Source organism: Bactrocera neohumeralis, chromosome 2, assembly GCF_024586455.1.
Source record: "Bactrocera neohumeralis isolate Rockhampton chromosome 2, APGP_CSIRO_Bneo_wtdbg2-racon-allhic-juicebox.fasta_v2, whole genome shotgun sequence".
NCBI lineage: Eukaryota > Metazoa > Arthropoda > Insecta > Diptera > Tephritidae > Bactrocera > Bactrocera neohumeralis.
Window position 1 is genome coordinate 38676928 of NC_065919.1, and position 72089 is coordinate 38749016.

Below are 72089 nucleotides of genomic sequence, written 5' to 3' on the forward strand. Positions count from 1 at the left end.
CTCTTCCTTATTTGTTTTTAATATAAAGTTTTGCCAACTCTTGCAGGTATTCCCTTGGATTTGATCGTAGCAATTTGCGAGAGTATAAATTATATAAAGTTAGCTCTTGCTTACTCATTTTTCTTTTGCATTGTACTGTAATGTGCAAAAGCACAGATCAATTTTGATTTTTCTTCTAGTCACCCGCAGCTTCCTACCTACCTGCCATTAAGTCGTTGCTCTTCACTTCTGTGGCATTGGCATTTCTCACTACACTCACGCCAGGCACTAGTTTCAGCTCATCCCTTTCCATCAAACGCTCCATAATTTTCACAAATTCAATTTTCAAGCACATCCAGCTCAGCTGTGTTTTACACTCTTCAAATGCGCGTTTCATTACGTCACGTTTGTTATTGCTGTTGCTCGTACCTGTGGTCTCGGTGGGGCTGGAATGTGAGGCGGGTGGCGCCTTTAGACTATTCTCACTGGCAGGCTCTTCGAAAGCGCGTACAGTAGCGGCATCTGCATCGGCAAATCTCAACAGCAGAATAAAGAATCCCAAATAAAATAAGTATTCCATAGTTCTTTGTGGCAGCATGACGACGGTGTTGGTATGTACGTACTGATTTATATCCTTTTGAATTGACTAAGCAGGACTAAAGCTATGAATGCCGCTGTGAGTTGTGTGCTACACTATCACTTAGTACCGACTGTTGATCGACATTAGAGTGATCTGAATTTTATACTATAATAAAAGCAATGCAGAAAAGCGGCGAAAAGTTGTTAACGAAATTGGACAGAAAAAATGCTGCGGTAAAACAACAACTGTGGCGGTAATAAAGTTTAAGATATCAGCAGTCGCAGCGGCGGTCGGCTGGCGTTGTTTCCCTTTCACTGTGGCAGCATAGCGGAACTGCAGCAAAAGAAAGGAACTTCGAGAGACCAAGACGTGGGCCAGTGGAAAGCTTAACAACCTAGCATTAAGAGAGAAAGAGAGAGGTAGAGGGGGATTCAAACGGAAGCAGTTCGTTATACCAACCTAATTATGTTCAAATAAAATTTTTATTTTCTTCATATGGTGTTCTCTTCGCATACAAATTTGCAGAATAATTCAAACTCAATCAGCAGTGTGTGAAAGAAAATGGAAAACTCTCAATTGCAATTAAAAATCATTAACCAAAGAAGTGACAGTAGCACTAGTAGAAATTCAGAAAGGCAGTGAAGTGTGTACACACTGTTGGGTGGTCAACTTAAACCACAAAACCCCCTTCAACTCATCAATACAGAGTTGGACTTATTCATATACTACTGATGTTTTGAAAATGAAAGTTTTACTGCATTGCCGCCAGTCAAGAAGAGGGAACGGGAGATAGGCATAAAACGCCCCGTTAGCTTTTTCCTTTATAACATTCCCTTTCGGTATGTGAGAAATTGCCAAAAATGGAGACTACGGTCAAATTATATGTGATGAATATGAGAAAGACCAAATTATGCTTAGCGACGAGAGAACAGTAAAACTGAAAAGAAAGTGATCAAAACAACAGTGGTAAAACAGTTGAACGAAAATGGGAAATATTTTTAAAGTAAATGAAAAATCTGTTTATATTACATGAGGAAGACCTCCCGACCACTCAGATGTGTTCATTAATTGACATACTAAAAATGTAGTGATATATCTCCCTCTTACAGAAAAACTCCTAAACAAGAAAATACCACAAGCAGCATTGTGTATAATATATTATGTATGTATGTATGTATAGTAAGTATAGCGTTGGGTGGACAGTGCGGGGGTGTCTAAACTGTTATGTATACATCTGTAATTAATGTAGAGCAGCAATTGTCGCGTGCTTCGTTGATTAATAGTTGGACGTCGTAGTTGTCAACGATGTCATCGAAGTCGTTGCACAGTGGTTAGTTTGTATACAAGTATTGTTACTGAATATAATTTCATGGGCAACTACTATCTGCAGTCCAATAAGTAATACTTGTAGGTTCAAACATACTAAATTTACATTATAAATATTTTATGCAAGTAGTTGTTATTGCCTGCTCATTCGCCATTCTCGTCAAATATTAATACTGAAATCAACTTAATCACTATAAATTTATCTATATTTTTATACGGTCCAAGGGTCCAATATCATTAAGCCTTATACTAAACGATATTTCCCTTATTGTTATTGATATATCCCGATAACCGCTAATCGATTGGTAATAATAAAGCCAACCAGAAGACCCAAAACAATCGTAATGAGTATATAATGACTAAGCTAATGTTTACACTGGGAAGTCGAAAAACATTTATTATAAGTAATAGAGTAAGTTCTTCACCGAATTCATTAAGCACCAATACCATACATTGTTTTTACAAGAAGATATCAACTTTTTTATTAAGGAATTTCACAAATTGACCGATTTTTTTGGTATAAAGTTAGTCATAAGTACATGCATAAGTTTTCATAAGTGGTATGATGAGGTTATAAAAGATATGTTGTGATTTTAGGGACCCTAACACTCTCTATTACCCGATATAAAAAATTGTTACATTTCACCAAGCGTTGGAGAAGAGCGAACCAAATAAACTATACCAGATCTTCAAAAACCCGACAGCACTAGTGTTGCAAGCTTAAGCTAACATGTCTTCTGACCCATGCGACAAAACCTTAAATTTTAAAATCTTAAAAACAAAGAACAAAATTAATTTGTGATTTCATTTGTTACTTGATCAATTCACAATAATAACACCAATCTTAAATATGCTAAACTAAAAACAAAATTGAGTAGTATTGGAGATAATGGTTATATGTACCTCTTTATCAGGTATTCCCATAGTATCTTGTATATCTGATCGAGACCATGATTTATTAACAGTTATTAATTTATCCTGAAGTAATCGTTTTCACGATATATGATGCGAACTGCGGACATAAGAGTAGGCAGAAAGATATACGGCAATTTAAAATCTAGCCATCTAGCTCTTTTGTACCAGTTAAAATGCCAAACCTATCTCTGGTTGGGTCCATACCTTGTTGTTACTTTATTTTGCTGAGGAATTTTTATTGTAAAAATGTTAAGAATTTTTACCTGTTTTTAATTAATTTGCCTTAGAGAAACTTAGAGAAGAGAAGAACCAAGAAGAACACAATTAAATATTTGAAAACGATCAATTATTAGAAAACTAGTGAAAGCAATTAGTTATATAATCACTCCAGTTTACAGAGGGCATAGCTATGAGTGAAGAGAAATTTGTTTTAAGACGGCGCTGAAAGCAAATTATAACGGATTTTATGTATATTTTAATTGAGAATAAACACTTTTCTTTACATCTTTTCATTCGATTCGCTAAATTATGCAATAATTGGAAGTGAAAGTTGTTTTATTTGAGAGTTTAAAAACTACGACTTGTATTTATGGATATAGCATTTCAATAATGGAAATTATTGACGTATGTGCTGTCAAGCTGTGTTATCATTCAACTGCGTTCATTTCATATTTTCTCTTCGTAAAGGCACTTTTTAGCTCTTCTTTTTTCGTTAGTACGCAAGGTCAACGCCAAAGCTAAAGCCCACAAACTTTTGTCTTAAATGCAGAAAGCACTCAACTAGCTTCCCTTCACAAATCGTTAGTGTCAAGTTTTAATTATTTTAACCAAGGCGAAATACTAGTAGTTGGTATACATGGGCACATTACATTTCAAAGAGAAAAGGACGGTCACTTTATCAACAGTGAAATAAATATAATCCCAGGCACGGGCTCTTTCGTATTAGCTATAGCTCGCATTTTTGTATTTTCGCTACAGTTGCACATGAAACAAGCTTTTTTAAAAATTATATGGTTTACCCCTGAATATTACAAATATTTGTGTAGACTTTGGTCCAAACCTTGTATACCTTATGCAATAAACTGCGATCCTCTGGTTAATGTTTTTACATTAACTCATTATATTAAACTTAGCTTCTTCTGTTGAGTTTATTTCACATATTTTTCATTTAAGGATGATTTTAATATTTTTATTATTCGACGCGAAGTAAAATATATATTAATAAAAAAGAGTGAGTAGATAACCTTTAATATAAGTAAATAATATACCAAAATCGATTGCCTTCCATACACGATTTCATCGAATAATGAATGTTGAACTCTGTCGCAACATTTAAATAATAAAGTCTTACCAAAACTCCACCACCCAGCTTTCCCTTCCTTACTTGTTTAAATATATAACTTAAACACTGAACGACATACTTATTCACCAAAAGATTTGCTAGAAAAATTATTTATTTATTTATTTATTTATAATAATTCATATAACAAAAAGAGTTTTATTATATAAATACATAAACGCAGCACTGGCTACGAGGCCTTCAGCCATCTTGTAAATATAACTAGGTGAAAAATTCTATTTGCTAAGGTTAGTAAAGATGTAAGTTGCTTAAATATATTTTAACAAATCGTTGGTTTTTAAGAATCTATATACAATCATGACGTTTTTTTCTGAAGGTTCACTTAGTAGTTTTATGAGATCAATGTTGCCAGAGTTGTGGGCTGTTGGGTGAAGCATCGGACAGAGTGTGAGTAAGTGTGTGATAGAGGCGGTGTCCTCGCAAAGGGGGCAAATGGATGGGCTTTTACCCGATAGTAAGTGGGCGTGTGTTATGATAGTGTGTCCAATCCTTAATCGAGTATATGTCTTCATTGCGCTAGTTGGATATATGAGTCACAAAAAATATTTTCCAGAATTCACTTCACGCAACACAAAAAACCACTTGCAAAGTGGAAAGAAGAAAAATGCTCCTATGTGCGACGGTTGAATTGACGACGGCTGCTCTTTTCTCTCTCTCGATTTTATTAACATAACTCACATACATATGTATATGCTGATATATTCGGTATAAAGTCAACCGGAAGTTCGGAAATCTTTCTATTAGGTAAATGGGGGCTAAGGGTATTATTTAAACGATTCAACCCATTTATGACATACATGATTACTATTATTAGAAGAAGATTCTCTCCGAATTTATATAATACAGGGTTCGTCCGGAAAGTATTAGGACTGATTTTCTTCCACCGCGACTGTACTTCGGAGCGTGCTGGCACCGACTGGATTCGGTAGAGGGCGTTCCCAGCTAATGAACGAGCGGCTGGTCAGTTGTCTCCGAGCACCTGGAGAGTCAGGACAAACATTTTCGCGCGACGTGTTTCTGTGAGTGGTTAAAGTGGAAAATACAGCGTTCGTTAGAGCAGAGGTACGCCATTAAATTCTGTATGAAACTTGGCAAATCTGCGACAGACACGTTTGATATGATCAAGCAGGCTTACCCAGATGTTAGTTTAGCAAGAAGTGGTATGTTTCGGTGCCACCAAGCTGGTTTGGAGGGCCGGGAAGAGGTCACTGATGAATGAGCAAATCCATAGGAAAACGATGCTCATTGTCTTTTTTGACATCAAAGGCATCGTCCACCATGAATTTGTTCATTCTGGACAAACCGTTAACGACAGAGAGGATTCAAGCAGCATGCATCTCGGCTTTCAAGGCTATTCTACAGAATGCCTTCCGTGACGTCTTCAATGCTTTGAAGTCTCGCTGGCAGCTTTGAATCGACGTAGAAGGAGCCAATTTTGAAAGTATTTAAAGAATTGTCGACTCAGTCCTATTACTTTCCGGACAAACTCTGTTTATCTCCCAGATTAACCAATATTTTCGATAACAAGTTCACAATTCGAACTTTGATCCACATATTCGTTATCTTGAGGCTTGAATAGGTGTACACTTTAATGTATCTGACTGCAATTAGTTGTTGAATTATCGAACTTTTAGTACTTTTTAACATAACCGTTATATGAGGATTGAGTGGTTATGTATGTTTAAAGTGTCGGTAGTTACTTAAGGGATTTATTCTGAAAGAATTAAAATATTATATCTTAAGTGGTTTAGGAGATATGTACACGAAATCTCTTAAAGAACGGAGACACACTCATTTTGTCATATTTTTATCTCCCAAGTGTGTAACAGAGGATCGCAGTATCCCCTGAGCCAAATTACCCTTTAAAATTTTAATTTAGTGCATAGTTAAGGTTCTTTATAGATTTATGTTTAATTGCGTTTTGTGGGCGTGGCAGTGCACCGATGCTTCCATAAACGAACTCGTCCTCTCTTTAATCTCTTCATCTTGATTATTTGTATATATAAATAAATAATCGAGACTGTCTACCCTTCCGGCTGTCCGTTTGTGCAAGTGAAAACTTATATATATATCTAACTCGATTACTTTTAGGTGAACACAACTGTAACACTCTGTAGCAACATGTTGCTAGAGTTTAAATATCGCTCAAACTCGGCGATATTAAGTATTTATTCAATGAACTTTATTTATGCGGTCGCAATACAAACAGAAGTGCTTAAGAGTTAAACTAATGGTTAATTTAAGCTTATTACATGAATCTGCAAATAATAGTGATTTAATGACATTCTCTTGGCTGTAATTGTGTTAAGGCGAATTTGCACGACCAAATTGACCTGTTGCAAATATTTCACAACGAAAACTCGAACAACAAAGCCACAAAAGTTTTATTCTGAAATGACTAACGGAACCTGAGCTCAACTTAATTATGCATGGCAGTCATTAAACTGTAAGTTGCATACCATATAATATAAATATAAATTAATTACCGCCTAATGGGTTAGTAATAACAATAATCGACTTTTCAGCGGTGACTACAATGTTGCTGATTGATTGACAAGTGCAAGTGGAGACCGTGGCCCCTGGCCGTCTCCATTTTGTTTTGCAAAGAAGTAAAATAAATAAAATTATTTGTATATGTATTTTTATGAAATAAATATTATTCGATTTTCTTTATTATTTTTTTGTGATTTTTTCAATTTTGCATTTTTGCATTTGCTTTTGCTTTTCATTTGTTTTGTTTTTGGTATCGCATAGTTTTCACTAACTAAAAACTAAGTACTCGACTACAAATAAATATTTATAAATATAGAGTTTTATAAATTAACTAAAATTTAGTCATTCTTATGTTGATCAATAGAAAAATATGGAAATATGAAAAATGATCAACTTTCATAGCATTCAATAATAGGATAAGGATAGGAAGAGGAGGATAAGGAGGAGATGTGTAAATCTAGTTAAAAGTAGTCTAGCGGCGGGTTGTGCCGTTGTCGATTCGCTTGTATTGTTGTAGACATTTAGAAGGGTTGAGCCAAGCCATATTGGTTGTAGGCCAAGTCAGAGGCAGCAGCCTGGCCATTGCGGTTCCAGTCGGAGTGCACGATCTCAGCGTTCAATGGGCTGCCAGTGATGTAAGCGGTGGTGATGTGTTCCTTCTTCTTGCCTAACAAGTCCTTGAAGAAAGTGGCGCCTATATTATAAAAACAAGTATAAAAGTTTAGTGGGGAATGGCAAGCTCAGTCGTTCGAATTTCAAAACGCTACGCACCAGCAAGGATCAGAGCCAAAATGGAGATGGCCAAACTCTTGAGGGAGATGAATTTGACGATGCTGAAAGCAATCTTGCAGAGAACAGCCTTCTTCAGCTTCAAGATCAGGAGCAGAGGCAGGAGCATCTTCTTCATTTTCTTGCTGCGGGATTCTGCAATGAAAAGTTTCGGTTAGCTAATGTTGCGGCTAGTTTAAACTTAGTCACATTAATTTAGATAAATAGAATGCTAATATGTTTATAACAAAAAGCAATAGGAACTTTGAAGTTTTTTTTGGTTAATAAAGTGGTAATATGCCTTTCATAAACACTAATTGTGGCAAATCAAAAACATTTGGAGAGTGCCATCTTGCGATCGCCTGAAGCTATGCTATACTACTAAGCTTTTGCTACAAAACTTGGCGATAATGATGTGCTACAAACAAGGCTGCCAATTCATACACGAGCACATGCGCTGGATGCCCATAAATGTGAGAGCAACAATTCTCCGCTTATCGTGTCATATTATGTCATGTGGAAAGTCAGTTAATGGCATTGAAGTTGAATTTGGGTTACACTTTAGGAAGTATTCTGCGAAACTAACGAAAAGTATGGCAGTAATAGTTGCAAAAGCTGTGTGCGGATTAAAGCGAGTGCTTGCTGAAAATGCGGTTCCCAAGAGAATCCTAAAAGTATGCAAACAGCTAATGCACCGGAGCACACACAACCGCGACCCACTCAACTCTGGTAATAAGAAAACTGCGAAAGTCTGAACTCTGATAATAAGAAAACTGCGAAAGTTTCTGAGCGTGACGACACAGTGGTGGCTTTTTGTTGGCGGTGTAAAAAGAGGCAATGACTTTCTACATTGTTAGCACCTAATTTCGAAGCAACTTTTTTGCTGCTTTACCGACTGCTGCGTGTTCGAGAGGTGCGCTATGAGTTGTTAAGAAAGTGTTGGAAGGTGGAGTGCGCGGCGTAAGATAAGGAAATGGTAAAAAGTTTTCGAAATTTTCAACTGTTTAAGTTGGTTAAGCCCGAATTTGAAGCTTACGCTGGATTTACTTTGCTATTTTGCTTTGGTATAATGTTGGTTGAAAGGAGATAAAATTAGCGGAAATTCAAAGTTAAACCATATTTCCTTTGCCATACATAGTACTTATAACTACAGCAGGCATGTTCTGCTTTCATCTGATAATAATAGCACAGTTCGGAAGACGCCTGATTGAGTTACGCGTTGCTTTCATTGTAATGGTATAAAGCCTTGGTCAATTCTCGAAAACAATAGTTTTAATGACACTATCGCGCTTTTGGTGCGAATCTGATGTGCAACTTTATTGCTGCAAACTGTTGCAAGTCAACACAGAACAAAGCTTAGATTTTATATGAAGCATGTACAACGCCGTTGGTTCATTTTGTTGCATGCTTTATGGCTTCAGTTTCACCTTTGCTCTTGTTGTTAAGCAGGAGCGATGTTTTCCTTGGAAATTTAAAGTGGTGAAGACTTTGACGATTTTTCGCATCGCTTTAGAAATTGATGAATGTATTAAATATCACGGAATACATTTCGTCCATTGTTAGATGTGGTAACTGATATTGTACACTCGTTGGATTATATATGTGATCGAGCTACAGCGGTAACTGTTTATATAAGTCCTAAAGCTCCCAATAAATCAAATATTTCCTTTAAGGATTTCGCGTTGATAGCTTGAAGTGTATGCGCCACAAAGCACACTACAGCGCCGACTTATTAACGAAGCATCGCTTTGCTTGACAAAACAAAAGGATTACAAGCCACAAACCGCCAAAGTTGTGCATGTTGCGCCAAAGACGCCTGCTCCTTTGGGGCCAACTAGTTATTTGGTGTGAGGAAGGATTTGAGTTTGTCTGCAGAACTGGGGAAGGGAATGTTTAGTTAAGCTAGGAAAAGTATTCGGGAAAACGACCCAAATGAAATATTTGTATGTACTATGCGTTGGATTTAGGACTCGCTGTTGAAGAGTTGAAAGCAGGCGTGTCTTAATAGCACATTAAATAAATGTACGGAACTTTTTGTGATATGCCACAAAGGCGCACACACGTTCACATCCAAACATTGCTGGCGAAAGTTTCATAAGTATTAATAGGCATAAGTGAAAATTTGACGGCTTGTCAGCATAATAAAAAGGTTTCTAGGACGTTTCTAGCGAAGGCTTCTTCTGAGTAGTGCTATAAATATTGCTCACAAATATTGTGATATTATTCCCAGCAGTGCTAAGGTCTAGCTCAACACATGCCTTATAATACCTCCTGTATTTAGTTGGTTTAATAAATGACGGATTCCCCAGCTAATTGTTACCGAGAAGCTATGCTCAGAGAATCCACATAAAAAAGTAGAGGAGAACGTGCGTTTCTGTGCAGAAATTGATTTGCTTAGCGACGCTGCCTTGGAATAGTAGGGAGAGAATAATAAATGAGCAATGTGCACTGCATAACGGTATTTCATTTTATCATTACTTGCTCAGCTCGAAGATTACAAAGGTCTTTGTGCTTTTTAGATTGCCAATGCAAGCCACACACACACGCATGTGTTTGGAAATGTACGAGTATATGCGTGCAGGTTAATGCCATTTGTGCAGCAACAATTGCATTTTGATCACACTAACTTCAACTGCCAAGCGCAGACAGTAGAGTCTTTGACCAGAAACTGCTTGTGCTGTTGTTGTTGTCTGCTGAGGTATTGCATACGCTCCATTTTCTAGCTGCCTGTCGCTGTGCATGTAGAACAGCATTGGCACTCGGGACTGCGGTAACGTCAAGCCGTACATGCCGGCTGTAATTACCGTTACGATTATTACTCAATTAAGGTGATGTCGAAGTTCAGCGTATAAAAGTTATTGTGAAAAGTTTTTTATTGGAAATGGTGCCACAGTGGTGAATGAACCTGTTGTGCCACGGCTAGTAGGCGACATTTATAGCGGTTTGCGAATTGCTTCTTGCTGCCATTGATTTATGTCACTGCAGTGGCAACGTGCAACCGAGTTCGACTTCGAATTTATATTCGTTCGAGTATATATTTATGTTGCCATTAGTTTCGGCCAGCGATATAATTCACGCAGAAGGTATGAGTGCAAAAAAGTAATGGTTGTAATTACTTGAAAAAGTAGTGTTGTTGTAAAGTATGCATGAAAAGTGAAATATGCACAGAATTAAAATGTGAAATAATTGAAAATAAAAGAAGCAATCAAATAGCTGAATATTTGAAAAAATAATTTGAAATTTGTAAATTTCAATTAATAAGTAGAACATAATTATCCTGACAATATACAGCACGGCACTTTTCATTAATTTTTTAAAATGAATTTCATTCTAAAAATAAGCTTTCGGGCAATTATCACATTTGATTGCGTTTAAGCTGGGGATTAATAATTGTTATGAATTATTATATTTTAATGAGCAGTAAACTCTTTTTCATTTAGTTCGAATAAATCACGTATTAACTGCCCAACTGCAAAACTGTTTTATGATACGAAATTTCGCCACAAAATTAGCCTTGTAATTTCACTTTTTGTTCTATTTTGCACACCACAACTTTTTAATTTTCTGTTTTTTCTTCTTACCCTCCATGGCACGGCCGGCGTATTCGTTTTCGGCTTCCTCATCCTCATCGCCGGGCAGACCGAAGTTCAATTCGTGTGTAGCTAGATAACGTTCGACGCGCTCATCAACCGATTCAATACCCTTGGCGGAGGCACCGAATGAGCGACCAGTTTCCGAGCGTTCTACACGCAGACCACCGAAGAGTGGGAGCGAGTCGGCACTGTCGATTCTATTGATCAAACCAATGACGTCCTTTTCGCTGTTATCCAGCTGTTGCAGTGAGGGTAGAGCGGCAGCGCTGCAGGCGAAGGACGCGATAAGTACGGCACAGACGAATTTCGAACACATTTTGTTTTGATTATTAGATTTCTTGTTAATTAATTTAACTAATTAATCCGTTTTTATTGTGGGTTGATCACACAGTACACACCGTTTGAAGGTTGAAATTGTTTTGTGATTGATTAAGTGCCAAGCACGAGTATTTATACGAGGTGAATCTATAAAATCGGAATGCAGTTAATCGTATTGCGGTGTATTGAGTTGTCGCGTAATGAAATGTCGCAGCTTAACGCGCTTAGGCAATTCGTAGCCGAAAAAGTTCCAACTCTTTCCAATTCCTATTTTGTCGACTAGAAATCGGAAAGAAAGAAAATATCCAAACGCCAAAATACGCAACCAATAATATCACGTACACACGTACGAACACACGCATATTGGCGCAGGCTAAGTGAATTAGAGGCAGCCAGCAACCGGCGGACGGTGTGGGGTGTCAGAGTCAAGCGTCAGGTACGCGACGTTGCATTTCAAATAAGCAAAATACAAATTGCCATTAGTACTATGCCTCGTTGCTGCTATCACTATAGTGACTACTACGCAATGCTGATTGCCTTAACCGCTGACCGCTGCCCACAGCCCGTCCGCTAAGCGTTCGATTTTTGATTTTTGGACGCACTGTCCGTTGCTTGCCTTCGATTTTTCGACATACATTTGCAAAGCGAACAAATTTCTTGCCCATAATTTCATGGTTGCCAGTAACAGCAACAACCACAGCAATATCAACACTTCGAGTATTAGACTCGCTGCCTTCGAGCACCAAAATCGACGTCTTGGTTGCCTTATTTTCCTTTCTTTCGACACTTCGGCAACTTCTCTCGGTTGTTTGTCACGTTTCTGGTGGTTGATTGTTGCTACACCTGCCACCCAAACGAAAGGGAAGTCGCCAACACTTAGCCATGACAGTGGCAAGTTAGCATCAAAATGTTAGAAAATAAAGGTGTACAAAAACAAAAACCAAAAAGAAGAAAAAATACGAATATAAGTAATTTGTAAAACTATATTTCGATAGCAATTGTCCTATTTGAGCGAAATTGTTGTTGCGTTTATATTATCATTAATATGCGTCACGCATGTCTGGACGTATGTGTGTCACACGCATACACACGCTCACGCGCATGTTCCGCTGCAAGCGCACGTACGTGATTTTATTCAATTATGACTGCTGGCCACTGGCCGCAGCCGCTAGCCACAAATATGAACTCGTGCACATACAGAGCTCCAGCGTAGTGGATTATCTGTTCCAAATTCTTTTCATAAATTTATGCGTCGCCTATCACCCACAAACGTAAACGCACACCCAAGCCCCGCATACGAAGCACACAGTCATACGAGTAACTGAATTAATTCCATCATTGGTTTCTATGAAAGTCAGCAGTTTATTAACATTTCGTTGGTGTTCCGTAATGGCAATTGTAAATACAAGCGCAAATGTGTGTCGGTGTGTGTGCTACGTGTAGTTACGCACAAATTATTCTATTAATCGTTGTTAAACGGTACTTGTGAACCACTTGGTCCACCACCAACACACGTTCGATTTACCACTACTTTGCTCAGCCCGTTCACTAGTTCGGCACTCAGCTTACGCCGGCCCCACCCACTCGTCTTTTGGGGTAATTGACATTCTATTGCAATCGGCTTTATGTGATTTTATGGCCGTTCATTTGGTCTCAATGGCCCAGATTCTTTTCTTTCCTCGCATTCGTTTGCTTTCGATTTCAATAAAATTTCTTTTTCGTTTCGTGTCGCTCGTTTCTTCTTCTTCTTGAAATTTTTGGTCAAATCATTGTTGACACTCGTGGCTCCGAATGAAGGGCACTCGAATGCTCGTGTCGGTTATTCTGCGCCATGGCTAGGGCACATTTGTTTGTACATATACATACATACATATATATGAATGTAAGTGCCCTCACCTGAGTTGTGGTTATGGGATAACAGTTTAAGCACTTAATTCTCAAGACTTTGTTGCAATTGGTAGAATCAAAAACCACTACTTGGCTTACTTACGACGTCAGCAGTCAGAAGTCAGCAGTTTTGCTATTGAACAGGACATTAAATTGCGGTAATATTACATTGTCAGCAATTCTTTAATCAACAGCAGCAATTTAATGAAATTGTATGCCGAATAATCTTTTTTTCACCTCAAGTACAAATTGTATGCGTATTTTATTTCAGTGGCGTAGCTGTTTTGGGAACATCATATCAGGTATCCCTCGAATAGCACGGTACTTGAGTTGCACGAAATCTCGAATAGCACGGTTAAAAATTGCGACAACCCTCGAATAACACGGAGTTCGAACGACTGTTTGTAGTTTGACGCAATAATGCATTTGAATCAGTGGTTGAACATATGTAATTTAAAAATTATTGCGTTTATAAAATTTTACCTTTTAAATTTTTAAGTTTCACTTTTCTAAATTGAAAGAATTTTGTTATTTTTGTATAACTGAAATTTTATAACTAAAAATAAAAAAAAAAATTTGTTCTTATTTTTAATGTTTTCTTAATTAATCTTTGGAACCAAATGTACAAATTTGTATGGATCTCGAGTTTCGAGTTGCACGGTTTTAAATAGCACGGAACGGTATCTCCAAAATTGTATGATTTATTAGTATCAAATAACACGATTTCGATTAACACGGAACCAATTAACCGTGTTATTCGAGGGATACATACATTTTCTTTCCCATAACTAGGGATGTTTATCGCGTTGCTACAATAAAATACTGACCGTAACTGATCCTGAGTAATAATAATGAAAATTCAAAACAAAGTGTAGCAGTCAACATGGTATTAATCTAAGCCTGAGTGCTTTATAATATCACCTCTATTTTGTGCACTTGATACATTAATTTTAGATTCATAATTACTCAAGATTTTTCATCATGTAAGAAGCTTTATGTTATTTCTTTCTTAATGCAATCTTGATATAATACTTAAAATGTGATATGAATATCATCATATTTTACATATAATACTAAAAAAATAATACAACTATTCACAAAAATTAAAATGGTTTTCATTTGTAAAAAGCTCTGTCAAGATTATGTGACGTTTGAAACTTAATCAGAAGAAGAACCTTTTAATTATGACACAGAGCAAAAAACCCCGATTACATTAGTAAGGGATTGATTTTGTCAAGGGAAAATATATATTTAAGGTGTAGGCTTATTTATGAACCACTTCACCATTCGCACTCCAGTAAAATTTGATACAAAATATTCTCCTTTTATTACAATCACATTTTAGTTGACCTCACTATAAATAATCCAAACAATTAAATCTTTTCAAATTGTTTCGACAAAAGTTTCTTGAAGAGAAAAGGACGAGAGCGAAATTTCCGATTGATATCTCAACATTTAGAGGCTAGTTCGCGTGTATATACACAGATAAGCGGACAGACAGATAGACGGATATGGCTAAATTGTCTCAACTCATCTCGATGCTAATTTATATATACAACTATATATGTATACGTACATTTATAGATATATATGTATTATTATAGGGTCTCCGACGTTTGCATCTAGGTGTTACAAACTTCGTGGCCTCTGTTCAGGGTATAGCAACATCATTTTGAGCCAGATGGACATTACTAAATGACTTTTCCCTCTGGTTGTTACAGACTTCTTAATGAACCCGATAACGATAATTAGGGAAAACAATGGCAACCACTTTGATTTTTGATCGACTTTGTCGTAATTTTTTGGGTTCGCTTCGGTTTCGCCAGATTTGTTTCGACGTCGTAATCATAAACTCACCTTATCGCACCAGTAAGCTTGATAAATATAGCTTTTCAGTTACGTTGTCAAACGACGTTAACCGAAATGGTTTAGTCAATCCATAAGAGATGTTGCGATCCAACACACCGCTTTTCAAGCCCTGTTTCTTTAACTTTTTCTATGATATCATTTTTAACAAGGAACGATTCAGATATGGCAAGTTTTCCATTGGAAACAAAAATTTTGAAGAAATCTCGTTGTTACAATTTTTGTTTTGTTAAAAATCGATAGACAGTAGTTTGTAATACTGCGATTTAAGCACACTTAAAATTTAATTCTTTTCCTTAAAATGTTCAGATAAATATGCTTATCCATTTTTTACTAAACTATACCCCCCAACCATAACATTGCTCTCACCGTGCTTTACCGTTGGCAATACATTTTTCCTTGCGACTCTTAGTTGATCATTCTCCACACTTTTCGTGATCTATTCGAACCAAATATATTAAATATTGATTCGTCGGTGAACACAATGTTTTCCCAAAACCAATACGGTTTGCATAAATATTGTCTAGCAACCGCCGACCTCTTCTTTTTATTAACCTTACTTATGTATGGCTTACGACGTGCGATTCGCCTATGAAAACCAGCACACAACATTCAACACATTCCCTACTCTTTGGGGATTTAGTTTTTTTGGGTAGATTTCAAAAATGGATAAGCATATGTATTTGAACATTTGAAGAAAAAAATTTTAATTTTAAGTGTGCTTAAATCGGCTGTTAATAGCAGCTAAATCAATTTACAACAGGATTCGGGCCCAAAATACACATTGTATCTTGTACGTGCAGGGTTGTTATGGAAATAAAAGTAACTCCATAGGTCCCGCAATCACTAGACATTAATCCTATTCAAAATATCTGGAACTTTTTGGAAAATCGTATTCGAAAACATCAAATTTCTTCAAAATAAGGCCAAAAAACGGGATCATCGACTTAGTGGGTCAAAATATCCGGAAATAATACAAGAAATCGAAATCGCTAAAACTTTTGTAATTAGGTACTTTTGATTTATTTAAATAATCATTAGTGTACGTAAACTTTTTTGATATGAATTAGGCGCATTTTAAGGTTTAGCATTATTTTTTTTATTTGTGTAAAAATATAATAAAAAATATTTTGAAGTGCTAAATTTAATGTTAAATATACATATCTTGAAATGGATAGGAAAAAACCACAAAATTTATTAATTTTAAAACAAATAAACGTGTCGTAATTTAATAGAACTAGGTGTATGTAAACTTTATTGGTCCACTGTATGTAAGATCCACAAAATATTTGGCATTCCACAATTTTGGATAATATGCGATTCGTTGTGCCCACACTGTTCTCATTTCGGAACTCTGTTTGTTTTACGTCTTCGGCAAATACTCTACACTCTTTCAGGTGGTTTTCCATTAACTTTAGCAACAACGAATACTTTCTTTTCTTCAACGCATATATGTAAGCAGATATATTATGTTCATACTCGTACATTGTACAAATTGAAAAAAATTATTTGCACGTAGGTACAAATATATGTATGCACCACGTATTTTGTGTGTTATACATTGGGATAAAATAGCGCCCTTAAATTGTAATTAAATTCCTTGGGTAAATGATACTTCTTCTTCTTCTTTGTTGGCGTGTAGACACCGCTTACGCGATTACAGCCGAGTTAACAGCAGCGCGCCAGCCGTTTTTTGCTTTTCGCTACGTGGCGCCATTTGCCAATTCCAAGCGAAGCCAGGTCCTTCTCCACCTGGCCCTTCCAACGGAGTGGAGGTCTTCCTCTTCCTCTGCTTCCTCCGGCGGGTACTGCATCGAATACTTTCAGAGCTGGAATGTTTTCGTCCATTCGGACAACATGATCTAGCCAGCGTAGCCGCTGTCTTTTAATTCGCTGAACTGTCAATGTCGTCATATATCTCATACAGCTCATCGTTCCATCGAATGCGATATTCGCCGTGGCCAACGAGCAAAGGACCATAAATCTTTCGCAGAACTTTTCTTTCGAAAACTCGCAACAACGACTCATCAGTTGTTGTCATCGTCCAAGCCTCTGCACCATATAGCAGGACGGGAATTATGAGTGACTTATAGAGTTTGGTTTTTGTTCGTCGAGAGAGGACTTTACTTCTCAATTGCCTACTCAGTCCGAAGTAGGACCTGATTGCAAGAGTACTCCTGCGTTGGATTTCCAGGCTGACATTGTTGGTGGTGTTTACACTGGTTCCAAGATAGACGAAATTATCTACAACTTCAAAGTTATGACGTAAGAGCCAAGTCGAGTGTGACGACTGTTTGTTTGAGGACAGGAGATATTTCGTCTTGCCCTCGTTCACTGCCAGACCCATTTGCTTTGCTTCCTTGTCCAGTCTGGAGAAAGCAGAACTAATAGCGCGGGTGTTGAGGTCGATGATATCAATATCATCGGCATACGCCAGCAGCTGCACACTCTTATAAAACATTGTACCTGCTCAAATAAGTTCTGCAGCTCGAATTATTTTCTCCAGCAGCAGGTTGAAGAAGTCGCACGATAGAGAGTCGCGGCATAAAGGCAGCTCCTTTTCGGGCTATCGAAATCAGCTTTGAAAGCGACGAAGAGGTGGTGTGTGTCGAATCCTCTTTCACGGGTCTTTTCCAAAATTTGGCGCATGATGAATATATGGTCGGCTGTTGATTTGACAGGTCTAAAGCCACACTGATGAGGTCCAATCAGTTTGTGGACGGTGGGCTTTAATCTTTCTCACAATACGCTCGATAGAACCTTATACGCGATGTTGAGGAGGCTAATCCCACGGTAGTTGGCGCAGATTGTGGGATCTCTCTTTCTGTGGATTGGGCAGAGCACTCTTAAGTTCCAATCGTTTGGTATGCTTTCATCCGACCATATTTTGCAAAGAAGCTGATGCATGCTCCTTATCAGTTCTTCGTCACCGTGTTTGAATAGCTCGGCCGGCAATCCATTGACCCCCGCTACTTTGTTGTTCGTCGGACGGGTAATTGCTATTCAAACTTCTTCATGGTCGGGCAATGGAACGTCTGCTCCATCGTCATCGATTGGGGGATCTGGTTCGCCTTCTCCTGGCGTTGTACTGTCACTGCCATTCAGCAGACTGGAGAAGTGGGGGTTCTACAAGAGTATGCTCCGGTCTTGAAACCTTCGGTTAGCCGCCGCATCTTTTCGTAGAATTTTCGAGCATTACCGGTGTCGGCCAGCTTGTCAAACTCTTCATATTCACGCATTTCGGACTCTTTCTTTTTCTGTCTGCAAATGCGTCTCGCTTCCCTCTTCAACTCTCGGTATCTATCCCATCCCGCATGTGTTGTGGTCGATCGTAACGTTGCGAGGTAGGCAGTCTGTTTTCTCTCCGCTGCGACACGGCACTCCTTGTCGTACCAGCTGTTCTTTTGAATTTTCCGGAAACCAATGGTTTCAGTTGCAGCTGTACGTAAGGAGTTTAAAATGCCGTTCCACAGTTCCCTTATACCGAGTTGTTGACAAGTGCTCTCAGAGAACAGGAGTGCAAGCCGAGTAGAAGATGGGCATTGGTTATTCGTGATGATTTTGCTACATTTTCAACTCACCGCATTCGCCTGATTTACCTTCGTGTAACTTTTGGCTGTTCAACAAAATCACATGACCACTACGAAGACACCGTTTTGACTCAAATGAGGATATAAAAGCTGAATCGAAGAAGGCTCTGATGGTCATCACGACGGAGGATTTTTCCAAGTGCTAGGATGACTGGAAAATTCGTTGGCATAACTGTATTGCAGCGGGAAAGGATTACTTTGAAGGAAATTAAATTGACAAAATTCACCTTTCAATTTGATCACAGTAGTATTTCAGGAAAATCTATTTTGCTAAATTGGTAAGAATGTCTTTAATTCTACGCCAAACATGAACGCGATCTTTGAACTAGTTCGCTCTCAGCAGCTATTTATGTCGGTACACCTCAGTAGAGTGTTGCGATTTTTACACTGGATAAAATTATCGTACAAAGAATTGTCTCCAATTTTGTATTTCTAACCAAACTTCGAGTGCGGAATCATTGCGAGTGCTCCAAAAGGCTTGCGACGACTAACAAAACACAAGCCTTAAAATGAAACAAAGCCTTCAAAGACGGTCGATATATCGTTCGGCCTCTTCAAATGATAAAAAATAATTAAAAAGTGAAGGATATGGTGCCTGGAAATTGCCAAGCAAGTGTTGGAGAGAGAATCCCATATTCATGGAGAGGATTGTAACTGCTGATGAGACATGGGTTTCTGAGTTTGAGATGCAAACACCTCAACAATCATGGGAATCGAGGGAAGAAAATGAGCTGAAGTAAAAAAAAACCATGCCAAAGCGCTCAAAAATCAAAGTGATGCCCATTGATATTTGTGGTTTGGTGCATTGTGAATTTCTTCCGAAGGGACAGACGGTCAATAAAGAGTTCTAGTTGGCCGTGTTGAGGCGTTTGCGTGAGAACATCCGTCGGAAACGGGCGGAATTGTGGAACAACAATTTACACTATAATAATGATACAACAATATTCGCTGAAAGAGCTGATGGCCAACCCAAAAAGTGCTTATGAAAAGTGTTTTGAGGATTGAGAAAATCGTTAGGGACTATTTTCTAGGAAACAAAATAGATACTGATGAATAATTAAATACTATATGTTTCAGATGTGGTATACGCACTGAAGCCCAACTAACGTTTTAGGAAACTCGTAACGTCGACTCATCAGATGTTGTCATCGTCCATGCCTCTGCACCGTATAGCAGGGCGGGAATACTGAGTGATAAAAAGGACTTTACTTCTCAATTGCCTACTTAGTTCGAAGTAGCACCTGTTGGCAAGATTTATTCTGCGTTGGGTTCCGAGGCTAACGTTGTTGTTGGAGATAAACGAAATGATCTACATCTTCGAAGTTATGGCTGTTAACATTGACGTGAGAGTCAAGTCGCGAGTGCGATGACTGTTTGTTTGATGACAGGAGATATTTCGTCTTGCCCTCGTTCACCACTTCCCTGCCTTATCTATTCTGGAAGAAGCAGAACTAACGGCGCGGGTGTTAAAGCCAATGATATCAATATCATAGGCGTACGCCAGTAGCTGTACACTCTTATAAAAGATTGTACCTGCTCGATTAAGCTCTGCAGCTCGAATTATTTTCACCAGCAGTGGATTAAAGAAGTGGCACAATAGGGATAAGGGATACCAAATTCAGACATAGCGGCATAAATGCAGCTCTTGTGTGACGTGTCATTACCTCTGTCGGCCGGCTGATCAAGCTCTTCGTGCTCACACATTTATGTTTCATGAGTTAAAAATTCTATTTACATATTATTTACCATATTATAATATGGTTTCATTCGCTCAAGCCTTGTTATTGCTTAAAAAACAAAAGAGACAGAAATATATAAAAGCTTAAGAATTAGTTCAAAAGTTCTAGAAATGAATATCATATATTATATACTGAAATTATTTCTTGAGTGATTGTTATATTGTTTCCTTTTCATTGGTAGGATGTTTTACGTTCCGGGTCCCAAACCCAACGCAAACCTTGGGGAGGGATGTTTCGCCTTCTCACTTTAGCTCGCCTTCAAACGGATGGTTTTGGGCTACCCAGAGGATACTTGGTCTAAGACCGGAAGTCGTGAGCAGCTTGAACCACTCATTATTCCCGTCCTGCTATATGGTGCAGAGGCGTAGACGATGACAACATCTGATGAGTCGGCCTTAGGAGTTTTCGAGAGAAAGATTCTGCGAAAGATGTTTGGTCCTTTGCGCATTGGTCACGGCGAATACCGCATTCGATGGAATGATCAGCAAAGTAAGAGACAGTGGCTACGCTGGCTAGGTCATGTCATCTGTATGGATGAAAACACTCCAGCTTTGAAAATGTTCGACGCAGTACCCGGCTTAATTATTGAACTAATATATGAAAGTGACTTTTTGAGGATGTAACAGAGTTTTAATTATGGCTTGTGTCCATTCAACCAAAAGTGAGCCTTATGGTTGAACAAAATTTGTTGCGAAATAACCGAAAGTGCGCTTGATAGTCATTCAGCTTCAATTTTTGCACGTGTTCGATTTTGTAATTCCATACACCAAGATTCTTCCGCAAAATCGTCCATAAAGTGGATGGGTACAGATCCCGAAAGCGAATGGTGCGATGGTCTTCTTCGATACTCTACTCTATACAAGTAATGACGTCTTCAATGCACACTACACGGTATCTCTAAGAAAGCGCATTATCAACTAGAGTATTGATTGATTAATACGAGGAATGCACCGCGACCTTTGGTCTATTGTGCCCTCTCCTAACCTACATAGACTCACCTAGCCCCAGCGCATCGATGAAGTTCAATAGACTTCAGGGCGCTAGTGAGGCTATGCGATCCCTATCCGGAAGCATTGATCCGAGGGCCTTAGTCCTGCGTCTACAGACTGCTGTGCAGTCAATCAGCAGGTGCTCCGGGATTTCAGGCTCCAAGTCGCAGAAACGGCAGTTAATGCAAGAGGATAGGCCCATGTTGTACAGGTGCCTATTCAGCTTGCAGTGGCCGGTATACCATGCGACCAGTAGCCTGAGTTTGTTCCTGGGAAGGCCCATTATAACCTTGAACCTGCTTAGATTGTTTCCTCCCATTAGTAACTTGGCATGTCTCATACCACGCGTTTGCCGCCAATGCTCCTCTCTGCCCACTCCTTCTTCCCTGCGAAGTAGCTCCTTTATGGTATGTGGACCTACCCCAATAAAGGGTTCCGGTCCCACCATCTTGGTGGAGGCTGCGGAGCGGGCTAGCTCATCCGCCAGTTCATTACCGGCTATACCTCTGTGCCCAGGCACCCAGATTAGGTGTACCTGGTTACGTTCTGCAAGGCTGTTCAGCCTCTCCCTGCACTCCTGCACTAATAGCGATTTGACTTCGTAAGAAAAGATCGCTTTTAGCGCCGCTTGGCTATCGCTGAGAATGGCTATTCTCTCATTGCGATAGTTGCGATGGAGGTTTATTTCTATACACCGACTTATGGCAAAAACTTCTGCCTGAAAAATGCTTTGGAACTCTCCCATGGGTATGGAGAGCTTAGTGCGTGAGGCCGCGATCCCTGCACCGATTCCCTCAGACATTTTCGAGCCATCGGCGTACCACCTCAGCGTGCTATTCCTCAACATCAGCTCGAGATTGGAGTCATTCCACTCGTCTTTGCTGCCGCCAGGTTTAGACCTCTTCGTATTAGGTCACAGAGAGTGTCTTCGTATTTACCTTTTGCTATAATTACAATGTCGTCCGCATACCCTTGGCAGCGGATCCCATTGTTCGTTAGCGGTACTAACAGGTCGTCTACGACCAGACTCCATAGCAGGGGTGATAACACACCTCCCTGTGGGCAGCCTCTTGTTGTGCCAAGACGAATCCTTTTATCACCTACTGTGCTCTCAGCAACTCTGGTGCGCAGTACGGCTTCAATCCACCTACGCACCGGTGCTGCCACATTCCTTTTCTCCAGTGCCTTGGCTACTCTCTTATGAGACGTGTTATCAAAGGCAGCTTCGATGTCCAAGAAAGCGCAAAGTATCACCTCTCCATGCTCCAGTGAACTCTCTATCTCAGAGGTTAGCTGGTACAGAGCAGTACTGGTAGATCTGCCCGCTCTGTAGGCATCCTGAGCCGCATGCAGGGGTGCTCTCTTCAGCGCTATCGTCTTTATTCCATGGTCCACGATCTTCTCCATGGTTTTTAGAAGGAAAGACGTTAGACTGATTGGCCTGAAGGATTTCGCCAATGAGTAGTCTTTCCTACCTACCTTGGGTATGAAGATCACCTTCGATGTCCTCCAATCTTCGGGGATGTACGCCATTGCGAAACTTTCCCTCAGCAGCCGAACCAGGTGAGGCAGTAAATAGTGTTTCCCCTGTTGTAACTGCGCTGGAAAGATGCCATCCGCTCCTGGAGACTTTAATCTCTCAAATGAGGTCATTGCCCATCGGATCGAGTCCGCCGTAAATAGCTGTTTGGCGATGCTCCAATCCTCACGGGATGGCCTGTGTTCGATACGGGTAGACATTGGTCTTCCCGAACCGTCTCCGGGAAGTGCGCCCGCAGAAGCTCCGTCGCTCTGTCTTCTGCGCTGGTCGCAAATGTCCCATTTCCTCTTTTGATTGCTACTACTGCGTCATTTGTGTCTCTGGTCAGAGCTTTGTGCAGCCGGACCGGCTCTGGTGTTGAGGTGACATTCCTTAACCACCATGGACAGTTTCGTCTGTCTGTGGTCCCTTGTAGGGGGTAACTGCCATGATAAGCGTCAATAACAGACTCGTTCAGCTCAGATAGCCTAATCTCCAAACCTGGGCCTGAAACGCTTTTAGGCCTAACTATAATGTGCATAATCTAGCTTAAGCCAGCGTAAGCAACTGTCCGAATACACACAAATTGTATGTTGCAACTATAATGTACTTTACATCAAGTTTCGTTAAGTTTTTCCAAATGTCATTTGCATAAGCAAAGTGCGTATATTTGAATATGGAGGACGACGAGTGTTTTATACAAAATTTAATAGAGAGTGTGGAAAAATATAAATGTTTGTACGAGAAAAAAATGCCTTTTATTTCAATCGCGTAAATAAAGACAAAGCAATCGCAGAACTATGCGGTAAAAGTGGTATGTATTAACACTGTTATAGAAATATATATTTTTGTGTTAAATATTTTTTATGTTTGTTTCAATTAAAAGATCTAGAATGCAAACATAGATGGAAGCTACTCCGGGAGCGCTTCTGTAAAGAAATAAAAAGGTTAGAAGCTCCATCAGGTAGCGGAATGAGCTACTTAGAGGAATGGCGTTTTTTAAATCCCATGATGTTTCTAAAAGACTCCGTCACACCGCGTCGGTAGGTACTTTGTATAAATTTTAATGTTTTTAAATATAACTTTTTCATTGTACAGCACTCGTGATAATGCAGAAGCAAATGCAGACTCTATCTTGGATTCATCTACGTGTGATAGTGTAAATGAAATTTCATCGCCACCTCCGAAGAAACAAAAAAGTCTCTCCCATGAAAGTCTCTACCAGAAACTTGGCGCAACAATGGAGAACATAGAAAAGCAGATAGCGGCGCCGGCTGAAAGAGTGAAACTGATGAGGCCTTTATGACGACGGTTTTGTGTCTGATGCAAGACCTGCCAGTGTCGGTCAAAGACAGTTTCCAAGAAAAAATGATATCAGAATTATATCGCTTACGTCGCGAAAAAGGCAAAAATGAAATTGAAAAGAATTCAACATGATTTCCTTATTTTTTAAAACGCTTGGAGCACTGATTTTTTTAGTATATTTTATATTTATAATAACCAAAATATTTATTATAAAAAGATGCATAAAATGCATGTACCTGAACTCTTTTGAGTAATTGTTCCTGAAGTATTTTTCTTTTAATTTATAATAAAAACAATTGAATGAATTTAATTAAACTCCATTTAGTTTTATTAAAAAAGAAATAAACAAGTTCGAAATGATGTTAGATATGTGATTTTAGAATATGTTTCATAAAGAGTTTTAAAAAACTGCATAAGTTATTTCTAATTTCCAAAGAACTTCTTCCACCGTAATGATGCAAATTGGAAGATTGCATAATCGATGGGATATTACTTTCAACTTCTCTACGCCATAAACCGTCATGAAAATCACCATTAGAGTCCTCCCAATCAGCATAGTTGCTTGCAATATACGAAGATGCATTAACGTTGTTAAACATAATAAAATTATGTAAGGCAACGCACGCTAAAACAATTTTTTCTGCAATTTCAGGAAATAAATGTAATGTTGTTAGTAAAACTCGCCAACGCGCTACTAGTATTCCAAAAGAGTTTTCAATTGTGCGACGAGCTCTTGATAACCTTTTATTAAACACCTCTTTTTCATTTGGTAGCATTCCCCCAGGGTATGGGCGCATTAAATTTGTCCCTAAAGGAAAGGCAGCATCACCAACGAAGAAGTGTGGAATTTTTAGTTGCGTATTTGGTAAGTTTTTCGCTGGAGGGATGGGAAGTTTATGATCTAATAACCTCTTTCCCAATCGACTCACTTGAAAAATACCTTTACATGTAAAGAGAAACAATAATATTAATAAAAAAAAACAAATGCACAATTATAAAAGTCCTCACCACCATCACTCTGACTTCCATATGCACCAATATCTATACAGGTAAACCGATATCGGGCATCACACACTGCTAACAATACAATAGAAAAAAATTTTTTGTAGCAGAAAAATTGACTACCGCTTCGAATAGCGATATGCTTCCCATCAATAGATCCAACACAGTTGGGCATATTCCACAGCTCCCAGAAGTCTTGAGAAATTTGCTTGAAATCTTCTTCATTAGGCTCAGATACATAACAGCGCTAACTTTGTCCAAAGGACTTCAGCTGTCTCCAGAATAATGCGCCTAACCGTTTCCTTCCCCAGTTGAAATGACCATGCCAACGATTGAAACGAAGTTCCTTGTGACAAATATCTTTAAGAAAAAGAAAAAAGAATAACACATAATAAAAATATATTAAAATGAACAAACTTACTGTAATGTCAAAGCTAATCGACATTCCGGTTGCACAGGCTCCCTCAACGAATTCTTTTTTAAAAAGGGCTCAACAAGAGTAAGCAAAAGCCCATATACTTGTGGCGTCATTCGCGTGTATATAAAAAAATCAGCGTGGTCAATCCTCTTCATTTCCAGGAATCGTACAAAGAAACCATCCTTCCTAGTTTCCTGACCTCTACCTTAAGCGTGAACCTTAAAATCCGTTGGTCTGTCCTTGTCAGACTCCATCGAGACTCTCCATTGCGAGACCAATCCGTTTGCAGGCTCATTGCTGAAAGTGACGTCCAGCACCTCCCTCCTGTTTATGGTTATGAATGTGGGTTCACACCCTACATTCTCTATCACTAAGTTACTTCTATTCTCTCTCTAAAATTCCAAATGGTGGGCGAAGCCTATGCCTTCTGCAATGCTCCACCAGCCTTTCCACCACCTCTGGGGGTGCCGTGGATACCTCCCCTGGGAAGTAGGCTGAAGCCAGGACGAAGTCCTTACTTCGAAGTCCCTGGCTTGCACCGCCACCAGATCCTGCGGCAGGAACTCTGAAATGCAGAAGAATTTAATGTTATACCTGACAACTATGCAAGTTCTAGGTCTCTCGCTAGAGAGATCCCAGATTACCTTATTTGACTCCGTTTTGAGGCCATAAACCTCTCCTCCTAAGGCTCTTGGATCAGCAGTATGCCCAGTTTCTCCGCTGTGAACCTGTTCGCTATGACAGCCGAATCTGCCGCCGCGTGATGCTGGTTCACCTGGGCAATTTCCGTATTGACGGCCATTATAATAATGGTTCGAGGAAGGATATCCTCTTCCCCGCCGTCAATCACGCTGCCGTCCAGTGGGTCTCCTAGCCCCTCGAGGAGTTCCTGCGTGGAGGGTAGCTCTGCTCCCTGACCGCAGGAACTAACATCAGGGACGTCGATGGTCGCCGCTGGCATTGCCTGTCCAGTCCTGCTTTCGCTGGGCTTATTCGCCACCTCGTCCACCTGCATTGCTACTGCCTCCGGGGCTGCCACAGTCTCTGCCTGTTTTTCGACATCCCCGCTTTGTTCAGTCGCAGCCTTTCCTGCTCCTTTGCTTCCAGTGGCTGCAGGCTTGTGGGGCCGCATGACCACCGTGCTGAACCTGTAGAACAGTGGGAAGCTCGCTGCCCGGACGTACTTGTACGATTCGTCGTCAATGTACAAGTACAATCTCCAACCTATCATGTCGCCTATTTTCTCCGCCTTGCTGCTGACGATGGGCCAGGACGAGATGCTGAGGCCCAGGTTCTGATTTTTCACCAGACCTAAGGCAAAGTCGTAGGGTTTGTCCCCGCATCGAGTGTTATCCCACAGTGTTAGTGGATCTACCCGCTCTGTAGGCGTGCTGAGCCGCATGCAGGGGTGCTCTCTTCAGCACTGTTGACCTTATTTCATGGTCCACGATCTTCTCCATGGTTTTTAGTAGGAAAGATGAAGATTGGTCTGAAAGATTTCACCAATGAGTAGTCTTTCCTATCCACCTTGGGTATGAAGATCACCTTCAATGTCCTCCATACTTCAGGGATGAACGCCAATGCGAGGCTTTCCCTCAGCAGCCGAATCAGGTGAGGCAGTAAATGCTGCTTCCCCTGCTGTAATAGCGCTGGAAAAATACCATCCACTCCTGGAGACTTGAATCACTCAAACGAGGCCATTGCCCACCGGATCGAGTCCGCCGTAAAAAGCCGTTTGGCGGTACTCCAATCCTCGCGGGATGGCCTGTGTTCGATCATAGGTAGACACTGGTCTTCCCGAACCGTCTCCGGGAAGTGCGCCCGCAGAAGCTCCGTCACTCTGTCCTCTGCGCTGGTCGTGAATGTCCCATCTCCTCTTTTGATTGCTAATACTGCGTCGTTGGTGCCTCTGGCCAGAGCTTTATGCAGCCGGGCCGCCTCTGGCGTTGAGGTAACGTTCTCGCAGAATCTCCTGAAGCTAGCCTGCTTTGCAGACCTGATCTCCTTATTGTATAAAGTGAGATAGCTCCTATATTCCTCCCAGACCCCCGTACGCTTCGCTTTGTTGAATAGTCTGCGTACTTTTTTCCGGAGGTCTGATAGTTTCCTGGACCACCAGGGACTGCTTCGCCTGTCTGTGGTCATTTGTAGGGGGCAGCTGCCATGATAAGCGTTAATGACAGACTCGTTTAGCTTAGATAGCCTACTCTCCAAGCCTGGGCCTGACACGCTGTTATCGGTCTGCTCCCCCCTGCCCAATTCCTCACCTAGTATAATCCTGAAGGCATCCCAGTCCGCCTTCCGAGGGTTGCGCCTGTGGGGGAGTTTCCTGACCTCTGCCCTTAGCGTGAACCTTAAAATCCTGTGGTCTGACAAAGAGGGCTCCGTAGAGACTCTGCATTGCGAGACCAATCCATTTGCAGGCTCATTGCTCAAGGTGAGGTCCAGCACCTCCCTCCTGTTAATAGTTACGAAAGTGGGTTCACACCCTACATTTTCAATCGCTAAATTACTGCCTAAAACATATTCTAATAGGGACTCACCTCTCGCGTTGCAGTCGGTGCTGCCCCATTCTGTGTGGTGAGCGTTAGCATCGCAGCCGATGATGAGGGGGAGCTTGTGTCGTTTGCAGTGCTCTACCAGCCTTTCCACCGCCTCCGGGGGCGCCGTCGCTGTATCTCCCGGAAAGTATGCTGAGGCCAGGACGAGGTCTTTGCCCTCAGTATCCCTGGCCTGTACCGCCACCACTTCACTTGGGCAACTTCCATGACGTCGGCCATCATAGAATGGGCTCGAGGAGGGAGAGATCCTCTAACCCGCCATCAACCGCACTGCTGCCCATTGGGCCTCCTAGTCCATCTAGGAGCTCCTGCGTTGAGGGTAGCTCCGTGCTCCGGTCATCTGCGGGGACGTCAGTGGTCGTTGCTGGCCCTGCCTGTCCGGACTTGCTCCCGCAGGGCTGCTCCGACAACTCGTCCACCACCATTTTTGTTTCCCTCGGGGCGGACACCGGCACTGCCTGGTTGTCGACGCCCTTGTCCTGTAGAGTCTCAGTCGTTTTAGCTTCATTGCTCGCGGTGTCAGCAGGCTTGTAGGGCCGCATGACGACCGTGCTATACCTGTAAAACAGGCGGAAGCTCGCGGCCCGGACATACTTATATGACTCATCGTTGATGTAAAGGTGTAACCTCCATCCCTCAATGTCACCTAGTTTCTCCTTCTTGCTTCCTGCAACACACCAGGGCGAGATACTGAGTCCCCGGTTCTGGTTCCTCACCAGGTTCAGGGCGTGCTCGTATGTCCTGTCCCCGCTCCGAGGGAGAAACATCGTCATGCTGTGCATGATTGGCACATCCTCCACCCTCTTCACGCAGAGGACAGGGCCCATCCAGCCTTCCAGCTTTGGAGCGTGTTCCCTCAGCCAGTCGGCGGACGACTCGTCCTGCATCATGCCTCCCCTGGAATCGATGCCCAGAAAGGACGCCGTATAGTCCTCTCCTTTGGACGCCTCGTCTATCAGGATGTCCTAAAGCACGGTGAGCTCATCCGGTTTCAGCGACTCCGCCGGGTATTTGAAAGGCAGGACAGCCGTGCGGACGCCTCTGACAGCATCCGCATATCCGCGCCGCCCTTCCTCCACCCGGTGAGGAGCCGGTCCAGATGGTTGGCCCCCGGCTGCCTTTGTATCCGTGCCTCGCAAATTTGGCCGCTCTTCCTTTTTCCGGCTTGGGCGTACGTGCCCGCGGGCATTGCCCTGCTGTCGCCAGGCGTTGCCACCAGGTGCGCTCCTCGAATAGCGAACGCTCCTCTGGCGTAAGAGCGTCGAGAAAGCTAAACTTCCGCCTAGCCCCTCGACCCCCCTTACCTTCCACTGCCTCGATCTCCTTCTTATTATCCGCTATCGTTGTCCTTTGTCGTTGCCCTTGTCCGTCATCAAGTCCAATGTTTATGTTTGTTTTGTTGTTGTTGTTTTTCATCCTGTTTCTTCGACCCTTGGCTCAAACAGGGTGAGCTGTCGGGTCTATGTTCTTTATGGGGAACTGAGAGGTCCGCCACGCCAGAGCCCCTTGACGCGGTAAGGCCACCGTTACTTCCCAATTCGGCCCGGTGTTGGGAAGGCTCCGTTAGAATACAGCCACATTAACCTCCTGGCTGCAAAGTTCCAATGGGCACGGGAGTCGCATAACACCCTGGATTAGGAGGTGGTAGCTCTTGGTTAGCGCACGCATGCGGCATCCGACATCCCGCGTGGTCCGTGCTTAACAGCACCAACCGCACAAGATTGGGGGGCGCCGAGTATGCCTTGCGCCTAAGCCCTTGCACCGCGGCAAGGTGCCTACAATTCGCAGAGGTTCAACTAGAGTAAACGAGGTGCGAAACCGATCCGTGGTTGCTCGAATTACTGTTATCAAATGGCAAGCCCAACTGAGTATAAATCAATTAACAGCTATCAAAAAGACCTATTCCTTTTTGAAAACCACATGTCTAAACAAACACCCTCTAGAATTGCTCTTACTCTATCATACATTTTTCATAAACTAAGTATTTCAACCTTAGTTTATCAACAGATTTTAGCAAAGACTAAATTACTTAGTTTTTGTTTCATTTAGACACAAGTTAACTCTCAGCTATAATTTAAGTTCATTTTAAGTTCATGGGAGCATAGGCCTAATATATACCTAGCCATTGGGTAATTGGGGTTAGAATAAAACCATCTCTAAATTCTTAAGTTATAAGTTCAAACTTTATTCGCTAATCTTTGTACATTTTGAACAACTGAATACTAACAAATATTAATACATATAGTTTAGTTATTAGAAGAATACTTATACATAAGCGATGAATTGAGTTTCGTATCCTTTCGTATTTTGTTTTTCTATTCGGTTTTTTCGCACTTGTACTCATTAGCAAACAGTTTTCAAGTCGTTTAAGTAAGGTATTTAAATACAAATTTTCTTTTTTAATAAATTACTACGAACTACCAAGTATACATTGAAACAATTAGCATAATGTAAACTTTAATGAAGGCACATTTTTGGCATTTCCACTGTGATGGTGAACACCTGTTGAGCTCAACATTTAGAGCTGTAGCTCTTCAGCTTCTTCGTCGTTGATTGCGGGCGCTTGTTCACTGTAAGCCAATTGTTGGGCATCCAAGCTGCGGGCATATGGATAAGATGACGCAGCGCCCGAAGACCAACCAGCAGAGTTGCCACCTGACCAACCAGCCGCATTATAGCCACTACCAAGAGCACCACCGAATTTATTGCCCAGACCACCGAAGAAGCGTGAGCCACTGACAATCAGAGCCAACAACAAAGCGATTTTGGCAACAATCACAGCTTTGGTGGTAAGCAGAGCCAAAGCTCCGAGCACAATGGGTATGACAGCAAAGAGTTTGGCACCAACAGCGATAGCAATCGGACCCAACATCTTCTTCAATTTACCACGGCCTAAAAAGGGGTTGACAAATATTGTTTCAAAAAAAGTAAAAAGTAAAGGACAAAGTAATATTAGACGAATGAACTCATTCGTAGATGTAAGGGTTTTGAGTTTTACCTTCATCGAGTGCGCGTGCCATATCTTGAGTAGCTTCAGCGGGAATTTTCACTTCCAAACTGTGGGAGCCCAAGAAATCAGCAGCGTTCTGCATAGCAATGTCGACTAAGCGTCCGCTGCGTTCTTCAGCATTTTCCGGTAATTGCGCATATATTTCATTTTCGCTCAAAGCTTTACTGCTGCGTGCCACGGTAGAAGTGGAATCCCTGCAAAAATATAAAATATTGAAGTCTAATTTAAAGTCAATACGAAAAAAGGAGAATCTAAGAAACAATTTTTAAACAGCGAATGAAAAAAATTGTGAAAGTGTGATATTGGTTCCGTATTGAGGTGAATCGCTGCTTAGTATGATTGCTAATCTCCAAAGGTATCCAATTTACTAAATAAGAGAAATTTTATCTCTTTAATAGGAAGATATAGATAGCCTCAAGTGAAATCGATTGGATAACTGTATTGTTATTTTCAGTAAGCTTGAGCATCATTAATACCGAGACGTCGATATAGAAAGCAGCGTTTGATCTTTCTTTAAAGAAACGAGTTCAAACCAAGATTATTTTAAGCCATAGGCTCTATTTTTTCAAGTAATCATATTGCAAACTCTCCCTTACTGTCTCGAAAGTAAAATTTTTCACATGCTTTGCCCTCGATATGAAGCTTTGCTTCAGGACTTTATAAACTTTTATGATAAGATAAGCATCAATTGAGCTTTGCCACTAAACTGAGGTTATATCATGGTAGCCAAGTCGGCATTACGTCTGGATTACATCAGTGAAGTAAAAGTAGAGCATATTCTATCAGTTCGTTCAGCATTTTTTCTTATCTTTTTTGTTTTAATTTTAAACTTTGAGAATGCGCACTAATTTGCAATTGGTTTGTTCAAATTTAAATTTTCACTCAATTGTTAGCACATCCTTTCGAGGTTATGTAATCACATTTAATGGACTGTCTTTTAACTTGCGTAATTGGAATGTACAAATACATAACATTTGTATTTCTTTGCATGACTTTAAGTTGGTTATTACAATGATTCCAATCTTCTTTTTTTAAGTTACACACAATCACACACACCTTTTGAACGAAATGCCATTGACGAGTTCGATGTTATTGCTCCTAGCCGCGCGGTTCAATGCCGTAATACCCTTGACGGCAAAACAAGTGGTCATATCCTCAGCTTCGAAGCAACTGCCAAGGTAGCGGGCGGCAAGCGCCAATGAGCCGCCATTTTCACCTTCGACACGATTATCTTGTACACTTGGCGCGGCCCAAGCGCAGCTCACGAAGAGCAAGGAAGTGGTGGCTAAGATGGCGAACACTTTCATTTTCACGAAAATTTTTTATTTAGATAACACACCGAAGAGAACGTTTCGAATTCGTTAACGCGTCAATTTTAGTTGAATAATTCGTTGCGGTTGCGCGTACGTGCAATGCTCGAGAGCGTTAAGATGAGTTTGATGTACTTGTCTCCAGAAAGACACCCTTTTATACTGGTTCCCAAAAAATTACGGAAATTGTGAGTTTGCCGCTGTCGCTTTCAACGCTACAGCTCTGCGGCACTGTAATGCCGAAAAAGCAATTACAAAACATTTTTGCCGAAAAATTAAATAAAACCAGCAGCAGTCGCTGCAGCAGCAGCTGAAGCAGCAACCGTGTAGCAACGCGCAAGAAAAATGTAGTGAATGAAGCGGCCAAGACGCGCGATGCCGCGAACACAGTAACGCCGAAAAATGTTGAACACGCGCACGCACGCTCATAAAGTGGCGCGAAAACACAACACAAACCAGACAAAAAAAATCTGAAAATAACGCGAAAAATAAATAAACTGTAGGGACATTAAAACTTCATGTACGCGTCTATAACGGAGAAAAGGCCGAAAACAACGAGAAAAGCGAAACATTGAAAAAATGGCCCATAAAAGCAAAAAGACGCAATGGAGCGCAGCCGCAGTTGTCATAAAGCGGTTGCTGTCAGCGGCGTTCGAGTTAAGCAGCAACATTTTGAGGCAATTATGATGGCAGTCAATGCTACTTGTTTTCCCTGTTTCTTTGGTTGACGCCATCACGCGCTTCACATAAAAAGTAAAAACTTAAGTTAAATGTTGGTCACTTCAATAGCAAATAATTGTCGAAAAAGACAACGCGCATGCGCCGCGTATGCAGCACATAATATATGTGTATCCAAGTAAGTCTGTGCAGGTATGCTTGCGCGCCAATTGGCATTAACGCAAAAGACGTATAAATTTCGCTTTTACGCCCTCAACAAGCCGCCTTGGCGACGTCGGTTGCGGCCGCACAGGGTGCAGCATCTGTCACCTGTACAGTCAACTGCGGTCTGCGCGGCGCAGCTTCCTCTCCGCTCAGTTTCTGAAAACTTCCTCAGTTTTTGTTGTACATATGTATATCGAGCGTCTGTAATGCATAAGGAAAGAGCACACGACTTTCGACGAGGCCTAAGCAAATTTCGCATATTCGTTTGTGTGTTGTTGTTTGTTGTGTGTCGTTGCTATTACGACTCATTTGGAGATAAGCTCTATTGTTAATGGTGTATCCATAACTTGGTAAATATATTGCGTTGGGTGTGAAATTTCTCAACTGATTTTACATAATTTTTTTTTGTTGTTATTTCTGCGGAACCACCCATTTTAATGTTGAAGTGTGACCTAGATTCACAAACAAATTGATTAATCACACATTTGATTTTTCGGTGCGTTTGCAACATTTGCAAAGTGAAATAAGAGAAATTGAGCATTTCAACAAATGACAGATCTGAGCTTTCAGTCAACTCGGCAATTTATTGCTCAATTTTTCAATGAAGCATTGCTGTTAATTTGTGGATTTTATTTATTATATCATAATCGATTTCAGTTTGGACTTAAACGATTTGTATTTGGCAAGCTTCTTATTAAAAACAAGTAATATTAATACCCAATCTACATTTGTTATTTTAATAATATCACACTTTCGTCCCCAAGAGGAGTGAAATATGTAAATATATGAGAGGATTGATTACATTAGGGATAAGGGGTTTGATCACAAAGGATCCAAAGTTTAAATTTCGACGAAATCGAATGAGTTACATCAAATTAGTCTATTATATATATATAATACTACACTATATGAGGGAACCATCAACCCGAAATACATTAGAGCTAACTGATTTAGACCAAACTCTAAACTAATTCTATTCATGTTAATTTGGTGAATATAGGTGTTGATAGATGGTATTCATTGCGTTTTTATACTCTTAAAACCAGTTGTTACAGAGTATTATAGTTCTTTTTCACCTAACGGTTGTACGTATCACCTAAAACTAATCGAGATAAATATAGGGTTATAGTTTGCGGAGAAAAGTTTAAATCCTGTTGACTGTCTGTCTGTCCGTCCATCCGTCCATGCAAGCTGTAACACTGGTTCCTTAGTACAAAAAAACACCCCACTTTTTGGTGAAATCCCATATCTCGGGACCCGACTGACCGATTTCGACAAAATTTGGTACGTAGTATTTTTTTCATATTCGTATGTCACGTTGTGAAAATGAGCGAAAGATAATAGCGACGCCTACTTCCAATATAGCACAATTTTAAATTCCACTTGATTCGTTCAGTTTCCAGTATACCAATCAAGAAGTATTTAATATAACGGGATTAAACTTTGCACGAATAATGCTCTTAGTGTATGCCACCTTATGACCAAAAATTGTTCAAATCCAACAAAAACTGTTCACGCCCCTGGGTACCGAATATTTAGACGCAGGTACCTATAGTTGACTTTGATATTGATCAATGTCTGAGATATATAATTGAAATTCAGAGATAATACGTCTCCGACAATGCTATGTCTATGTGGTATGTATGAGTTATATATAGTATATATATATATAAAATTGCTGTGATTTCGATCCTTATGTTGACGTTTTACATCTTAAGGTATTTTCCTTCCTTTGATTCCTGCAAGTTGCAAGAGTATAAAATGTTCGGTTGCACCCGAACTTAACCCTTTTTTACTTGTTATCTTTAAATTCGGTCATACAATGGCTTTGGTTTTTTTTCCTCCATTCCGATGACTGTTCACTTGTTTGCATGTCAAACTCATAAACCCATGTCTCATCGCACAATACGGACGTTGCTCGACTCGAACGCGTTTCATCCACCAAAACTATTCGAACGAAACCGCGAGAGTATAGAGAGTTTAGTAAAGTAATGACCTAATCAACTCCGTTTTGACATATAGTTCTCACACATTGACCGCTATTTAGTATTTTGCAGCAAAACCATTATATCGAGAGTGAGTTATTATCCTATTTCGTAAGAATTGTCGAAAGGACTTAAGGGCAATAGGATATTTTGAAAAAAAAAAACAAATGTTTTGCATCTTCATTTCACACTTAGTTATTGCCCTTCATACGGTTACGGCGTAACAGTGGGCCGAATACGCTCATCTCCAATACAGAACTTTTTATGGTGCCAAAGAACATATGTACGGCGTTTCATCAAGATATTTGAGTTTTACTCAAGTTACAGCTGCCACGGACAGATAATGACTGGACAAACAGTTAGGGATTTCAAATCATCACGTCATCTTGATCATTTAAATATTGATAACTCTTTATCTACTTATCTCTTTTAGTTTTGGTTGAGCCCACGCCCCGACGGAAGAGAAGGAAGATGTGACCAAAGATGCCTTCTATGAGCGGTTATAGCGCACTTATGAGAACTCGTCGCGATCCAAAAATCGTGCTTGACGACCCGTCACGATGTCAAATATCAAATGGGTTGCTTGACGACATGGTTATCTATAGTACTAACAGCATAGCCATGTTGTGCTAGACGGAAGACAGGTCCAGCAAGGTAAGGTATCTTTGGCTAAGCCAAATAACTCGGCTTTCACTCCTGCTCTCAGAGAGCACTTGTCAACAATTCTGCCCAACCAAAACCATTGGTTTACGGAAAATGCCCAAATGGGACAGAAAAGAGAGAGGCCGAAATGCGTGAGTATGAGGGGCTTGATAAGCTGGCCGACAGGGGTAATTGCTCGAAAATTCTACAAAAAAATGCGGCTGTTAACAGAAGGTTTCAAGACCGGAGCATACTCTTGTAGAACCCCCCAAAAGGTGATGTAGTGACCAATGCCCAGAGCATACTAAAATTATGGAGGGAACACTTCTCCAGCCTGCTGAATGGCAGTGAAAGTACAACGCCAGGAGAAGGCGAACCAGATTCCCCAATCGATGACGATGGAGCAGACGTTCCATTGCCCGACCATGAAGAAGTTCGAATAGCAATTACCCGTCTGACGAACAATAAAGTAGCGGGGGCCAATGAATTGCCGGCCGAGCTATTCAAACACGGTGACGAAGAACTAATAAGGAGCATGCATCAGCTTCTTTATTAAATATGGTCGGATGAAAGCATGCCCAACGATTAGAACTTAAGTGTGCTCTGCCCAATCCACAGAAAGGGAGACCCCACAATCTGCGCCAACTACCGTGGGATTAGCCTCCTCAACAACGCGTATAAGGTTCTATCGAGCGTATTGTGTGAAAGATTAAAGCCCACCGTCAACAAACTGATTGGACCTTATCAGTGTGACTTTAGACCTGTCAAATCAACAACCGACCAGATATTCACCATGCGCCAAATTTTGGAAAAGACCCCTGAAAGGGCACATACCGCCTCTTCGTTGATTTCAAAGCTGCTTTCGATAGCACGAAAAGGAGCTGCCTTTATGCCGCGACTCTCTAACGTGCGACTTTTTCAACCTGCTGCTGGAGAAAATAATTCGAGCTGCAGAGCTTAATCGAGCAGTTGCAATCTTTTATAAGAGTGTATAGCTGCTGGCGTATGCCGATAATATTGATATCATCGGCCTCAACACCCGCGCTGTTAGTTCTGCTTTCTCCAGACTGGACAAGGAAGCAAAGCAAATGGGTCTGGCAGTGAACGAGGGCAAGACGAAATATCTCCTGTCATCAAACAAACTGTCGTCACACTCGACTTGGCTCTTACGTCATAACTTTGAAGTTGTAGATAATTTCGTCTATCTTGGAACCAGTGTAAACACCACCAACAATGTCTGCCTGGAAATCCAACGCAGGAGTACTCTTGCAATCAGGTCCTACTTCGGACTGAGTAGGCAATTGAGAAGTAAAGTCCTCTCTCGACAAACACAAACCAAACTCTATAAGTCACTCATAATTCCCGTCCTGCTATATGGTGCAGAGGCTTGGACGATGACAACAACTGATGAGTCGACGTTGCGAGTTTTCGAGAGAAAAGTTCTGCGAAAGATTTATGGTCCTTTGCGCGTTGGCCACGGCGAATATCGCATTCGATGGAACGATGAGCTGTATGAGATATACGACGACATTGACATAGTTCAGCGAATTAAAAGACAGCGGCTACGCTGGATAGGTCATGTCGTTCGAATGGACGAAAACACTCCAGCTCTGAAAGTATTCGACGCAGTACCCGCCGGGGGAAGCAGAGGAAGAGGAATACCTCCACTCCGTTGGAAGGACCAGGTGGAGAAGGACCTGGCTTCGCTTGGAATATCCGATTGGTGTCTACGCCAATAAAGAAAAAGAAGAAGTAAAACGAAATTTTCGAAATGCTCTACACTTTCAATACAATAAATTTTTTTTTATCTCTTCATACTATTATATTTATTCTTTGATCAGTTGAGCAAAATTTTCACTTTCGATTTCTTGGCAAGCGCATCTGAACTTTCTCAAAGATTACACAATGAAATGAACAATTATGCTTTGGCTTACATGTAGTTACACAGACTAGCGCATATTTAAGTACCAACATATGTGCACATTGTGTGAATGTGTTTGTTTGCATATACTTAAAGTACATTTTCTCTTCTGTTTGCACTCGTAAATTGTACCACTGACTTCGCGGCAGCATCTAAGAAGTTAGTGACAACAAAAGTCAAACGTGTTCGTCACATAAATGTGCTAACTTCAGACACCTGCTAAGAGCGTCTACAATATGATTGGCGCTTAGCTTTAGCGGTTCGGCGCAGTTATAGTTATAACATTTCCAGTTTCATTGTTATTTCCGCCACCGTCAAAGTCGGTACTAAGTTTCCAGTTCTAATTCTTTTTTATACTCTTTCAACATGTTGAATTAGAGTATAACAGTTTTGTTCACCTAACCTTTGTTTGTATCACCAAAAAATAATCGAGTTAGATATAGGGTTATATGTATGTATATAGTATAAAAAAGATCAGAACGATGAGATGAGTTGAAATCCAGGTGACTGTTCGTATGTCTCTCCGTCGGTCCGTACAAGACGTAACTTGAGTAAAAATTGAGATAGCTTAATGAAACTTGATACACGTGTTCGCAGATGTGCGTAATCAAACCATTGCCACGCCCGCAAAAGGCCATCAATCGAAAGCCTAAAAAACACCGCAACTAAGCACTTAATTAAAATATAAAACTGGCACAGGGGATCACAGTAAAAAGGAGCGTGGCCCCTCTAAGAAGTTTAATGTACTTTCTCCTAAATTGCTTAAGATAAAATATTCAAGTTCTCTCACGACAACTCACTTTATTACTCCAACCGACATCATAAAAATCCATGAAATCGAATGACAGCCCTGCCCACATCCCATATAACGGTTTCGTTAAAAGTGACTAATAGTGCGATAAATCAATAAATAAAAACGCCAGAGACATTATCCTTAGCACCAGGAAAGATGAAACGAATTTTATAGGAATCCTGGACAAAATTGGACGCCCATATTTCTTTGAAAAGCTATATTTCGGAACCTACTCCATTGATATCGATCAAATTGAGTATATAATGTAACCTTGACATTAATGTTTTCCAGTGCGAATAAACGAAATCGGACTACAACCACACGTACTTCCCGTATAATTTTAATTTCCATCTTATTCTTTTACTTTCTAAAATGCAAATCAAAGACCAATGAATGTAGCGGGGTAAAACTTTTCTAGAGTAGTGTACTTAAAGTATGGCACCGTATCACAAAAATTGTCCAAATCGGACCAAAACTATTCAAGTCTTCAGATTCCGAATATGTGGATGAAGTTCCAATTGCAAACTTTTTATCGAAAATATCGGTTAATCTGTGAGATAAAGTATGTTATAGAAATTCAGAGATAATAATTTTCTAATGTATAATAGTAAGTCAAAACTGCGTTGAATGGGATCAATAATTTCTTTAGCCCCCTTGCACATTTTGGAGAAATTTTCGAATTTCTAGTTGACTCTATACCACATATATGGTACATATATTGAATGGACATCTTTGCGCCCTTCTAACAAACAAAATATCTTACCTCTTTAAAAGTTGAAAGTATAATACCTTGGTTAACGCGGTGCGTTGGGGTATTCTTTGTATTTTCAAAAGTACACATGATGTGCAAACTTCGAGAGTAGTGAATAATGGTAATTACTTTAAGTCTGAGTGTGTGGCGATAGTTTTGTTGTATTTTGGACACTTTTCTGGTTTTTGTTTTGGGATTTTCACGCTTTTTTTCTGTGCATTTTCTATGGTAGAGGCGGCAGCAGTGTGGAATGAATGGCCAATGGCCGCACCAGTTACCTAGCTTGCCCATTTATTATTTGCAGCGCGTTCAGCGATGTTGATGAATGGAACCATGTGTGCATTTAAAGTGCTGGAAAGAGCGGTGTTGGCAGATGGTTGAGCACATGTAATCTATCCAAAAATAGACGAGTGTTATGCGAACAAAGGGGTTATGAGACGTTATGTATGGTTTCTCAATAAAATAACACATAAACAGTTGCTTTAAAAATATATCTACATGCACGTTTGGCGAATTTACATAAGTATATTTCAAATACATATTTAATGTATCTTTAAGTTAACGGTGAGGGAAATAAAGTAATAAGCTTTTCAAATCAAAAGGATTGCTTCGGTCTCGATCTCTCGGTTCTTGGGACATAAAAACGTATTTATATATCTTAAGCTATAAATTATCAAATAATGGTGTAGACCTAAAACGAAATGTCCACAGATCCCACTTTTCACAAGGAATTTTTGTTCAGCGATTAAGCTCACTTTTGTCGCCTTTGGAGTTATGATTCACAAGCCACTATTGAATCGCCGCTGCATCCTCAAAAAGTGACTTTTGGTTAGCTATATTTGCAGAGGGTATCATTTGTTCGTAATTCTTCAAAAATGAAACGCCAAAATATTTTATTCAATGCGGAGCACTATAGAGTCCCGATTCATGACTTTTTTTTGACTGAATTGTAGGATGTAGATTTGGATGACCTTTGATTCCAACAAGACGACGCTACATGCCATAGAGCCACCTCAACAATCAATTTCTACACTTTGACATGTGTACACTTTATTGATATTCTTAAAACTAACTTGCTACATAGATCTTACTACCCAGCCAGTAGTTGCATTTCGTTAAGGTAAACCCCTGTATTTATTATAAAACTAAATTTTGCACCATAATATTAAAGTATATGAGTTTGTTTCTTCTTGAAATAACACTATGTATGATACTGTGATCAAATTGAAAGGTGAATTCTATCCATTTCATCTCCTTCAAAGTAATCCCCTCCCGCTGCAATACACTTATGCCAACGAATTTTTCAGTCGTCATAGCACTTGGAAAAATCTTCCGTCGTGATAGCCATCAGAGCCTTCTTCGATTCAGCTTTTGTATCCTCAATGGAGTCAAAACGGTGGCCTCGGAGTGGTCATGTCAATTTGCTGAATAGCCAGAAGTTACACGAAGGTAAATCAGGCGAATGCGGTGGTTGCAGCACGATATTAATTGAAAATGTGGCGAATTGATCACGAATAACCAACGCAGTAAGAGATCGCACTTCTTTGCTCAATAAATTCAGACATAGTAAAAATCGAAGAACTCACTTTTAAAACCTCACAAAACGACGCAAGTCACAAATACTAATGATTTTTTTTGACGTGAAATTTAGCATAGATGTCACTAACAGTACTACCAACTTACTGAAAAAAAAAATTACCAATTCGAAAGACACGCGAAGTATAAATAAATAAATAAAATTCACCGTTCAATTTGATCACAGTTAAAAGGTGGTTTCCAAAGTAAACAGGACTTTTTGAATCTAGCGCCACCTGATGGCGCCCTCTATATGTCGACTGGTTCTGCTATCTTTATCGATTGCGCAGTGAGAATTCTATGACATTTCATAGATTGGAAGTGAAGTAATTGCGTTTTAATCGTAAGCATATTTGTGTTATCGGTGCGAAAATGAGCTTCGAACAAAGAGCCAATATTAAATTTGTTTTAAAATTGGTAAAACTTTTACCGAAACGTTTCAATTGACGAAAAAAGTTTGTGGCGATGATTGCCTATCCCGTAGTAGAGTGCACGAGTGGTTTCAACGTTTTCAAAGTGGTCGTGACGACATAAATGACTTTCAACATGTGAGCTAATCAAAATCCGTGATCACCGGAAATTTCATCGAAACTGTGTATGAATTCATCAAAAATCAGCCGAAATCATAATTGAAATTTATGGAAATGGAATTGAATTGAAATGAACATTTGGGCTTACGAAAGGTGTGTGCGCGGTTTGTTCCGCACAAATTGACTGACGATCAAAAAGTGCTCAGAATCCAACATTCGAAGGACGATTATTTCACCGAAAACCACATTTTAATCGTTAACCACTCCCCGTATTCGCCTGATATGGCACCGTGCGACTTCTTCCTTTTCAGAAAAATGCATTTGCCCATGAATGGACAGCGTTATGCAGACGAGGCCATTCAAAAGGCTTAACCGGTATACTGGCGGCCATACCGGCCAACGAGCTAAAACAGTCGTTCGACATGCTTTTGGACCGTGCAAAAAGCTGTAATGAAACAGAAGTTTTGAATAAAATAAATTGATTTTGTCGAAAAAACCATTTGTTCTGGTTTTTTTTAAGTCCTGTTTACTTCGGAACGCACCTTGTATTATATCCTCAGTCAACAAAGAAGATATCAAACCAATGGAAAATAAATATTTAATCATAAAATTTATGAATGAAAATGTTGACAACATGAAATAACTGAGCAATTACAAATAACGGGTGGCCCAAGTAGAGGTACTTTTTTCAAAAGTCTGTTTTGACAGATTACGCGTGAGTCGTGTCAAGCTGTTCACTTTTGGTTCATTTTATACAAATAAATTTCTGAATAACTCGTTAAAACTTAAATTTGTTTTAAAAATTGTGTATGTTCATTATTTATGTATAAATTTATCCTCAAACATTTTAAAGCATTTCATCATCTTACGTTTTCTCCAAAATAATTCCAAACCACTTCTTTTTTTTTTGGACGGTCCGACGAGGTGTGCCTCTTTGGAGATAGCTTTCGTCGACACATTATTTCCGCACGTATAACAGCAAAACAGTTGCTCAGCAACGCGTACTCAGTGGTACTCACCAAAAAAACTTTATTTCTGTGTTTTAAAATTTCCCTGCTGGGGTATTATACTTTGGCAAGGTGTGGATATAAGCGCTTATGTCTACAACAATAGCTATCAGAGGTGATTTTATATAGCTAATTATCCGAAGTAGTTGTCCATCTATTGGCTTTGTTACGGCTTTAAATCATAAAGAAACAGAGCATTATTTGGCTCTCGTCATAAATCAATTGACAACAACAACAACGAAAACATTAAATTTTTTATCAATTAGCTTTTTAATCATCATTTGAAGCTGCTTACATTGCTACTCATGCACTTTGTGCTTATTGCCCTTGGCAACATCAATAATTACCAGCAAATTGGCGAAATTTTCATTAAATTTTTTACGTTGCTTAAATACGCTGCTGCCGTATATGACTTACATATTCACGTGCTGTTTTTGTGTTGTCACATTTATTCATTCACTGCCCATTACATATACATATATATAGATATATGTATGTATATACATATTTGTTATTTTTAGAGTGCTATCGCTTGTCAATTCTGCTTTCTCTCTTCCGCGACCGCTTGTGTCTTGAGTCTTTTGTGTGCCAACCTAAGTATGGTATTTATGTACGCCGCATAATTTCTCTTTTTGTATGTAAATATGTATATTTTGAGTATTTAGTTCAATTTTGACAGCTTAAGAGGGTTAATTTGGCAAATAGTTTACGCTGCGATTGATTTATAAATGATGGACACTGCAAATGAAGGTATCCAACTTGGAGTGAAACCGAAGTTTGCATACTCAGCTTCTGTTTAAAAAATAACTGTAAAGGTAATCACTTGAACACCTTCGTAGAGGAGATTCGTTATATTTTATGTAATTTCTGATTTTTATCTTAATCTTCAGCTCGTCTTATTTTTAATTTCCTTTAGATAACTGAATTTGAATTTTAATGTTAAATTTAATTCTACGCAAGCTTAGTTCGGGCGTAACCCGACATTTCATTATCTTAAAACTTTCCAGGATCAAAGCCGAGCAAATACCTTTAGGGGTATAAGATTTGTAAGTTATATGTGGTCTAGGGCAAGTTCGCATCCGATTTCATCCATATTACGCATAGAAATGCACCGTTATTAAAAATACACCCTAAAAAGCTAACTGAAAGCTCGAATATCTTTCTATTAGGTACTTGGAGGCTAAGGAAAGTATTGACTCGATTCAATCCCTTCTTTCAAATACAGGCATACTACTATTCCCTCTTCGAATTTCAAATACAGGTTTTTTCATATATCCTACTATTCCAAAGTTTTATTCTCTCATTGAATTTCTGTAATAAATCTCACAGATTGACCGTTTTTTTCATATATCTCGGTGTCTGGCCCGATTTGGATAATACATAGTCATAAGGTAGAATAATATAAGCACACTATGCTAAACTACTGCCGCGCTGTTGTTAACTCGGCTATAATCGCGTAAGCGGTGTCTACGCCAGTAAAGAAGAAGAAGGTGTGCTTATAGCCAAATTTCTTTTGTTTTCACATTGGAATATAGGAATGTTAAGGTTACTTTTATACCAAATTTGGTTGATATCGGTCGTGTAGGTCCACGGTGCCACGTCCATATTCCCGTTTTGATCCCGCTTCCTATAAAGTTCACTTGTATCATTCCACGTGCAAAATTCAATGTCTCTGATATTTATTTACTGATTTATCGCGCTTTTAATAATTTTAAACAAGCAGTTGTATGCGGAGTGGGCGGTTTTAGAAATTTGTATAGTGTAGTTTGGGGTGCTTACGTGATTTGCCTGAGCGAATTTGGATATTGTACCTGAAGTGACATTAAGTGACTTAGGGACGGATCCCCGCCCATTTTTTCAATTTTTACCCCACTGGTCCCATTACGCCCATTTACGAACTCTTCCTCGATTCTCAATTCTTACTCAAGCTACAACTTGCACGAACAAGTGGACGGCTTAAGACTTGTTAGAATAACGAAAGCTATTATATATGGTATATGTGAGTGGTGATAATCCGTATATTAAATTGACATATTCCGGCAGTAACCTATAGTAGATCCAATATTATACGATCAATTAATTTTGCTAAGATATCTTAAATATTTACCGATATTCATATACGGTCCAACCGGAAGTTTGAAAATCTTATTTTAGATATATATGTATGACAGCTAGCGGTAGTACATATTGAAATAAGATAATTCTGAGTTTCATGAAGATACCACACATACCGTACATTTAATGACTAAAGTCAACCGGCTGTTTGCAAATCCTAATATTCGGTATATGGGGCTAAGGCCAGTTTTTACCTGATTTTATCCGTTTTAAGCACATTGATGCACCGTTAGGAGGTAAACACACTTAAAGACACTGACAATTTCTATTCCGATGTATCAATTGGCGCTTGATTTGTATGCTAGAAAGTGAAATAATCAGATGGAATTTAAAGTTGTGTTGTATGGGAACTAAGTCTGGTTGCAGTCAAATTTCGCCCATTTTCACACTGTAACATGGGAATGTTTAAAGAATCTTATGTTGAAAATTTGGTTCAGTAGGTCCGGAGATATGTGATTTCACCTAAATGTGGATAGTACCATGCCCATCATTCTGTTTTGAAACCTGTTTCTATAATGTTATTTTGTGTCATCCCGGAGGTAAAATTTAATGTATGTATTTGCCACATTTAGTTATTGATTTATCGCACTTTTAGTAGTTTTTAACAAAACCGTTATAAGGGAAGGGGTGGTTATCAACAGATTTCAAGTATTTGAACGCTGCCGCAAGAGGTTAAAATGATTTTCCGGTTATATACACTTCCCATATACTGTGGCGCCACCACCATCACCATTTAAAAGTTTGCAAACCACAAGTGCTCCTAATTATTGCGATTTGTTGTACCAATTTACAGGTATAGATCATACTTTGCCATAACTAAACCGCAAATTAAGACCGATCCGATCTTTAATACATATATGTATGTATATAAACTTACATCTATCTCGATTAGGTTTAGGCGATTTAGGATGCTAAAGTATGTTTTGAGCCAAAAAGAAAGTATATTCCTTCTCATCCACCATTGTATACCTTAGTTTACTTCATTAGGTAGTTTTTACGCTTTCATACGCTCACTATTACACAAGGTCTACAGATTCGTATATTTCCAGTTTTTTGATGAAATTCGTACTTACTCATATTTCCATACACCGAGGTACCTATTTTATACAAATGCGGGGTTACATATTTCTATTGGAAACTATTAGCCTTATTTGTGATGAAAGAGCCATAAATAGGTGCCAATTATGTCAAAATATTTACGTAGATTTATTTTATTTCATTTTTTCCCAAATTGTTGATACAATAGGCAACAAAACTAACTTAACTGGTTGTTTTGCCGTCGTCAACTGGGCGTATCTAAGCTGTTCAAATTTTAAATTGTCACACTAAGCCCCACACTGCATATTCCCCTCACACTATTTGGTCATTCATGCATTCCTAGCCGTTGTCATTTCCCCATCACTTGGCACTTTCTCAGTCTGTCAATATTGACACTTCATATTTGCACAAATGAAAAGGAAATCAATTTCACTTCACCTGTCGGAGTTTTAGCATTCAACCTAAATATTTAAGGCCACTCCGTGGTTTTTATTTTTTTTTATTTTCGTGGGACTGTTGGCTTGTTGCTTCACTGGGTTGCTACATCGTTGTTGTTTATTTATACTTAGACACAACTATGAGACCCCCAAGCAGACAAAGTTGAACGTAATCAAACAATGGATAACTCGTTTACTTAATTGGGCGGATAACCACATATATTATTTGTCCACTTTCATGTCTTAAAATACTAAAATATTAGGGAATTAAAGTGGAATAAAAACAAATATAAAGTATAAGTTTCATATATTTTGTTGCTGACTAAGATGTGTAGAGTAAAGGCAAATCATTTACAGAAAAAATAAACAATTTTTTAATATAATCGACAATTAAATTGAGGAGTATTTGTAAGGTGGCATACAATGGAAGAACCCAGGGTACAGCGACTTGTCTGCACTTGGGATATACAACTGGCGTGAGCTCGCAAAGGATAGAGGCAACAAGTTTCTTAAGAGTCATATGGTAACCAAAGGCAGGTAAAATATGTAAACTATAAAACCTATGAAACGAAGTATTTTTTCATTCCCATTTTGATAATGGGAAAAAATATAAAACTGTAAGGCGGCAGACCTTCCCGTTACAATTAAGAGCTCATACTTCTAGAGACTTTCTTAGGGGTGTCTTAAAACCTATAATTTAGAGTTTCAAGCAACGAAAATCATTTTTTGAACAGTATTTGACCTTGGTTGAGCTGCTCATTATCCCTAATATGTCTGAGTTTCCATGATGGACTGATCTGCCTTCCTACCGTCAAATATAAATAAAAAACTTCAAACTTCTTTTTATGATCTTGCAACATGTTGCTACAGAGTATAATAGTTTTGTTCATCTAATGGTTGTCTAGCGGGCATATTTTCTACTTAACGAAGAACATTCGGTTGACTTTACTCCTTATATTATCTGTTGATGATTGTATGTGAGGTACCTTAGTGAAACTCAGAGAACATCTGTTTCTGTTAATAATGTTGAGTAATAAATAAATAAAATGGAGTCAATACTCCGCCTTTCTCTCATACCTACATATTAAAAGATTTCGGAACTTTCGGTTGGCCTTCTACCGTATATGGTATTTGGTCAATATCATCAATTCCCATCTTCTGGGTTTTTAATATTATTTTCACTGATGTGAAGTACAACATAATTATTAAACAAATGATCTGTAATATAACTAAACAAATACCAAATTTAAAAGTAATTTATTGAGAATTCGTCGAATAATGAATGTTGAATTTTTCGCAAAATGTTTTTAAAATTAAGTTATGCCAACACCTGGAGGTATTTCCCCAGCTTTGATCCTTGCAAGTTGCAAGAGTATAAAATATTCGGCTGCACTGGAACTTAGCCCTTCCTTACTAGTTTTTTTTTTTATTTTTCTCATTGTACGTTGTGTAAAAAGCGGAACAATTGGCCTCATTGTTTGAAAGAACCGCTTCAGTTATATTTATTATTTTATTCATTAAAGCGTTTTGCATTTATGAGTATATTAAACGCTTTGGAATTTCAGATTCAATAAAACTTCGACAGCCCTCTACTGTACATACAAGTACAGATCGTATGTGGGTATATAGCCTGAAATCACTTTCCCTTAGCCAGCGTGTCAATTACTGAGACTTGACAATACTGGATGCTCTCACGCTGCGGCGGCATGACTGCATACTACGCATTTATGGGTTGAGTAATCACAACAAAAAAAAAAAAATACAACAAAAAAAAATTGAACAATTATGGCAGTGAAAGAAAGAAAACAACCAGGCTCATGTGTGGCTCAACATGCGTACAAGGCAGAATGAAGAGAAAAGACTAACCGAAAGAATGCCAATTTATCGGTTGGTAAGCCTGAAAACTTTTCTACCCGTTGTTATTTTTGTTGTTTGTGAATAGCATCTTTTGTGCGAAGCGGTTGGTTGGGTAATTTTAACAAGTGCGACACGCCTGCTCGGCGGCACAGTTTCAACGCACACCTTTTAAGACCCGACTTGCCGAGGCATCATACTTGTCTTTGCTGCGGCATTTTTGGTTGAAAGTGAAATTGATGACACAAAAAGGCAAGCAAAAGTCAACAGAAGAGGAAGATGACGAAAATCGTAACGCAGTGAAGTAATAAGAAAAGTAAATTTCAAAGTCGGGCACGGCGAAAGGAGCTGGCGCGCCACCGCCGCTGTTTGTTACTTGCGCACATCGCTGCGCCTGCAATGAATGCCAGCAAAAGCGGTTGCGCACAGTTAGGTAATCGACCGCGCTGGCGCAGATACCAAATCGCAGACGGAGATAGGGAAGAGACAGCAGAAAATTGTGGATGGGTGCGCTGGTCAACGCGCGTAGTTGGCATTTTATGCACTTGGCTGTAACAAACACGCGCATATCTGACTACATGTTAATTGCTAATGCATGACAATTTCGATTTCGTCAGCGGCAGCCAAACAATAGCAAAGACAAAACCAAACAAAGCGTAACAAAATATTTCACTTACGCATTTCAAAGCCAACAAATCAGGTGGCGGTGCCCAGTGCCAAAAACAAAACGACAACGATAAATTTTTTTTTGTTACTTGACGATCCACCGCAAGAAACATATCCACGCGAATACAAAACTAAGCAACGCTTAGTGTGAAGCTTTGCTATAGCGTATATATGTATATATGCGCATGCGCTGCGTAATTGGGACGCATTTACGCGCTTCCGCTACACATCAATAATGTGTAATGTACGCAGACTTATTATGGCCGTCGACTGGCCAGTAACTTTCACTGGCAATGAAAACCCTAAAATGCGGGAAGCGATTCGCGACGACGGCATTGTTAATTGCCAACATTGATAGGGCTACTTACAGTTGTTGCTGCTGTTGTTTGCTGATCATTGCTCCTTATCTCGATCCGGTACGCACTTGCTGCCAAGCCATTCATCGAACGTCAATTTCAGTTCCTCACCCTTTATTGGCCATTCATAATCGTATCTATAGGCATGCGCTTTGATTTTGTTGTGCTTGTGAACTTGTTTACTTGATTGCTAAAGATTTTGGTACTTCTGTGGAAAGGTTGAATACTTGAATGTGCTGCCATTAAAAAAATAACTGAAAACAAGTAAAAAAGGGTGCAACCGAACATTTTATGCTTTTGCAACTTGCTGGAATCAAAGCCAAGGAAATACATACCTTAAGATGTAAAACGTCAACCAGAGGATCGAAATCAAATCAATTCTACATATAGTATACTTACACTATATATAACTTACACACTGACCTACGTATATATTCGGCATAAGATTTGTTAAAAACACCAAAATCATTGTACATAGTCATTGTACAAAATCAGCCGGATGCTTGAAAATCCTGGTAATGGTTGTATGGGGGCTAGGTCAAGTTTTCACCAAATTGTATTAATTTTAGGCACAATGATATACTGTCATGAGTCAAATACGTTCTGAAATTTTCATTGTGATAACTCAAACATTGACATTGACATATATGCAGTATAAAGTCACCAGGAATTTCGAAAATCTTTAAACTGTGGGTCCTGAGGTCCTCATATACGGTCCCTAGGGTTTTCAACAGTTTTGGTTGGATTTGAACAATTTTTTGTAATAAAATAGTATACATTAGAGCATATAAAGTTTTATCCCGTTATAATAATTGCTACTTGATTTGTGTACTGGAAACGAAACGAATCTAGCGGAATTTAAAATTGTGCTCTATGAGAAGTAGGCGTGTTTATTTTCCTATTTCGCTCATTTTCACAGCGTAACATAGGAATATGAAAAGAATGCCACGTTCCAAATTTTATCGAAATCGGGGCTCGAGACATGGGATTTCACCAAAAAGTGGGCGGAGCCACACCCACCGTCCAATTTTTACCTTGTCATACCATTCTGACGACAAATTTTTACGTTTCTGACGCATTTAGTTATCGATTTATCGCGCTTTTAGTAGTTTTGAACAGTACCCTTATATGGGAATTGAGCGGGATTTTCGTCCGATTTCATCCATTTTCACATTATCGGTAGGAGTTCTTGTAGTATTCGTGCTAGGTGAATCTGGTTGTTGTAGCTTTAGTGGTTTAGGAGATATGCATATTAAACGTATTAGGGGGCGGGGCCACGCCCACATTTTCAAAATTTTTTCATCCACAGATGCCCCTGGCTGCTGCGTTCCCCTATGCCAAATTGCAATTTTACTTGTATATCGTAATTTAGTCCTTAGTTATAGCACTTTATATATCTTCGGTTAATGGCGATTTGTGGGCGTGGTAGTGGTCCGATTACGTCCAGTAAACAGGACTTAAAAAACAAAACAAATGGTTTTTTCGGCAAAATCAATTTATTTTATTCAAAATAAGGAGACTGCTTCAATATAGCTTTTTGCACGGTCCAAAAGCATGTCGAATGAGTGTTTTAGCTTGTTGGCCGGTATGGCCGCAGGTATGCCGGTGCAAGCCTTTTGAATGACCTCGTCTGCATAACGCTTTCCTTTCATGGGCAAATGCATTTTTCCGAAAAGGAAGAAGTCGCACGGTGCCATATCAGGTGAATACGGGGAGTGGTTAATGGTAAAATGTGATTTTTGATCAAATAATCGGTAACAATCGGTCTTTCGAATGTTGGCAACCGTGCACTCACCTTTCGTAATGTTCGTTCAAAAAGCGATAAATCGATGTTTTGGATATGATCAATTCCATTTCCATGAATTTCAATGATGATTTCGGCTGATTTTTGATGAATACACACACAGTTTCGATGGAATTTCCGGTGATCACGGATATTGATTAGCCCACATGTTGATCGTCATTTATGTCCTCACGACCACTTTGAAAGCGTTGAAACCACTCGTGCACTCTGCTACGGGATAGGCAATCATCGCTATAAACTTGTTTCATCAATTGAATCGTTTCGGTAAATGTTTTACCAATTTTAAAACAAAATTTAATGTTGGCTCTTTGTTCGAAGCTCATTTTCACATCGATAACACTAACATACTGACACTTAAAACGCAATAACTGCACTTTTAATTTATGAAATGGCTTGAAATTCTCACTGAACAATCGATAAAAATAGCAGATTGTAACGCACTAGTAGAGTCCTGTTTACTTTGCAACGCACTTCTGTAGCAACAGGTTGCGAGAGTATAAAAACGAAAAAATTACAAGGGTTTGCTATGCTTATGAGATCTCTGAGGTTATCCCCATTTTCAACAACATACGTAGGTTGAAATATATGTATATTTCTGGCCTAATAATGTAAATAGGCATATTTATCAACGAAAATGATTATTTTTTTTATATTTTTGTATATTTTTTTTTTGTTTTGTCGATTGCTGTTTTGTTTCGGGCTCATACGCATAGATCCATCATTCGTCACCTGTGACGATCTTATAAACGTCTTTTGAAGCACCGCGATCGTATTTTTTCAGCATTTCTTTACACCAATCCACTTGATCCTTTTTTTGAGCGATTGTCAAATTGTGCGGGATCCAACGATAACAAACCTTTTTTACGGCCAGGTGTTCATGCAATATGGAATGTATGCTGGTGGGAGAAATGCATAGGCATGCCTCTATCTGAAGGTATGTTACATGACGGTCTTGCATTATCAGTTCACGTACGGCATCGATGTTTTCTGGCACAACGGCTGTTTTTGGACGACCTTCACGGAATTCGTCTTTGAGCGAGCGTCGGCCACGATTGAATTCGTTGTACCAGTTTTTCACAGTGCTATAGGATGGTGCTTCATAGCCATACAAAGATTTTAGTTCATCGATGCACTTTTGTCGTGATAATCCACGTCGAAAGTTGTGAAAAATGATCGCACGAAAATGTTCACGAGTTAATTCCATTTTTTTGGCCGAGATGTATTTTTTAATTCCCTGTAAATAAAACAATTCACGATTAAATGACAAAACGTTCTGAGTGATGTTATGCTAAAAAATGTCAAACTTTCCAATGGAAATGTCAGATTGCACCTGGCAACACTTAGTATTGCCCTAGGTCAAAATATATATAGCAGCCCTCGTATTTAACATAAAATATATTGGGTCGTTCCCTAAGAAATTTCGTTGTTTTTTAGTGTAATTTAAATACAAATTTTTTGTTTTGTAACGAGAACGGTCATGTTAGACAAATTTAATCTTTCAGCAATCTGTCGAGTATTCGACGATTTGCTTTGATTAACGACTTTATTTTATCAGCATCGGCTTCAAGAGGTTTTTCAGGATGTTGAGATAGTGGAACACAATAGCATCTGCCATTAAAAGAGATATCTTAATGAACTGATTTTAAAAATGGTTAATACTTGATCCATGTCGTCTATAGATATAATAATTAAATTATTACTATATTTGCTACTTTAGTTGAAATCAGTTCTGAGTGATGCAATTTTTATACTCTCGCAACAATGTTGCTAAGGAGAGTATTATAGTTTTGTTCACATAACGCTTGTTTGTAAATCCTAAAACTAAAAGAGTCAGATATAGGGTTATATATACCAAAGTGATCAGGGTGACGAGTAGGGTCGAAATCCGGATGTCTGTCTGTCTGTCCGTCCGTCTGTCCGTCCGTCCGTGCAAGCTGTAACTTGAGTAAAAATTGAGATATCATGATGAAACTTGGTACACGTATTCCTTGGCGCCATAAGAAGGTTAAGTTCGAAGATGGGCAAAATCGGCCTACTGCCACGCCCACAAAATGGCGGAAACCGAAAACCTATAAAGTGTCATAACTAAGCCATAAATAAAGATATTAAAATGAAATTTGGCACAAAGCATCGCATTAGGGAGAGGCATATTTGGACGCAAAAAGTGGGCGTGGCCCCGCCCCCTACTAAGTTTTTTGTACATATCTCGGAAACTACTATAGCTATGTCAATCAAACTCTATTGAGTCGTTTCCTTCAGGCATTTCCATATACAGTTCAAAAATGGAAGAAATCGGAAAAACACGCCCACCTCCCATACAAAGGTTATGTTGAAAATCACTAAAAGTGCGTTAACCGACTAACAAAAAACGTCAGAAACACTAAATTTTACGGAAGAAGTGGCAGAAGGAAGCTGCACCCAGGCGTTTTTTTTTAATTGAAAATGGGTGTGGCGTCGCCCACTTATGGACCAAAAACCATATCTCAGGAACTACTCCACCGATTTCAATGAAATTCGGTACATAATATTTTCTTAACACCCTGATAACATGTACGAAATATGGGTGAAATCGGTTCACAACCACGCCTTCTTCCAATATAACGCTATTTTGAATTCCATCTGATGCCTTTTCTGTATAATACGAGTATATACATTAGGAACCAATGATGATAGCGGAATAAAACTTTACAAAAATACGGTATTTGAAAAATATGTAAATGACGTATAATGAAATCTCGATTATCACTTTATCATGCGAGAGTATAAAATGAAATATAAATATAAATATAAATGCGAGGTGACACCCGAACTTAGCCCTTCCTTACTTGTTTAATTAGTGTTCAAACTTTTGAAGACTATTTTATAATATGTTTGTATGTATGTTGCTAATTCGTTATTTCACACCACAAGCTTTTACGGAAGGTTCACCCCATATGAATGAAATGATTTCATGACTTTTGTTTTGATTATGTCTGTGTACCAAATACAATTCGTTGAAACTTGCTCACTCATGCATTTGAAACCGACTCTTTCGCATGTTTTTTACAAACAGGTATATATAGTACATACATATGTATGGTTAACCTGCACAGAAATCTATATGTGCGCAAGCGTAATTTGCAATTATTTGATTATTTAATGATGACGTAATGGTTTTGGGTCAGCATCAACGTAATAGCAGATTCATCAATTTGTTCACTTCATCGCATTATGCTAATCACCCAACAACAGTACAAACAATTTGCGCATTAAACACTTGTAATACTAAGCTATTTTTATTGGTGTATTTATTTACGAATTATTGCCGTACACGTGAACCGCCAAGGATTACCGCAGCACTGCCAATGCCATTATTGGCCAAACAAATTTAATTATTCAACATTTTTCCGTTTATTCGATTTTTGTATTTAAAAATATCAGTGGTTCATTCATTCTTATTGTGCGTTATAGTTCGTTTTTTTTTAGTTTTAATTGAGGGCAAGCTTGTTAATGTGATATACCTTATGTAATATTTCTTCTCTAGGCAATCTCTTAACTCTTAAATGCAAATTGTACATTAATCTGTACCGTAGTTTGGTTTACTCAAACTAGGCGTTATTAAAACTTACTGTTATTTAAAAATTCCCACAGCTGTCAAAGATTTATGTTTACTTAGTTGACAGTGAGGTTAAATTTTATTTCTGCAATAACTATTACAGTTAAATGCAGTAATGTATATTTTAATTAAAAAATCATGCAATCATTTGTCATAACTTGTTTAGCCTTTTTCTTATGTACCATACTATAATGTACTTAATGCATCTCAGCCATATAAGAAATCGCATTTTGTACAGCGTTTGTTATCTACATATATACGTATATACGTATTAAAGAAAGTCGTGTTAGTTACACCATTTATAACTCAAGAACGGCTGAACTGATTTGGCTGAGAATTGGTGGGGAGGTAGCTTAGAAGCAGGGGAAGGACATAGGATACTTTTTATCTCTTTATGTTTAAATTCAATACAAATCATAAGCATTTGTTCAAAATTCACATAAGAACCATTTGAAAATTTTAGTAATTAAAAAAAGAAAGAAGTAAGTAAAAATTTTCATATCCGTAGATGCTTAGTATATGGGTTATACTGATTGTGCTTCTGAATCAAGCAGTTTTTTAGACAAGATCGTCAAATGTATTTAAAAACACAACAAGAAATGGCATTGACATTTACGTCGTCAATTTATTGCTGATACTTTGCTAGATTATGGGCGAAGGACGCAAATTTATAACAAACCAAACGCGATATCTAGCATATAAATAAAGCGAAATAATTGGAGTGTTGGTAAAAAGGTCTATTATAATTTGAGATATACAAAAATCTTTTCGAAGCATTGCACAGAGTAGTGCAATATTTAAACGAGAACGATGAAGTATATATGCCTACAATTTCAAACTGATCCTTCCTAAAAAATAATAAAATTGCTAAATATTGGGAATGGTAAAATAGAATAGTAACCAAATACGCAGTGCAATGGATTAAAACTGACTCAGTAATCATTCGATGAATTATATACCACGTACATCCCAAAAGGCTGACGGCATAACCTTGCCAGCCGATTTCTTTTGTTTTTCCACGCTTGAGAACCGTTTCATAATATGCAGTCCACTAGCCTGACTATCGATTGGATTGGGTTGATTTCACTGGTGCACAGCCCAAATTCAACAGTATTTTTCGCCCAAAAAACAATAGGTACTTTATTAACACCCGAAATGCTTTTTGATCCATTTTTTTGTAAACTAACTCGGAGGATGGGGTCATGTGTAGAAGTTCACGCAAGTGAGGAAAGTTCTCTGATCGCCATTCACTTGGGAGTGGCCAGAAACGATTCTTTTACATATGACTCAAGCAGCTCACGACTTCCGGTCTTTGACCAAGTATCCTCTGGGTAGCCTAAGAACATCCGTTCGAAGGTGAGCTAAAGTGAGAAGGCGAAACACCCCTGCATAGGGTTGTGCGCTGGGTTTGGGACCCGCCACGTAAAAAGCTCACCCCAATGAAAAACCAACAGCAGCCTCGGATGAGAGACCCCCCTTTTGATGACGACCATGGCAAACGCAAGAAGGACTACGAATTAAGGGTATGCACCTGGAATGTCCGGTCCCTTAATTGGGAAGGTGCCGCTGCCCAGCTGGTTGATGTCCTCGTAAAAACAAAGGCTGACATCACCGCCGTCCAAGAAATGCGATGGACGGGACAAGGACAGAGACGAGTAGGTCCTTGTGACATTTACTACAGTGGCCATATAAAGGAGCGCAAGTTTGGTGTGGGATTCGTGGTGGGAGAGAGACGCCGTCGCCGAGTACTATTATTCATTCCGCTGAATGAACGTCTAGCCACAATCCGCATCAAAGCGAGGTTCTTCAACATATCGCTGATCTGCGCCCACGCTCCGACGGATGAGAAGGACGATGTGACCAAAGATGCCTTTTATGAGTGCTTGGAACGCACTTATGAGAGATGCCCCCGCCACGATGTCAAAATCGTGCTTGGCGACTTCAACGCCAGGGTGGGCAAAGAAGGTATCTTTGGCACTACGGTCGGTAAATTCAGCCTCCACGAGGAAACATCCCCAAATGGGTTGAGGCTGATCGACTTCGCCGGGGCCCGAAATATGGTTATCTGTAGTACTAGATTCCAGCACAAAAAAATTCATCAAGCTACCTGGCTGTCTCCGGATCGAAAAACTACCAACCAGATCGATCATGTTGTGATAGACGGAAGACACGTCTCCAGTGTTTTAGATGTGCATGCGCTCCGAGGTCCTAACATCGACTCGGACCACTATCTTGTTGCAGCCAAGATTCGCACCCGCCTCTGTGCAGCAAAAAACGAACGCCAACAAACACAAGGAAGGTTCGACGTCGAAAAGCTGCAATCACAACAGACTGCCGAACGATTTTCTACTCGGCTTGCACTCCTGCTCTCTGAGAGCACTCATCAACAACTCGGTATAAGGGAACTGTGGGACGGCATTTCAAACTCCTTACGTACAGCTGCATCCGAAACCCTTGGTTTTCGGAAAGTGCAAAAGAACAACTGGTACGACGAGGAGTGCCGCGCCGCAGCGGAGAGAAAACAGGCTGCCTACCTCGCAACGTTACGATCGACCACAACACGTGCGGGATGGGATAGATACCGAGAATTGAAGAAGGAAGCGAGACGCATCTGCAGACAGAAAAAGAAAGAGGCCGAAATGCGTGAGTATGAAGAGCTTGATAAGCTGGCCGACAGGGGTAATGCTCGAAAATTCTACGAAAAAATGCGGCGGCTTACAGAAGGTTTCAAGACCGGAGCATACTCTTGTAGAACCCCCAAAGGTGATCTAGTCACTGATGCCCAGAGTATACTTAAATTATGGAGGGAACACTTCTCCAGCCTGTTGAATGGCAGTGAACGCACAACACCAGGAGAAGGAGAACCCGATTCCCCAATCGATGACGATGGAGCAGACGTACCATTACCCGACCATGAAGAAGTTCGAATAGCAATTGCCCGCCTGAAGAACAACAAAGCGGCAGGGGCCGACGGATTGCCGGCCGAGCTATTCAAACACGGCGGCGAAGAACTGATAAGGAGCATGCATCAGCTTCTTTGTAAAATATGGTCGGACGAAAGCATGCCCAACGATTGGAATTTAAGTGTGCTATGCCCAATCCATAAAAAAGGAGACCCCACAATCTGCGCCAACTACCGTGGGATTAGCCTCCTCAACATCGCGTATAAGGTTCTATCGAGCGTATTGTGTGAAAGATTAAAGCCCACCGTCAACAAACTGATTGGACCTTATCAGTGTGGCTTCAGACCTGGCAAATCAACAACCGACCAGATATTCACCATGCGCCAAATCTTGGAAAAGACCCGTGAAAGGAGAATCGACACACACCACTTCTTCGTCGATTTCAAAGCTGCTTTCGACAGCACGAAAAGGAGCTGCCTTTATGCCGCGATGTCTGAATTTGGTATCCCCGCAAAACTAATACGGCTGTGTAAACTGACGTTGAGCAACACCAAAAGCTCCGTCAGGATCGGGAAGGACCTCTCCGAGCCCTTCGATACCAAACGAGGTTTCAGACAAGGCGACTCCCTATCGTGCGACTTTTTCAACCTGCTTCTGGAGAAAATAGTACGAGCTGCAGAACTAAACAGAGAAGGTACCATCTTCTATAAGAGTGTACAGCTGCTGGCGTATGCCGACGATATTGATATCATCGGCCTCAGGCTGGACAAGGAAGCACAGAAAATGGGTCTGGTAGTGAACGAGGGCAAAACGAAATATCTCCTGTCATCAAACAAACAGTCGTCGCACTCGCGACTTGGCTCTCACGTCACTGTTGACAGTCATAACTTTGAAGTCGTAGATAATTTCGTCTATCTTGGAACCAGCGTAAACACCACCAACAATGTCAGCCTAGAAATCCAACGCAGGATAACTCTTGCCAACAGGTGCTATTTCGGACTGAGTAGGCAATTGAAAAGTAAAGTCCTCTCTCGACGAACAAAAGCCAAACTCTATAAGTCGCTCATAATTCCCGTCCTGCTATATGGTGCAGAGGCTTGGACGTTGTCAACAACTGATGAGTCGACGTTGCGAGTTTTCGAGAGAAAAGTTCTGCGAAAGATTTATGGTCCTTTGCGCGTTGACCACGGCGAATATCGCATTCGATGGAACGATGAGCTGTATGAGATATACGACGACATTGACATAGTTCAGCGAATTAAAAGACAGCGGCTACGCTGGCTTGGTCATGTTGTCCGGATGGATGAAAACACTCCAGCTCTAAAAGTATTCGACGCAGTACCCGCCGGGGGAAGCAGAGGAAGAGGAAGACCTCCACTCCGTTGGAAGAACCAAGTGGAGAAGGACCTGGCTACGCTTGGAATATCCAATTGGCGCCACGTAGCGAAAAGGAGAAACGACTGGCGCGCTGTTGTTAACTCGGCTATAATCGCGTAAGCGGTGTCTACGCCAATTAAGAAGAAGAAGAACTCAAGTTGCTTCACCCAAATGCTATATCTCCTTAACTAATAGTTATAATCTAACTAATAGAAATCATATAGATGGTATTAGTAGTACTATCTATGTATCAGCCATAGTAAAACGTGGACGGCTCCTCTGATTTTAGATAAATGTAGTACTTTGTGAGCAGTCACGAATGAATTTAGGATTGATGGAAAGAGGTATAACGCCAGTGGAAGTGAAGTGCAAAATATATTATATAATGATTGTGTTAAAACTAAAAGAGGAAATGTGTCTTATGATGAAGAAAACTCGCATATACATTGGAGGAATTAAATAAAAGATGAAATCCAAAAAGCGCATCGTGTTAGAAATGAAGCCCAAATAGATTTAGACATGCATTTTAAGGTGCAACATATTAGCAAAACAGCTCAACCAAAACTTTGAGCTCGTTTAGTTTTAAATATATTTAAGATTTTATCATTTATCGTTAGACTTTAAACATTATATGTAGTATATGGAAGTTGGGTACTATCGACCAAATTTTATCTATTTTTTCCAATACCACATACTAATAGCCTGTCACATACTAAAAAGCTAATCATATAGAGTAAAGTCAGCCGGATTCTCGAAAATTCTGATATTAGTTATATGGGGGTAAATTAAGTTTTCCAGAGAAGTATTGACCTGATTCAAGCAATTTTTAATATACAGGCATACCATTATATATAAGAGAACGATTATCCCTTAATTTTAATTATATATCTCAAAAGTCAGCTATAGGTACCGGGATCCAAATTTTGTTGGTTTTAAACAATTTTTGATAATAAGGTGGCATAGACTAAATGCATTATTCGCGTATAATTTAATCCCGTTATATTAATTGCTTCTTGATTTGTGTACTGGAAAGTAAAATAATCAAAATTTTTGCGTCTATGACGCATTTAGTTATTGATTTATCTCGCCGCTTTTAGTAGTATTGAACAGTACCTTTTTATAGGGAGTGAACGGGGTTTTCATCTGATTTCGTCCATTTTCACACCAGTGGAATTTCCAAATACCATACCAAGCCTGCCCCAGCATCATTTGCGTCTTAAAGTTGGATCTGTCATTATTATGTTTCACAATCTTCATGCGCCGAAACTGTGTAATGGAACCCGAATGATTATGACGTAGTTATCGAATACAAGGGACAGCCATTTCAGTTCAAACGTATTCAATTTCCAGGGAAAATTGCCCTTGCGTTGACAATCAACAGGACACAAGGAAATCGGGAAATGCTATGTTTTTACACGGCCAGATATATAGTATGTTGCGTGTTGACGAGTTGGAAACCCATCTTCTCTATATATTTACGCACCAGAACAGAAATCAAAAAATTATGTTTATTAAGTTGCGCTACATAAAAAAAATGTAGAAAAATCGTAAATAAATCATTTTCGACAGAATATAATTTCAACTTTTTTTCATTTCAAAACACATAATTTCACGCAGGGCAACGGCTGCGGGGTCAGCTAGTTTTAAATTAATAAATATTTTCTCACATAAATTAACTTTACTTATTTCATGTCTACATGGTTAAATGCTTTCAGTTCTGATATATAAATTTGTTTTCTTCGCTGGTATTCAGTATTACAATAAATAAATAAATAAACTCGCGCTCGGGCTTATGCAAATAAATATCAGAAGCAAACATAAATTGAGTGCATAGTAGCCAATTTAATCGTTGGGAGATTCCTGCCGTGTCATATTTTATTTTATTTTTTACAAGAACGGCTTGGCGTCGAATACTGGACGTGTGTTTCGATAAAAGCCTTCGCCATTATCTGCTGCATCTGCCACGGCTGCTGCGGCCACTACATGTGCCATTTGCTTCACATTGCTCACTGGTATATACTTGTGCGGCTTGCTGCCATGTTTTATAGCAAACACACTGCTGCTGCCACTTGAAGCTAAATCATCCCACCCGCCGAACGGAGCACCCCCTCCGCCCACATTACCCCTGTGATACGCTTTCGTTAATGGAAACGGTAAATGAACAATTTCCAAATGTGTCCGCTCTTTGGCGCCGCCATCGTAGCCACCGCCATCACCGGAACCCGTGAGCAGCCATTTAAGCACAAGTAGTCCGGCGATTGCCAACGCAATTTTACTCATCACAAATGAGGATGTGGTGAGCGCTGTTAGTGTTTTTAAAACGAGCGGAAAAATTATGAACTTCATAATTAAGAAACCAATCAGTATCGGCTGTAGGTACTTCAACATTTTCCTGCGTTTGCGTCTGCCACGTTCTGGATGGAGAGAGATGAAGAGAGATTGTTAGTGTAAGTAAACAATTACTTGATTAAATATGTAGTTAATAGTTTAAATTGGATGAAGTAACAATATTGAACAATTACGAAACGCCACAGATGGAAATTAAAATTCAAATTACTTACCGTGCGTGAATCTTTTTCCGCGGGAGTGACAGAATGACAGCTTAACCGCGTGGTATCATGAATAATTTATAGAGAGAATAAAAGAAGAATTATCCAGTGTGTGCGTGAGAGAAAAGCACAAGTGTGGCAAAAAGATATTTCAACACAAATGATACTGACTGCAGTAACAGCGTCAATAAAAGAGAATTAGAAAAATTTGTTTAAAAAACTGCTTAAATCATGTTGACTATGTACCTAAACCAAAACCCGTATATATAGTATATTTGAAAATGGCAAAAATGATAAAGGACTCAAGCTAAGCATGAATACTCGTTAACATTCCGATTTCAACGAAATCGTTAATGGACTACAATCAAATTTGGTATCTTATTAGTTTAGTATCAGATTTATTACTATATTCTAATCGTAACAAAGGAAATTATAAATTATTATCCTCCAATGAGAAATGTGTGATATAAACTGTACCGAATAGGCTACATTTAAAACAAGTATATTGAGTGGATGTGAAAAACGACAGCAAAGAAACGAAACATACATAACTACATAATTTGAAGAAACCTTGTCCATTTTATTTAATTCACGTATGTATTATACATTTTAATCAGTCACAGTGAACGACACATTCGCCACAAGAAAAACGAAAATCATTATACCACTGTGATCAAAATGAAAGGTGAATTTTGTCCATTTCATTTCCTTCAAAGTAATCCTTTCCCGCTGCAATACACATACGAGTATGCCAAAGAATTTTCCAGTTATCATAGCACTTGGGAAAATCCTCCGTCGTGATGGCCATCAGAGCATCTTCGATTCTTTTATATCCTCAATTGAGTCAAAATGGTGTTCTCGGAGTGGTTATGTGAATTTGCTGAATAGCCAGAAGTTACACGAAAGTAAATCAGGCGAATGCGGTGGTTGCAGCACGATCGCGAAATGATCGCATCTATTTGTTCAATAAATTCAGACACAGTAAAAATCGGAGACGCGTATCTCAAATACTAATAAATATTTTGACGTGAGATTTAGCATAGATGTCACTAACAGTACTACCAACTTACTGAAAAAAATTTACCGATTCGAAAAACACGCGAAGTATAAATTAAAAATTTCAGTTTGATCACAGTAGTATGAAGTACATATGTATATGGAGTAAAAGTAACTCGTATGTATGGTATAAAGCCAACTGGAATTTTGAAATTTATATATTAATTATATGGGATCCAAGGGCTGTATTGACTCGATTTTTTCGATTTTTGGCAATACTGCTTATTATTAACAGTATTTATATACTCCAATAGTTTAATTAAGGGGTTAGGGGTAGTTAGAATTTTCAAAAAATTAATTTTTTTTTTACTTTTCGTTAAGTGTAATATCTTGTTTTTTGAACCGGTGACAACTGTAACTCGTAAACCGTTCAGTAGATTTTAATGAAATTTATACAGCTTTTAGAATACATAATAAACTCGGGCTTGATTGAAGGAATTTTATTTTTTCGAAAATTTCGATTTTTTAAGACCAATTAACTATTGATTTTTTCGCAAAAATTTAGAAAAAAATTTCCGGAGACCGCCATTTTGTTAATTTTGAAAAAAATTAAAACATCCTTCTATCAGACCCAGGATTATCTATTTATAAAACTATTTTTTTTTGTCCGATTGATTTTAGATCAATCTCCAAGGACTTATGCATGTCACCGCAAGTACCTTTTATTGGAACAGGGTCAACACAAACAACTATAACTTCGGAAATTATTATTTTTTGTTTTTAAATTTTCGTGACTTCAAATCAACACTTCCTATAATAATGCCATATTACTTCTTTAGTAAAATAACATGATTTAATAGCAAAAAAAAAAAATACTGAAAACTCTCATTTTTTCGTGCCTCTGACTACCCCTAACCCCTTAAGGTAAACTTACTATCATCAATATATGTATGTATATGGAGTAAGGTCAGCGAGATATTAAAAAATTGTGATGTTAGATGTACGGGAGCTAGGACAAGACTTCACAAGATTTAACCTTTTTATTTACAAAGATACATTGTTGTTAGCACGTTTTTTCGTTTTACTAAGATAACTCACATTTTGCCTGATATAAGCGGTATAAAGTAAACCGGAAGTTTGAAAACTTCGTATTAGGAATATGGTGGCTAAGTGAAGCCTTCATCTGATTCAACTCATTCCGGAAATACGGCTTACTATTATCAGGAAAGGATTCGCTTCCAATTTAAATGACTTATCTCACAGATTAATCGATATTTGATAAAAATGTTCGCTGTAATAACTGTGGTCCACATTTTCTGTATCTGGGAAACTGAGTAGTTGTAGTCCGATTTTGAAAAATTTTTGATCATAAGGTGACTCATAAGACACGTCTAACTTTAGCGGGTGATACACACAAAGTAAGCAATGAATAAATCAGAAAATTGATCGTACTGCAGGGACATGCATATCAACATAAACAAAAACATTTTGACAAATGAACTCTCCAAAGCCGTGAAAATTTAAATTTTAAAATTCCTGGGGGGTTACTCTGTAATGCGATACGAATATGAAAATGTTCGCATCTTCAATTTTGGTACTCTGTAATTCGACAATCGCAGTAAATTTTGAAATTTTCGAATTTAGTTTTTCCCTTTCGCATTAGCGGTACTCTGCTTTGCTAAAGCAATTGTCAAACATGCGTTATATTCGTAATTTTTGTGCTACAAGTATAAAGAAGTCGCATTGCTTGAAAATGTAAGTTTCAAATATAAATTAGTTGTTTTAATTGCTACTAAAATATATAACGCCGTGCATACAAAACTCAACCAAAGCAATTTGAAATTCTCGTGGATTTCATGAAGGCGCATCCCGATTTATCGAAAAGATCACTAAAAACACCAGACGCCAAAAATACCTCCAATAATTTATGGAAAAATTTAGTTTCCCATTTAAACGCAGCTGGACCACCATTGCGCGACATTGCGGGGTGGAAAAAGGTAATTCCAATAATTGCACAGATAAATTATAAATGTGATTAAATGTAATCAATTAAAGGTTTGGACAGACTATAAGATTCACTTAAAGGCAAAAATGCGACGAAACAAAAATAATATTTCGGGAACTGGAGGTGGTCCCTCACTTTTCATACCCTTATCACAGTTAGAGCAACAAGTGAGTGAGTTATTGTCAATAGAGGAATCAATAAATGGAATGAGTGGTACCTTGTCATTCGGTGCAGCTACAAGCAGCATGTCGGAGGTAAATGCAGACCCTACCGAACCAAATACACAAAACAGGGAACTACCACAATGTTCCAAAGTGGCATGCACACCTCACAAAAAACAGCAGACTCCTCTTAATACACAAGAAAATGAACTAGCACATTGTTCAAATGTGACGTACCCACCGCGCAAAAAGCAGCAGACTCTGCTTGAAAAACAAGTCGAAAACCAAATTATATTCCACAATAACTCGATTAAAGTGTTAAACGATATAAATTTTAATATAAAAAACATTTTTAAAACATTGAAAAAAAGAAATAAATCAGAAAAACGGAGACTAACCTTTGAAAAGGAAAAATGTCTATATAAACAAAAAATTGATGAACAAAAATTGAGAAACTGGAAAATGTAAGTTAAATAACTATATAACTGCGAGAAACAGAATTAAAAACTACAAATTTAATCTGTAATTATTTAAATTTAATTTTCGTTATTACAATGAAATAAAAGACTGGATTTATTAATTTGCAAATAGTTCGTTTTAATTAAGTTGAGTTACGAGCATTTATCATATTTGTTTTAATATCGTCCCTAATGTTTCTAGCAATAGTTTATACTTTGACATTTTTGGAAGTAATGCCAACTATTACTTAAAAAGAAATAAAGCAAAGGTGAACAACATTGTTAGTGATGCGAAAGCAATACAGAGTATCAATTGCCTATCGCATCGCATTGGGCTTTCGAATCGCATTGTCTTTCGCATCGTTTTACAGAGTAAGCCCCCTGTTATTTTTTGAACATATCTCATACAGAGATCAACGAATTACCCTCGCTATCATATATACATATGTATATACAACATATAATGCCTCCTATGTCAATCCAGTCCTTCTTCTAGCCTTAATACGCACGATATAATTACATAGTATCGACTTTGTAGGTGATTTTAAGCTGGTTCTGTTGGTCAATAAATAATACATTTTAATGATTTCATAAAAATAATGTGGCTTAGTGTTGTAGTGGCTTAACCATCTTATTCATATGATAATGATTTCCGGATTGCTGCATTTTTGTTCATATATATACCCAAGAAATTGAATTTAGCCTTTTTGGTTGGATTCACATCATATTAAGTTTTGAAGATCGCTTTTAATTTCACAGTCGCCTCATCATTAGCATTATCGTAAATTATTGCCTTTCTAAAATTGAATACATAAGTACATAATTCAGACCAATTGCAAAAGATCTGGAGGCTCCGTTTCAAAATTGGTAACAAGTTAATAAATTCTGAATACAATTTCCTTGATATCTAAACATTGGTTTGTGAAGTTGGCATATTATTAAACAAAATATTTTGAAGATATGATAAGCTGGATGAATTAAAAATACCTCTAAGTGTTTTCAATATATTTAAATACGTAAAATTTTCTCTGGGTACTCCTATATACAACTATATATATAACTCTATACAACGTTTATGAATACATATTGACCGGTATCTGCTGTTTGAAGTTCGCTTGGTCGAAAGCTGTCAAATTCCGAACATTGTATTTTCTGACAGAAAAATTTTTCCAATTGAGCAACTCGTAAACTCTCAAAACGATAGGGTTTACTTGACCGACCGTTCATACGAGAATCTAAGTCATCGGTTGGCCACCAGGAGGCAGCACCCGCCACAAATAATGGTTTGGGCCGCTGTCACCGCAGATGGGCGCTCTCCAATTGTTTTCATCGTGCCTGGCGTCAAAGTAAATGCGACATATTATCGGGAAAGTGTTCTGGAGGCTGCTTTGAAGCCGTGGGCAAACAAATATTTGGGTCGCAAACCATGGACGTTTCAACAAGACTCAGCACCGTCTCACAAAGCGCGAGTGAAGCAAGAATGGCTGAAAAACAACGTTCCGAACTTCATTACAACCACACAATGGCTCTCGAATTCACCAGATGCGAATCCAATGGATTATTCTCTCTGGCCCATTTTGGAGAGCAAGGTCCGAAGTAAAAAATACACCAGTCTAGAGATGCTGAAGAAAGGCATTGTCCGTGAGTGGGCCAAAATACCGGCAAGTCACATTCGGGCAGCTTGAGATTCGTTTTTTTTCCATCTCAAGGCCATAGTTAAGGCAAAAGGTGGTCATATCAAGCAAACGTGAATTGGTCCTGAATTTATTATTTTCACACATTTTGTACTTTAAAATAAATAAAAATAATTTTCCAAACCGAATTTATGACTTTTTCAATTGGTTACACTTCGAGTGCCGGACCCTGTACTCCTTATTTGTAGTGCAAGGAAAGATGCTATTTTTGGATCATGATGTTTGCTCGTTGGGAGTTCATTTTTCGATACTTTTATCTCGATACCTTCGATGAGACTATACATACTTATGTATGTATGTAGAAAATTCTATTTTATAAAATATATGTACTTTTGTCATTATAATTATGTGTATAAATTAATACAACGCTAAAAATTACTGCAATCGTTGGTAATTCTATTGCTTAATCTAATTCGATTTCATACTTGCTTACACCTGAGATCATTTTTGATATTTGGTTAATTGATACAAATTGAGAGATTATATAATTTTCGATGAAATTAAAAATTACCTTTTTCGTATTTGCTATTACATAAACTGGTTAATTAATGCCGTGAATATTGTATTAAGCTCAGTCGAAAATATGCTTGTACAGAAGATTTTCGTCGAAACCACTTGAGCGTACCAATTGTAGAATAATTTGCATGAACTTGAGTTACTGTATACATGTACACTCATGGCCACGAAAACCTTACCACTCAAAATTTTCAAGTATTGTGCATATTTGACTACACTTTATAGCGGTACATTTTGCGGTATAGAAATTTTTTATTTAGAAACAAGTTAATGACATGTTATTTATCAAAAATATTAAAAATTAAAAACAAAACACATTCAGCTATAGATAAATCCATGGAAAGATAATGAGTGAGCTTTACAAAATGAGCTCGAAATATAAGAGTCTGGCATGCGATGAAAACATGATATTTTTATTTTTTTATTTTAATTTCATTTACACTATAATTGAAATTAATATTTTATTTTACTTTTTTTAACTGAAACACGAAGTTTATTCGGTGTATCACTTTAAAAACAATAAAATCGACCGCTTTTGTATAAGCACAGAAAAGCTAATTTAATTAATTTTTTATATATATAATAATATAATTAGTTTACTTATAATTACTTAGAACATAAAAAAAAAACAAATTAAAGAAAATCCCGCTCGAACGAAAAAGTCCGTAAAAAAATTTAAGAAAGTATAGTGGTAAGATTTGCGTGGCCACGAGTATATAAACCGCCTCAATTGTGTATATCCAATCCACTGTGAGGTACATAACTAACACATACATATATTTTACGCTCAAAGTTTCCCACTTAAATTTACCTTCATTTATTTCATTTGAGAAATTGTATTTCATTTCAGCAATACCCGCATCCTTTTGAAAATCTCCTGGTATTTCATTTTCACGATGAAAAGTTAACATATTCGCTTGAAGCATTGAATTGTTTCCCAGATGGCTCAGCTCTTTCACTGCCTCTGCACTTTCTGCCGTCAAAAACGCGTCCGCAGCCGAACCACTTAACTGCGTGGCTGGCGATTGGGCGGTTGCAGAAACTGTGGGTGGCAATAAGCCATAGCCGCAGGATAAGCCGTAAACGAATAAAACGAAACTGCGCATTGCAACGAATTCAATTTAAAACCTTTGTTTTGAAATAAAAATTGTTGGCGAGTAGAAATTCTGCGAAATATTCAAACCAAAATTTGCAAACCGTTGCTCACATCGGCACAATTCTAACTGAAATTCAACAGCATGGGCCGTAGGTGTTGCGCCTGCAGTGTGGCAGCTGCAACACAAAGTATTAGGTACTTGCAATACATAGCTCTTCTATCTGTTGCGGCCGCTGAATCGGAGGGGTGCGTGTAATCAATGCGCTTTTGTAGCAGCAAACGGTTGGCTGCGTGCAACGTAAGTACCGCAAATCGTGGAAAATTCAGCTTTCAACCTGGTTGTCAGCAGTTAATTGAAATGTAGTTACTGGGTCTGGAGTTGCTGGCTTATTTGCAGCGCAGCTATTGCTGGTTCTAAGCGGAAAATACATTTTACTTCCAATAAATTAACTTCAATACCTTTTTTGTTGCTGTGAAGATAACCGTGAAATTATGAATAAGAATTCTTTATGGAATATGGTTCATACCTATACACTTAACAGGGTGATTATTCAAATCAGTGTTTTGATTGTGAATTTGTATTCCGAACTTGTTCATTTGACTTGACCTAGCTAAAGTAGCTGCTGTGTGTTGATTACAGAACTCCATGCACGTTCTTTATATCATTCAACAGTCACCTTGTCAAACAATACTCGTATAATCGCCCAATCTTTTGTACCATCCGTTTGAAATAATTTAAATAAGGCCGGGGCGAATGTACATGCGGCAACATCTGCCGAACATCACCGAAATGAATGCATTTCTGAAGCGTATTAGCACTGGTGATGAAAAATGGGTACCGACAACGGCGACTAAAAACGGTCATGGTGGAATCGAGGGGATCTGGCGCTGGCCATGGTTTAAAGTAAGGAAAGATTTGCTATGGGTGTATTGGAATTGACCGAGTATCTTCTACTTTGAGCTACTACCCGACGGTCAAACTCTTGATTCCCATGTGTATTGTCATCACTTGTACCGTCTTAAGGAAATAATGGTGCAGAAGCGATAATGTTTTGGTTTAAGCAGAGGGATTGTACTCCATAAGGACAGCGCTAGGCCACACTCACAGGCAGTGACTCACCAGAGACTTCGGTAGCGTGGTTGACAAATTCACCTTATAGTCCGGACCTGGACTCAATTCATTACTACCTGCTCGTGGCGAATGAATTTGATGGTGAAATATTCTAAATATGCTAAACAAAATCTTCAATTGAACGCAAAATTATTGGATTTAGTTGTAGTAGACCTAATTACTATCTGAAGCGTGCATTTTGGCAGACCTAAACTGTACTTTTGTTTGTTGAAAGGGTGCGTTTTCTTCAAATTTTTTGTCTACTCAGTCCAACGATGACTCTTTACATTATACTGTGGTAGTTGATATGGTGATTCATTATTGTCGAAACTGTATAGAGTTTAAATGAGATTGTCAATAGATGAAATGCAGAAGCGATTTAACAATCTTTGGAAGGCATAAAAATACTTTACATATTCTTATTACTCATCGAACATTATTTAAACAGCTAATTGCCACTTCTAACGAGATCTAATTAGTGGCTTTTACTAGTTTCACATTGAGTACCAAATTCCTGTTTGACAAACTGGATGAGTGTTTAATCAAACAGGCGTTTGAACACCTCCGCAAAAGAAAATTCAAGTCCAGCTTAAGAAGCACCCTGTGAATACTATATTTGTGCATAAACGTAACCGCAAGCATGAAAATTTATTTGAACAATCGCCTCAAAATGTTCTGAAACAAAAATAAAAAGAATGAAACTTTTGTTGATACGAAAAAGTGCTCGCAAGAATTATAATTTCATTTATTAAGTGGTTTCGTCTCCGTTGCTGCGCTGATTTCCTTCGATAACCACTTTAACAAACGCAAAAAATGAATTGAGGTAATTACGCCACAATTGAGTTATCGTTGACAGCATTTACCAAGGCAGACAGTTTCACGCTAACAACTATCCCAATATACTCAGTTGGTAGGCATTTTTGACTGTCCGTCATGCAGTTAGAAAGTCAAGTGAAATTTGAAATTTAGTCGCTTTACACTTGGCTGCGATGCGTCACACTCCCGCGCTTATTCACTTGCACACTTAAGGATGACATTCATGTCACTCACTCACTCACTCAATCAGTCAAGCAATGCGTCAAGTTAGGCAGTTAGAAACTTTGTTCGAATGAAAATTGCTTTTCAAAAGCGTTTAATGTCAGAATCTGAGTACATCTATCGTCATAGACACGAAATGACTTTCTTGGCTGGTGTGTGCGTTTGCGTCTCATTTCGGAAGTGCTTACTGATCAATGTGTCGGTAGTTGTTAAATTTATGCTCGAGACGTTGGATGACTTTGATTGGCCCGCATTTTTATGGGAATCTACTGTTCCAAATACTATACGCTGCAGTAGTGAATGTAGTGACTTTGGAGTGAAGTATGGCAAATTTTAGCGAATATTTATAAAACGAAAGTTGTTAACCTATAAATAGATAAATAGATATTCACTTTTTATTTATTATTACATACTTATATTACGAATTAGTATTTTTGCAATAAGTATCTGTGATTTAAATCAGGTTCTGTTCACTTTAAAAATATTTTGTTGCCATTTTCATTAATATAGTAAGTCATTTGATCAACAGTTGTTCATTATAAACAAATCAAAACGTTGAGTTGTTAACATTGGGTATGGGTCTACCAAAGAATATAATACTTTTGCCTACTAAAACTTGTCCTTAATTATGTTAAAATGACGTGTTAAAACATAATGTGAGAAGTTAAAAAATTTTAGTGATAATTCAAAAAATATTCTATTTTAACATTAAAATTAACTGCAATTTTTACGACCCACAAGAGAGCTTTCTATTTTATTAAAATAGGTGACATCGGATAATAAGTTCGCGCATCTCCCATACTAACGCACGTTCAAAACAAGATTTGAAATTGAATAATGGACATATTACCACCCTATTTTGGATGAAATAATAGTAATTCCCCAAACACAAATCATATAGTAGAACGGTTAATATATAAGATATTTTATATATTGAACAAGCAGCCCTCCGGGCTTCCCGCAGGTATTAAGCAATTAGTTAATGAAGGAAATTCGAACATGAAAGCATATTTTTTTGTAATATTATTGAGACTTGTTTGTAATTAGAGCGAAGGATGTAAATGGAATTGGCAGATCGGTGATAATGTTTGCCAAAGTTAAATTGTCCTTCTATTCCTCAATAAGTAGTCTCCCGTTTGAGGACTTAACTTCCTCGAAAGCATAATTAGAATTTCAATTTTTAAAGCCAATGCATGTGGTGGCAGTCAAAAAGGGTTTAATGAATTTAAAATCTTCTGAGGATAATGGACTGCGTCTTCGATGTTAGTCATGGTGTCTATCGATTTGTATTTGTTGGAGAACTACGGAAAGTTCCTCCCCCAAAAGTTAGATGTTATACATTATTTCCATCATAAGTGACGCGAAGAAGAAGACTTTCAGTTGCAAGTACAATATTATATAAAACATTTTTGGGAAATTAAAAATCGTAATTTTTTCGTTTTTTACTGGTCTACTTTTGAGGATGATTTATGCAAGTTGCAAGCGTATAAAATGTTCGGTTACACCCGAATTTGCTCCTTGTTTATAAATATAGTATATAACTCACACACTGAACGATTATATGCACATATACTTTATATATAGTGGAGTCAAGTCAAGAAAGTAACGGGCATTTATAAATAAAACGAAAATTTTTCAATTATCATCCAAATTTATTTTATCGCCTTCAAAGTAACATCCATTTGAAACGATGCACATGTGCCAAT

General features: G+C 38.8%; 5 protein-coding genes across 5 annotated transcripts in view; 1 reads left to right on the forward strand and 4 right to left on the reverse strand.

The window, feature by feature from the left end:
• The window catches only part of LOC126756419 (uncharacterized), a 4869-nt gene extending 4152 nt beyond the window's left edge, over nucleotides 1–717 (reverse strand). The window contains exon 1 of the mRNA XM_050469485.1: nucleotides 202–717. Within this exon, the coding sequence (XP_050325442.1) occupies nucleotides 202–577 (376 nt within the window). The 5' untranslated portion in view covers nucleotides 578–717. The remainder of the gene's footprint in view (nucleotides 1–201) is intronic.
• Nucleotides 718–6904: 6187 nt separating this feature from the next.
• On the reverse strand, nucleotides 6905–11425 carry LOC126756512 (uncharacterized). The gene is made up of 3 exons (XM_050469627.1): nucleotides 11003–11425; nucleotides 7425–7577; nucleotides 6905–7347 (listed from the first exon to the last, which is right to left on the reverse strand). The coding sequence occupies exons 1-3, from the start codon at nucleotides 11328–11330 to the stop codon at nucleotides 7175–7177; spliced, it is 654 nt and encodes a 217-aa protein (XP_050325584.1). The 5' UTR covers nucleotides 11331–11425; the 3' UTR covers nucleotides 6905–7174.
• A 19301-nt stretch (nucleotides 11426–30726) lies between these two features.
• Nucleotides 30727–32525, reverse strand: LOC126756487 (uncharacterized). Its single transcript, XM_050469573.1, has 3 exons — nucleotides 32275–32525; nucleotides 31207–31412; nucleotides 30727–31100 (listed from the first exon to the last, which is right to left on the reverse strand). Exons 1-3 carry the CDS (start codon nucleotides 32523–32525, stop codon nucleotides 30727–30729), a joined length of 831 nt encoding a protein of 276 aa, XP_050325530.1.
• A 27782-nt stretch (nucleotides 32526–60307) lies between these two features.
• On the reverse strand, nucleotides 60308–68400 carry LOC126756468 (uncharacterized). The gene is made up of 2 exons (XM_050469540.1): nucleotides 67950–68400; nucleotides 60308–61173 (listed from the first exon to the last, which is right to left on the reverse strand). Exons 1-2 carry the CDS (start codon nucleotides 68242–68244, stop codon nucleotides 60647–60649), a joined length of 822 nt encoding a protein of 273 aa, XP_050325497.1. The 5' UTR covers nucleotides 68245–68400; the 3' UTR covers nucleotides 60308–60646.
• Nucleotides 63823–64961, forward strand: LOC126756495 (uncharacterized). The gene is made up of 2 exons (XM_050469586.1): nucleotides 63823–64301; nucleotides 64360–64961. Exons 1-2 carry the CDS (start codon nucleotides 64161–64163, stop codon nucleotides 64936–64938), a joined length of 720 nt encoding a protein of 239 aa, XP_050325543.1. The 5' UTR covers nucleotides 63823–64160; the 3' UTR covers nucleotides 64939–64961.
• Nucleotides 68401–72089: the final 3689 nt, after the last annotated feature.

Bases quoted from the DNA above. Each gene is read 5' to 3' on its own strand.
- LOC126756468 (XM_050469540.1), bottom strand. From the start codon at position 68,244: ATGCGCAGTTTCGTTTTATTCGTTTACGGCTTATCCTGCGGCTATGGC. The intron at 61,174-67,949 runs GTAAATTTAAGT...CTCTCCATCCAG, and splicing joins CTCAAATGAAATAAATGAAG to AACGTGGCAGACGCAAACGC.
- LOC126756487 (XM_050469573.1), bottom strand. From the start codon at position 32,525: ATGAAAGTGTTCGCCATCTTAGCCACCACTTCCTTGCTCTTCGTGAGC. The intron at 31,413-32,274 runs GTGTGTGTGATT...ATATTTTTGCAG, and splicing joins AATGGCATTTCGTTCAAAAG to GGATTCCACTTCTACCGTGG. The intron at 31,101-31,206 runs GTAAAACTCAAA...ACCCCTTTTTAG, and splicing joins GGCACGCGCACTCGATGAAG to GCCGTGGTAAATTGAAGAAG.
- LOC126756495 (XM_050469586.1), top strand. From the start codon at position 64,161: ATGAAGGCGCATCCCGATTTATCGAAAAGATCACTAAAAACACCAGAC. The intron at 64,302-64,359 runs GTAATTCCAATA...AATCAATTAAAG, and splicing joins ACATTGCGGGGTGGAAAAAG to GTTTGGACAGACTATAAGAT.
- LOC126756512 (XM_050469627.1), bottom strand. From the start codon at position 11,330: ATGTGTTCGAAATTCGTCTGTGCCGTACTTATCGCGTCCTTCGCCTGC. The intron at 7,578-11,002 runs GTAAGAAGAAAA...TTTTCATTGCAG, and splicing joins CGCCGGCCGTGCCATGGAGG to AATCCCGCAGCAAGAAAATG. The intron at 7,348-7,424 runs GTGCGTAGCGTT...TTTATAATATAG, and splicing joins TTTGGCTCTGATCCTTGCTG to GCGCCACTTTCTTCAAGGAC.